Here is a 69696-nt window from a genome sequence, read left to right as displayed (position 1 = left end):
ACGGGTTCGGTATACTCGTGATTAAACAAAATTAAATGTTATATCGAAACTTTTAGTAATAAAATGATGCTATTACTTTTTTTTTACATGCTGCCGAATAGATTACGAAATTTTTTATGTAAATAAACGAATAGACCATAACATTCAATACGGTGATTGGGATAATAAATTGCCTTTTGAGAAACTGATTGAATATGCAGAACTACAAAGTTAAGCCCTATATTTGAAAGGTGAAACGTTTAATAACATATTGGATATTTGAGATAAATTGGTTATACCCAAAATTACATGGAGATGGAGTAGTAAATTTGATTGAATAAAAAGGTGCAGCAAATAAGTGCACTCAGGGACGAGACAGAAATTTTTAGTAAGAGGGGCAAAAATATACATGAAAATAAATTAAATATTCAAGAAGGGACAAATAATGAAAGATTAACACAAAAAATGTTATATCAAGTTATATTTATATATATAGTTAAATATGAGCAGGGACATTTGCCCCATCTAGCAATAAGCTAGATCCGCCCCTGAGTGCACTGATATCAATATGCCTAGAAAACAATAAAACAAATTGCCAAAAATAATCTGGCGAGAAAAATAAATTTTCACAAACTAGGGTTTTTCTCTTGCAAAAAAGGTTTAAACCTCAACCCCAATGGCCCCACATTCCAGCCCGATAGTATTGTGATGGGTTTTCAATTAGGGTACACAGGCCCGCTAAGGGGAAGGGCTGTTAACCCATTGTCCTGCCAGAAGCCCACCTTTCAAGGCCTCACATTTATACGTGAAAGATGTTGCAACTACACGACAATAGTGGGAATCGATTCTTGCCCATTCTTGCAACTCTGCCCTCCGGAACTAATTGCGCAGCCCCTACGACAAACTAAGGGTTTCCTATCATGAATGCATAGGGAGGAGTAGGACAATTTATCGTACATACCGTACAGTATATCAAAAATATGTGAGAAAAGATAACACATTTATCTTATCGAAAGTTTTGGTATACTGCATTTATGACCAACTTCAGTACAGTTGTCGTACCGCATTCTCTGCAAATCGTATCGAAATTTTACGGCGTATTGTATTTCGGTACAATATACCGCAATATTGTTATACAATTATAAAATAATTATAATATAATATTAAATATATATCATATAAATGTATTTAATATTCACGGTATATACCGTTTTTATGTTATATATTGATGTCATTGTATACACGGCAGTCGACATATCGTAAATTCCAATATAAACCTTAATTTATGGTATATATGAAAGTTTAGTATGTTGCAGTATATTGCGGTATTAATGATAACCAAGGTGGGGTCGGTCGGCCCCACCATCTTGAATTTCTTCAATTAATCGATTGTTTACTGTGTTTCTTAATCGCATTTTTTTTATTCATTCATCCATTACTTATTATGTTTGTGAATTGTGAACACACATCTTGATATACATCGAGAAAAAAATGATATTCTATTTTTAATGCTAGATTTTGGAATCGTTTTTAACATGTGAATACTCATAGTACTCCATGATAATGGGCGGTAGAAAACTATCTTACTTGAGGAGTATTTATTACTATTAATTTGTTTGACCGCACAGCAAATATTTTCTAGATTGTCATTGAGCAATATATGAAATTCATATCGTACCAAATCTTTTGGTAAGGTGTCATACTGTATCGAAAATTTGGTGTGTTCATATTGTACCGAAATCTTTAGTCTTTCTAAATTCACACGGGCTATTTTAAAGGTGTCAATTGGATGTATTATTTGGTTTTATTAGATTTTATTGTGATTTTAGTTTTATGTAGCTTACTAATTTCAGATTTTAGATCATATTTTTATGCAATCCAAAAATTCAAAATTTTATGAAAAATGAATCCGATTTGACCCGGGTTGTCCGAAAATCTGAATTCCAAACTATAAAATTAGATCCATTTTGAAAAATACTATAAAATTCTATAAAAATATAAAAATTCTGAAAATCCAATGGAAAAAATCTAAAAATCAAATACCAAAATCTGAAAACATAATATTGAATACCAAAAAATAATACTCCATATTTGTAAGTGTATAATAACAATAATATATTTTTATTATATAGCAAGTTTATAATAATATAGTGTATATAAATAATGTGAGTGTGTGGGTAGAAGGAAGAATGAAATGAGTTAGTTACAAAGTGTAGAAATCAGCGACGCCTCCTCTCCAAAAAGCACGGCCTTCCAAGCATTTGTATTACTCAGTCCTACGTTCACAACACAGCTATACACTATACATACGCTCCTCTCTATACCTTCACCTTTCTCTTCTCATTTTTATTCATCTCATTCCCAGTTATGTCTCCACTTCTAATTGTCTAGAGCCACACGAGATTCAATTGAATATACTACGCTGTTGTACGTCGTAAGATGGCTGACTCTAAATGGAAACACATCTTAGATGGGAGCGTTGATCTGGTATTCACTCTATTTTCTCTCTTTCTGATCTGCATTTTGAATTCATCAACTGCTATTTGTGTGTGCCACATGCAAAAGTGTGTACATATATACATATATATATATATATATAGAGTTTTGATCTATGCAAACTCATTCTTAATACAAAAATGCAGAACCAAGCATACCAAAGTAATTTTTAGGTCATTGTAAGCTTATTTTTACATCATTATAGTAAGGATGACATGAAATGATCTTATCATGACCTCAAACCAAAAGTTTATAATATGACCTAAAACTGCTTTACAATGACCCTCCGTGTTTTTGTTTAATTATTGACCATTGGATTGTTAAATCTCATGGTCAGGATTTGGTCTGGATTTTGTATTGAGATCAAGTTTTGTATTGATCATTTTCCTATATATATATATATATATATATATTTTCAAAACATTTCTGAAGATGTTTTTTTTTATCTTCTGCATATTCTATTCGCATTATGTTTCTACTTTCTGTAGTTTACAATTGTATGCTGAGAGTGTTTATGTGTTTGAAAGAAGTTGAATGCTAATCATAAATCGGCGATTTCTGTTGAAAATTGCATTTTTGAATGAAATTTAAACTAGTCTGTCAATCCATTGTGTGATTTAAGGAAAACCTGCCTTTGGAGGAAGTGTTTGATCATCTGAAATGTTCGAGGGAGGGACTGATAACAGAGGAGGCCGTAGACAGGCTCAAAGACATTGGGCCGAACAAGCTGGAAGAGAAGACAGAAAACAAACTGCTGATATTCTTGGGGTTTATGTGGAATCCCCTTTCATGGGTTATGGAGATTGCTGCTATCATGGCCATTGTTTTGGCCAATGGAGATGTAATTAATACCTTCTCTACAAACTACTACTATTCGATTGTGAATACTGTGATGTGATTTGTTGACTCGATCTTGTTTTGTTTTCAGGGCAAACCACCAGATTGGCAAGATTTTGTTGGAATTATGTCGTTGTTGATCATCAATTCCACCATTAGTTTCATCGAGGAGAACAATGCAGGCAATGCTGCAGCAGCTCTCATGGCTGGTCTTGCACTAAAGACAAAGGTAATCTGCATATTTCAGATTGGTTTGGTTCAGTTAAAAGGATGTATGTGTCATGTTAATTGTAAAACACCTTATTTTTATACTCAAATGAAGGTATTGAGAGATGGGAAATGGGGTGAGCAAGAAGCCGCCATCCTTGTCCCAGGAGACATAATAAGCATCAAGTTGGGAGACATTGTCCCAGCTGATGCACGTCTTCTAGAAGGCGATGCTTTAAAGATTGATCAATCCGCTCTCACTGGTGAATCACTGCCAGTGACTAAGAACCCCGGGAGTGGAGTGTATTCTGGTTCCACCTGCAAACAAGGTGAAATTGAGGCTGTTGTCATTGCCACAGGAATCTATTCTTTCTTTGGTAAAGCAGCACATCTTGTTGACAGCACCCAAAACGTCGGCCACTTCCAGAAGGTTGTGCATTTCCATATGTCTTCTCACTAGGCTTGGTTTGATGTGTCTAACTTTTGAATGCTTGGTTTAGGTGCTTACTGCCATCGGCAACTTCTGTATCTGCTCCATTGCCATTGGGATTGTCATTGAGCTTGTAGTTATGTACCCAATTCAGCACAGGAAGTACAGGAGTGGAATTGACAATCTCTTGGTCCTACTCATTGGAGGCATTCCGATTGCCATGCCAACAGTGTTGTCCGTAACCATGGCCATCGGATCCCACAGATTGTCGGAGCAAGGTGCTATCACTAAGAGAATGACAGCCATTGAGGAAATGGCTGGAATGGATGTTCTCTGCAGTGACAAAACCGGGACCCTCACTCTAAACAAGCTCACTGTCGACAAAAATCTAATCGAGGTTGATTAATATATAATTCAATTTAATGAATCTAATTGGCATACAACGCTCTAACCACGACAACTGTGGTGCAGGTATTCTCAAAAGATGCGGACAAGGACCATGTTATCCTACAAGGAGCTAGAGCATCAAGGGTGGAGAACCAGGATGCGATTGATGCCTGTATTGTTGGAATGTTGGCTGATCCCAAAGAGGTTTATTTATGGAGTAGTTCTATAGATTATATTTTTGGTTGAACTATTGCCTGAAAATTGTTTGATTTTTACCATATTGTTCTTGCAGGCAAGAGCAGGGATCACAGAGGTGCATTTTCTTCCATTCAATCCAGTGGAGAAGCGCACTGCTATTACTTATATTGATAGTAGTGGAAATTGGCACAGAGTGAGCAAGGGTGCTCCAGAGCAGGTAACTGGTCGTGTTATTTAGCAGGGCAGGGATTCCAAGTTTCCACTTTCTCTTTTCCTGATCGTTTGATCACTTAGCATAACCGTTAATGTATTTTCCTAGATCATAGAGCTCTGCAACCTCAGGGAAGATGTAAAGAACAAAGCTCTGTCCATCATCGACAAGTTTGCTGATCGTGGACTTCGTTCTTTGGCTGTTTGTGAGCAGGTAAAATCTTTGTGGTTTAAATGGAGATATATAGTTGATATGAAGTTTAAAACCTTAAAAGGATCTGACTGATGATTAATTTGTCAGACCGTACCAGAGAAGACAAAGGAGGGTGCTGGCACCCCATGGGTGTTTACAGGTCTCTTGCCACTCTTTGATCCTCCGAGGCATGACAGTGGCGAGACAATCAAGCGTGCTCTTCATCTTGGTGTCAATGTTAAGATGATTACTGGAGATCAACTAGCTATTGCCAAGGAGACTGGTCGAAGGCTTGGAATGGGAACGAACATGTATCCTTCGTCCTCACTTCTCGGGCAGAACAAAGATGAATCAATTGCCAGCTATTCTGTTGAAGAGTTGATTGAGAAGGCTGATGGCTTTGCAGGAGTCTTTCCTGGTTTGCCCAATAATTTGTTGATTTTTTTATGTGTGCTCGCTCTCTAAGCAAGCTATCATGTACTAACTCTTTAATTTAATTATGTCCACAGAGCATAAATACGAGATTGTGAAGAAGTTACAAGAGAGGAAGCATATTTGTGGAATGACAGGAGATGGAGTCAATGATGCCCCAGCTCTAAAGAAGGCAGACATCGGCATTGCAGTGGCTGATGCCACTGATGCTGCCAGAGGTGCATCAGATATAGTCTTGACTGAGCCGGGATTGAGTGTCATTGTGAGTGCTGTACTGACAAGCAGAGCCATCTTCCAGAGAATGAAGAACTACACAATCTATGCAGTTTCCATTACCATCCGTGTCGTGCTTGGTTTCATGCTCCTTGCACTCATCTGGAAATTCGATTTCTCACCCTTCATGGTTCTAATCATCGCAATCCTCAATGATGGAACTATCATGACCATTTCCAAGGATAAGGTGAAGCCATCGCCCATGCCCGACTCGTGGAAGTTGAGGGAGATTTTCACCACTGGAATTGTGTTTGGCACTTACCTTGCAGTGATGACTGTTGTTTTCTTCTGGGCTGTTCAAGAATCTACTTTTTTCACGGTGATGCACTATCATCGTCATTTTACTTCTTCTCTTTTGGAATCATATAAGCTCACAATATCTTAATAATAATTTTCATTTTCTTAGGATAAATTTGGTGTGAGGCCAATCAAAGACCACTACCATGAGCTCAACTCAGCTGTTTACCTTCAAGTGAGCATTGTGAGTCAAGCTCTCATCTTTGTGACCCGATCGAGAAGCTGGTCCTACATCGAACGCCCTGGTCTTCTTCTCGTGTTTGCTTTCCTAGTGGCCCAGTTGGTAAGTCACTCTCCAGTTATATCAATTCTTTGAGCAACTTTTATTACCATTCAACAACATAAACATTGATAGTTTTGTGTTATGATACACCAAACAGATTGCAACTGTAATCGCTGTTTATGCAAACTGGGAGTTTGCAAGCATCAAGGGCATCGGGTGGGGTTGGGCGGGTGTCATCTGGTTATACAGCCTCGTCTTCTACATCCCTCTCGACATATTCAAATTCATTATCAGATATGCTCTCAGCGGCAAGGCCTGGAAGAACATGATTGATAATAGGGTATTTTTATACTTGTTTCCTCTCGCATTCTTTAAACCAAACACACACATAACTAACTTGAATTGGTGTGCAGACGGCCTTCACGTCAAAGAAGAACTATGGCAGGTCTGAAAGGGAAGCACAGTGGGCCATGGCTCAACGCACACTCCATGGCCTACGAGTTCCAGAGAGCTCTGATGTCTTCAAGGACAGCACCGACTATAGAGAACTTTCCGAGATAGCTGAACAAGCCAAGAAACGCGCTGAAGTTGCAAGGTAATTAACACAAATCATTACCATACTTCACTTGTTGAGCAAAATTTTTGACAAGATATATTTGGTTGAACTGAATCAGACTCAGAGAGCTCCACACCCTCAAGGGGCATGTCGAGTCCGTGGTGAAGCTCAAAGGCCTCGACGTTGGAACGATACAACAGAACTACACAGTGTGAGTGCAGATGATGGAATAAAGGAAGAGGAAACTCAGAGAGGTGAAGAAACTAGAGTTGACTCATTAGTTTTGGTTTATTAGTGCTTAATTAGCGCACACTGCAATCATTTTTCCAGTTATGTTAGTTTTGCAAAGTAAAATAATAGTGCATGCTGTGCGATTAAATAGAGGCCAGCAGCGGTCTATATTCATTCTTCTTCATCATCCTGTGTTTTAATGCTGTTTAGGAGAAACATATCAATATTTCTGCAATCATAATCAGTTTTCTCATTCTACAATTCAATGTTATCTAATTGTACCAAGAAAATATAAAACTAAAGGCTAAGAAATGCAGAAATGTTTTTTGAGAGTGGTAGACCACGAAAAGTTTAAGTAGAAAATCTCATCTACAATTTTGTATACTAGTAGTATCTTTTTATTTAATTTTCATTTAAAAATGTAATGAGATAGGTGTTGAAAAAGTGAAAAGCAAAAAAGTTAAAAGAGGAATGTATCAGTGGATGGCATTGGTGCAGTGTGCTGATAAAAGTGAGTAGAAGACTTTAGAGAATGTTCCTTAATCAATCATCATCCATTATGAGCCCAATTCCCACAAATCTCATTCACATTCAGTTATCTAAACACCCTTTATTTTTGGAAAGTGTTGGATCTGATCAAGACTGATAGCATCATCTTTTCCAACTTAGTAGTAATGTATTAATGTGTGTGATATATATTTGTCTATTGAGTTGACGCTTATTTAGTTATAAAATGAGAAGTTATATGATTGGAAATATATACTATGTCTATTATATGTGATGTAAAATATGATTGAAGAATATGTGATTAGAGTTGTTAATAAGTAAAGTTGAACCAATTTATAAAATGTACACCAATTTTAGTGTGAATTGATATTGTGAAACGAGAAAAATAGTAGTATTTCATTATTGTTGAGAAATAGATGAATTTCCCAGAGTGGAACAAAGCTCAATTGAACCATGATCAAGCAACTCATTTATCATCTGCTCTATGCCATCATCATCAGCAGCAGCAGCAGCAGCTTTGAATTCCTGCACATTCTCTGATTTCCCCAGAAATTCATGATTTCCACTCATTTTATGTGCCTCCATTCGCTTATTATCTACAGCTAGTTTATTGCCCTTTGAGACAGAAGTCATGTGGCATTTCTGCAGCTTGGCCATTAGAGTAGGTGAAAGAAGGTGCGTAGATGGCCATGAAGACGACAACGGATCGTAGGAGAAGTTTGTCCGAGCTCGGGAGCCACACATGATCCTTGCAGCCTCATCATATGCCTTTGCTGCATCCTCTGCCGTCTCAAATGTCCCAAGCCATATTCTTGTCTTTCTGCAAAGGTAAAACAAGAATGTATCTGATCACTTCATCAATGCACTTTTTATTTATACACAATGAATGGCAAAAGTAGTGATGGATTACTTACAGCAATGGGTGGCGGATTTCGGAAACCCAAGAGCCCCAGTGGCGCTGGCGTACGCCTCGGTATCGCTGCTGTGGCCGGGCCATGCTGCAAAGGTGTTTGTGAAGAGAAGAAGATTGCAGTGTAACAGTGGATTGTGCAGCTTGAATTAGACCAAAAACTTGGTGTTCAACTCTATTTATTGACAGAATAATGTGTTAAAGTAATCAGTTTTTTTTTGTCTTATTATCGACTCTATGTATTTTTTTTAATTTGCAATCGATTGTATTCTCATTCTCATTTCGACAGGTTGAAATAAGTAGATTTCTATATCTATTTCCCATCCTTACTCACAAATCTGCACATACTATTGCTTTACAATTTTTGATATGTTTACTATATTCCACCTATGCATTTTATTTACGGATTTAATGTAATATACTATTGATGAGAAGACATATTAAAGTGAAAAGGGACTATTTTGTGTGGATAAATCAAAATACTAGAAAATATGGAGTAACTACTGGTTATGGAATGGAATGAGGGACATTCATGCTAAGTTCAAATCATAAAAATTATGTTTCATCCAACAGCCATTTACTTGCTGTACTTATTTCTTAATCAATCAAAAGTAATAATTACAGTACTAATGTACGACTCTTGAAATACCGACTACTTCAATCAAGTACTCCACATAAATGGGTGGTAGAATTTCTTTCCCATTCTCACAACAAATACCCTAGCCTAAATCCTAAAATCGGGTACATTAATGTTTTGTAGACTTGTAGTAATTGTAGTCAATAAGGCCAGCTGCAACGCGTTACGTGGGTGGCTCGAATCCCCTCCCTCCGTGACGAGACGGGTGCGGGACGCCCGTCTCGTCCCCAGCCCGCCGAGACAGCCCGCGAGCTGTCTCGCCACTCGCGTGAAGTGGCATTCTCCGGCGCGATGCGTGACGCCCACTCGCCGGCCCATGAGTGGGTTTCATCACGCTGACACAATAAATCATTTTTTTTTAAATGATTTATTTAATATAAAAAAATTAAAATTTGAAAACGGTAATATTACCGTCTTTCGACCGTTTTCTCAAATTTTTTTATTTTTTTTATTTTTTACTCTATAAATACTCATATTTCATCCTCATTTTACACACAAACACACATCTATTCTTCTCAAATCATCTCTCTTTCCACTCCAATTTTCATCTCAAATCAACTATTTTATTCTTCCCCCAAAGTTAATCGATCTAATGGATCCATATGAGCAAATGCGTCGAATAATGGAAGAATCACTTGAAGAAGATCGATGCCGGGAGGCGGAAGAAGCCGCACCGCCCCAAAGACGCTCCCGGACTTACATCCATCGTAACCGGGAGGAAGCTGCCGCAAGGTTAGTACGCGACTACTTCTGCGATAACCCGGTTTGGGGAGATACCTACTTCCGTCGCCGTTTCCGCATGCGGAAACTGCTATTTTTTTCCACATCAGAAATACATTGGCAGCCCGGGAAGAGTTCTTCCAAGAAAGGTTCGACGCCGTCGGCCGTTTCCAGCCACACGACGCTGCAGAAATGTACTGCAGCAATCCGTCAGCTTGCGACTGGAAGGCGGATGTGTTCGACGAATACCTCCACATTGGAGAAAGCACTGGGAGAATGTGCTTGATCCAATTCTGCAAAGGCGTCCGGGCAGCCTTCATCGACGAATTTCTCCGGAAGCCAAGCACGACAGATTGCCAGTTTCTGCTCCACCTTCACGAAGAAGTGCACGGATTCCCCGGGATGCTCGGCAGCGTCGATTGCATACACTGGCAATGGAAGAGTTGCCCTGTGGCGTGGAGGGGGTCGTACACGAGCGGCCACAAAGGCACCCACCCTACCGTTATACTCGAGGTTGTTGCCGACTACCGGCTATGGATCGGGCATGCGTACTTCGGGGTCCCCGGATCGAACAACGACGTAAACGTGCTCCACCAATCCAACCTCTTCGCCGAAGTTTTGGATGGTAAAGCGTCGGCCATCAACTTGATCGCTAACAACCAGCGGTATAAAATGGGGGTACTATCTTGCCGACGGCATCTACCCGAAGTGGCCAACCTTCGTGAAGACGTGCAGCAGGCCTGCGAACGCAAAGCAGACTCTTTTTGCGCAGAAGCAGGGAGCTGCTTGCAAGGATGTGGAGAGAGCGTTCGGGGTTCTACAAGCGCGCTTCAACATTATCAAAGCCCCGGCTCGTACGTGGTTTATGGACAGTATGGTCGACATCATGTATACGTGCATAACCTTGCACAACATGATTGTCCAAGACGAAAGACCTAAGGCAGGAAACTGGTTCGACCCTGAAGCCCCGGAAGCTCTACCGCAAGTAGTCCGCCTTGCAGTGGAGTTCATCCGTCTATACAATAACGGTTGTCTATTCGAGCAAGGACACGTGACTCTACCGCCCACGCTCAACTCCAAGATGATCTAATTGAGCGCATTTGGGCAAAATTTGGCAACCGGTAGACGCACAACATCGTCGTTCTTCTACTTCTTTGAGCTTTAAAGATTTTGAATTTAGTGAGAGTGAGCGGAAGAAATTAAATTATGTATTTTTCATTTTTTAGGATTTTTAATTATGTTTTTTTTATTTTTTTAAGATTTTTATGTTGTAAATTTATTTTATTAATGAAATGTGTTTTTATTAATTGAATTTGTTGGAAATAAAAATAAAAAATGAAAATGAATGAATAGTAATTTAAGAGATGGTTAAGAGACGAATAAGAGATGGATGGTTGCAGGTTTTGTCCCTTAGTTAAGAGATGAAGTAAAAAATACAGTGATGCCCAAGAATAGTAATTTAAAAGATGATTAAGGGACGTATAGGAGACAGCATTGCAGATGGCCTAACAGTTATCCAGCCACTAATTTTGACTTTTTTTTTGTAATACCTACACTAAAAATGAATAAAATTGAAAATGGTACACCATCTTTCGAAAAAAGATAGTTTGAGACATAGTAGTAAATTGAAAATGGTGGCATGCATTTGGTCGGGTGAAGGTGACATGTCGAATTATAGTACATTCATTGACTAATTATCGGGTCCCCATTAATTTTTGAAAATTTCCACATTTTTAGGATTGAACGTTTTCTTTTCTCTCTTTTAGTCCGAAACAGAAATTAAATTTTATTACTCGAATTCAATATTTCTAAATCGGACTGATAAATAAATATGTTAAGCTATTAATTTATGAAAATAGATCATGATATAACTTTTTAAAGTTTAGAATATATAACTATTTCAGTTCACAAATACATTAATGTCAATAGACATGTGAGTTTTTGACTCAATATCAGTTTGGTGATTTATGAAGTCTCTTCTACATTATTACTTTAACTATTTATAATCTTTTTTCCAAAACATGTGTGAAAATGAAATGCCTCGCTTAGGCTGGGATGGAGGGAGTACAAGAAATAACAGAGAGAAAAATAAAATTTGTTCACTTATGTATAAAAGATTAATTATAATTTCACAAATTAAAAACAATATCGGTTACCATCTTTCTTATTCATATATATAAACTTTTTTTGCATATCGGGGCACGAGTACAACCACAGTGTTTTCCTATATGCATCAAATTTGAAATATATACATATGTTCTATCATATCAAACGTAACTATTGGTGGTTGTAATCCTACAATAATAACTTTATGCTACACTACTTTTTTATTGAAAACAAAAGACAATGATTATTTATTTTATCTTCACTTTAATAATTGTGAAGCCAATTAAATTTAATTATCTCTTCTGCAGAAAGAGAATAAATGTAGTAGTATGATTAAAGATAAATTATCATGCATGTGTTAGAAAGAAGGTGTGCTGATAATGAAGGGTCACTCATGCACAAATACCATCTATATTATGATTTTCATGAAAATTTTCTTCTGGCAAAACCTCTTTTGTCTGTCTGCACTACACGAAGTGTGCCAATATTATGACAAAATGCATCATTGCTAATTAATACCCTACTATTTTGCATTTTCCCCATCGACGTTAGAAAATAATCAATTTAACATTAATATAATTACTTATATGTATGTGACATTGATCATTTTGGGGAAAGATAACTTTATAGTATATGGAATGTCAAGTTTGCTCCCATTTATTGACAAAATTGCATTATTGAGTTTGAACATTATATAGTAGTACTTTCTTAATTAGTTTATCATACACACATATATAGGAGTATATAACACATGCTATTTGAAAATAAAATATGACATAAAGCATTATGATATAGACATATAAGTAAAGAACAAAATAGAGAGTCCGACATGCATGCAAAACTTCTCCTATAGTGGGTTCAAAATGTTTTAATTATTCCTAATACATCCAAAACATGGTCCTAAAAGTTCAATAAATATATAAAAAATTAGCATAAATGTTCGAACAAGATTTAAAGTTTTCTTCTTCCACCAAAAAAGGTTATTTTCATGAGGAGGAGATGTAGGATAATTACTTGACTGTGATGTAAAAGGGAAAAAAAGGAAAGATTGCGCATGCTTTGAGGATCAGAAAGAGAGGATTGAGAAATTAGTGTTCCTTTCTTCACATTCACTCTACCCCTAAAGGGGGCCTCCTATGTTTTTTTTAAACATCATTTTACACTTAGTATATATCTTTTTGTATTATTTTTTTACCATCGTTATTATGATATACTATATGTCTATAGCCCTATTCTAGGATAAATAATGATTTAGGTCATCTATAAGATAGCGCATTTAGGGGGGAGCTGGATATATCTTACAAAATGGAAGAGGAAGTTGTATTATTTTGAGTGATGCTAGCCATAAAAATAAAATATAAATAAAAATTTGTACATTTAATGCTAATTTTACTTGAAACTTGTTCATCTAAAAAGTATCAATTTTTTAAGACTAATTTACCCTTGTGCATAAATAGGGAGTAGAGTAAAATTAAATAGGGAGTATTTATCTTACAAAATGGAAGAGGAAGTTGTATTATTTTCTTTGTTAGTCTCAACATCGATTAGTCACCAGAAAAAAAGATCGATGAAAAAAAAAACTTCACATTGATGATGGATAATGATACTATGGATTTGCATATAGTGATATAATTAATACATTTAATTTCCAGCTAGAATATTACTTATTAATATTTTATTTGAATTATTAGTGGGAGTCGGGTGACAATGTTATTGAGGAATACTTAACGGAATAAAAATGAGATAAGATAAAATACAAAAGTAGAAGGACTTATTAAAATGAAATATTATACAATGATTTTATATATTTATATACATATACCATAATAGTAGTACTTCTTTTATGTAAATGCTTCGTTACAAATGCAATAAAGCTTATTTATGGTTATGATTTTTACAAATTACATTATATTTATCTTTTGTATTATAAGTACTTTTTTATGAAAAATGGATTTAGTCCCTAAAATAAAAGTTTTTGCAAAATTTGCTATTTTCCATAAACTTATCATATCTCAAATTCTTGAACCAATTATAATAAGCTAAAACCAAATTAGGTTGTCACTTGGTCCAGATCTTGAACGCCCAATGACGACATACTCAGCCACGGTGGCATAGACCTACAAACCAGCCACGTGGACGATAGTTTTTTGACTGATTAATAATTCAATTAAATTCGAATAGAATACGACATCCATCTATTGTATAGTTCTTCTCTGTTCTTCAAAATCTCCCAACTTCTTTTATTGTGGTACCACCCCATTTTTTATAATTCAATAGATCCGACTGTCATAATTATACGTTTTCAATATATTATACTCTCTTCGTCCCAACTAAGTTGAGACATTTTCTTATTTGAAAAAAACATAACATACAATCACTATTAATTTATTTCATTACATACTGTACCCTCTTTATTTTTCCTATTTATTCTTCTTTCATACTTTTCAACATAATTTTTTGATCTACATGCCCTAAAGTTATGACTCAACTTAGTTATATATTTCGTACCAACATTCGCAATTCTTAACTTTGCATCTCAATCGTCATAGTACCAACCATTTGAAGCCCAAACTCGCCCCTCTCCAGCAACATAGCCGGACTGGACCACACTCCTATTCCACGCGTCTCAAAATTTAGATGGATATTTATGTTAGTTGACAATGACATGATTTTCCTTCTCTGCTTGTAGAGTCCATTAAGAGCACCCGCAATGGGTGCGGACGATGCGCGCCATCGGGCGTGCCATCGTCCGCCCATTGTGGATGCTCTAAGGTCCATTGAAAAATACTAGTAAAATACTTAATCCGTATTGATTAGTGTCATAGTCGTATTCAATATTGACTTACCTTCAAATCCATATTACTTAAATCAAAGCTCTATTCTATCATTTTCGTGTTAAAAATATTTTGTCTGTGTATTGTCCTAGTGGTAGAGTGGTTAATGCTCGGACCAAAGGACATGAATTCGAGTCCACGTGGTGCGATGCTTTTTGTGATTGTACAAAAAAATATTGTTCAGAATATCTTTTTGGAGACAAAGTTATCTTCAATCACACAAAACAAAATTCCATGAAGTAACGTTCTAAATTTCTAATACTATAATGGTTGCTTCTAAAAAACTATTATGGAACAATGGCCGAGTGATATATCCTAGTACTACTTTGTTTACAACACATGCCACTTTTGAAAGTAGTGAATTGGACACAAAAATTGCAACTATAATGAAAATGGAGGGATACAGTCATGCGTCAATATGAGATATACTAAAGTTTGATTATGACTGCATAATATAAATAATACTACTCCCTCCGTCCCTCAATAATTGTCACACTTTATTTTTACCATAAATGGTAAGTATGTCTCACATTCCACTAACTTACTTCACTCACATTTTATTATAAAATCAATATAAAAAACCGGGTCCCACATTTTACTAACTTTTTTAACCAACTTTTCTTTACCTTTCTTAAAATCCGTGTCCGGTCAAAAAGTGACAATTGATCGGGGAGTAGTATGCAATTTTTTAGTGTGTTTAGAATAAACTACTTTTACTATACCTCATCAGCATTGTCTTCATCATTTTAACTTCTTACACTTTAATAGTACTCCCTCCGTCTCATAATAGATGTCACACTTCCCTTTTTAGTTTGTCCTACAAAAGATGTCACATTTTCATTTTTGGAAAAAAGTTATTTCTCGCGTTAATATAAAAATTATATTCTCTCCCCATCTAACACGCAAAATAAACCCTCCTAAAATCTCGTGCGTCCTAAAACTTCGTGCCATCCCACGAGTCTGACATCTTTTGTGGACGGTGGGAGTATTTCTTATCAATCATCTTTATAGATACCTTATTAGATATGACTAGCTAGATATTTTATAGTCGCTAACATAATACACTCCTCAAACATCTTGTGTCAATTTTTGCACATGTCATCCATCTAGTAACATTCATGCAACAATATTGGTAAAGGTCTCTTACTAAAAATAATTTGATTTTCTGCTAAACTCTTAATAAAAATACTAACGTGAATAACTCAATAAATCAAATCTGTAATAGCATCTTGAAGGGGAGAGGTAAAGTCTTATAACTACTACTATATTTACCTTCTTATCATAAAAAATCATTCTATAAGGAAAATGTATTTGAGAAGATATTATATCTTTCCTCATTTAAAAGAGGTATATCTTTAGGTAAAATCTTATAGGGTAGTGATAAAATTCAAACTCTTAATATTATACAAACTCCAAACTGTTGTGTTGACATTTTCTGTTGCTATTATTTTGTCATCAGCTGACATTTTCTGACGGTCTAAATCATAGTTTATAGTTTGTACAATATTTATAGTTTATATTTGATTACTATCATATTTACCGTTTTTTCATTAAAAATCGGAAAATGTATTTAAGAAGATATTATACGGAGTACTTTTTTCTGTTTTGAAATGCATCTCATATTATTTTTTTTTTATTTTTGAAAATAAATTACTTTTCCATATATACTTTTTTCTTTTGAAATTTATACATGATGATGATATACATGAACATTTACGGAGTATATTTTTCTTTTTTGAAAATGCAAATACATGATATACATTTTACCGTATATACATGATATACATGAACATTTTACCGTATATACCTTCTGAGATACTCTAACTTAAAGTGTAATCGAAAATCTCATAATTTAATGGACTTTTTTTTTTGTAATTACCAAGGGTATCCACCTGCTGGCCCAATGACTATTATCCGCGTTGATTTGTAGGCACCTCAATATATCCACCGCGCTGATTTGTAGGCATCTCAATATACCCAAAGGCAGGGATCGATCCCCTGACCATTTAGTTAAGGATGGACGAGTCTCGTGCTTGAGTTAATCTAATGGACTTTTTAATAACACAATTACAATAAAAGTCAACGAAATAAATGATAGGAGTACTACAGTTTTGAAGTACATAATAAATAATCAATGCAGATGATATATTGAGTTGTATAATCCAGCGAAGCGCAATTAATAGAGGCAATTGAAATTATATTCCTTATTTACACCAATAATTCCCCCATCGAAAAATATTCAATTTTATTTATGGTTTAATATTAATTTCCTCGCTTTCTGAAGATTTCGTAGCAGTAGATTCCTCAGTTTGCTGACGCCCTCTTTTTCTCTCTTGTCGGAGATAAAGAAAAAGGGGTGTGAAATTATTGAATTTTTTTCTAGCTCAATTTCTCGAGATAGTTATTGGAAAATATGCCTCGCACTTCATCGAAAAAAGGCTCCGCAAATTCGACATCTTCCGGCGCTTCATCAACGGTGGATCTTTTTCGCGCAGGTTCTCTCTATTTTACTTGGATTTTGGGTGTGTTCGATGTTTATCAAGTTCAATTAATTGCTTTGGTGAGGAGATAAATATGATCTCGATACATAAATGTATGTGTTTGTAGAATTATTTTAGGCGATTTGATTTTACATCCTTGATCGTGTTAATTGTTAACTTTAATCGGGCACCTAATATATGGGAGCAAGTAGATTCTTACTAGCATGGTAGTGGAATTGGAATGCAATTCGTTGTGTGATTTGATTATTTGCAGTCTTAAATGCTTTCCGTGAGTGATTGTGTTTGAGATGCTTGAAAAAGTGACTGACGTTTGCGATGCAATGAACGTTGTCCATTGCTTGCTTTTACTTATTTCACATTCTGATTTTTTATCAAGAATTTATTGGAGTAAGTTGACTTAGTTATACATATGGTTGGTGGTAATGCTCTTTAGTTTCATTGGTAATGCGAATGATATAACTCAATCGTCTCAATTCTTAGACAGTAGACGGCCAGCATAATTAATTGTCACTTTGACATGTGGAAGTAAACATACTGATTAATGAGCTTCTGAGTTTTGTATCTTCAAGAGGTAGGAGTAATAGTTGGATACAATGTGTAATTTGTAATTGATAGAAACATGACGTGATAACTTTGGTACTGGACGACTGCAATCGAAGGTCGTAACTTTCATAGATTGTGTAATTTGTAATTGATAGAAACATGACGTGATAACTTTGGTACTGGACGACTGCAATCGAAGGTCGTAACTTTCATAGATTGTCATGAGATTTGGCTGTGGAAACAAGGCTGATCCCATCAATTGAATTAGCTACTACGATCTCTAAATTATTAGATCTGGCAAAGGAATATATAGCAGTGTTGTGTTGCGTGATGACAATGTGGGAATCAAATAATTGAAAGCTATAGACTGCTAGAAACCTGCCATCTTTGCAAAGTTCTAGTTGACAGTGCTTAATTTTCCTCAAAAGCAACGGAGTATCATTTTTACAATTAGTTTACCTGTAATGTGTTTTCTTGGATGTTTATGAAGAGATTATGCATAGTTATTTTCTGTACAGTGAGATCGCAATAGCTAAAGATAAGGACTTAATTTGAAACTTATATTTGTAAGTTTAGCATGACGAGGAGGGTTCTGGATTTTATCAATTTTGTTATGATTTTTACAAATTGTCTTGAGTAAATAAGTAACACACACTCCATGGATTTGATCAATTTTGTTATGTAGATTTTATTAATATCGTTATGTAAAGAAAATTGCAAGAACTGAAGAACATATGGCTATATGAGTAATATTTTCCATCTCGTGATGCTTCCATTTCTTTTCAAACTTTGTTCATTTGCTTACTGCGAGATATGTTTTTCTATGGTTCAGCTTCTGGTAAAGCAGCTTCTAAAGAGCTGGAGCGGATTGACCAGCTCTTCTATAATTATGCGAACAGTTCCTCTCGTATTATTGAGTAAGTACCCTCAATCTGCATTATAAATTATTATTGGTCTTATATGCTCTGCTATCTATGTACTTAACCTGAGTAAAGTTCATTGTTGCAACCCAATGGAGGTTTACACTACATTTTAATCATGGATCAGAATTAAGAAAATGTTTTATTTGTTTCGCATGGATATTTTCAAATTATGAATTCAGAGTCTTGCTTTGTATCATATATATCAGTAACTATTTTATTGCAAGAGAATGGCGGGAGATTGCTTTTCTTTCTTTCTTTCTTTCCACGATCCTTAGAAAAACTTAGGCTTAGATTTCCATCATGATTGTTCCAGAAATTTCTATACCCATGTCCTTTTTAGCTCCATCTATCCATTTAATTCTCTTATGCGTGTAGAAGTTGATAATTTTGCTTGTAAGTTCTATGTATTCTCTTAGCTCCTGGTTAGTACTCGTTGGTTTGGCTCCTTTTCTCAATCACAAGTTTTATTCTTTCCTATGTATTTGCTTGGACGTGCGTGATTTTTGATCTTTTGCGAACAGCCCAGAAGGAATTGAGTCACTGTGCTCGGATTTGGAACTTGACCACACAGATGTGAGGATATTAATGCTTGCTTGGTGAGTCATTCTTGTATTTGTTTTATGTAATCTACAGTTGAAACATTTTATATCAGATATTGAAATCTGTATACTTTGATTTTAGGAAAATGCAAGCAGAGAAACAAGGATACTTCACCCTGGTAGGAATGGTTCTATAGTAGTTTCATATTCTACCTAGATCCTGTTGAATGAATGTTTAAACATAGTCTATGATGCTATTCTCTACTTTAAGTTTTCTTTTCAATAATGGAGAGTTGAATATTGTGTTTCTCTATATAAGGAACTTAAATATAACTGCAATTACCTCAACTTGTAGAGTGTATTCTCCAGCCTCATATATCATTGAGATCTTGGGTCTAAGACAACTATAACATGTGTAAGAATGTGCCGTCGATATTGGCTTGATATTTGTATACTGTAGTTGGTTTTGTCTTGTTTGGGGTGAATTGAAGGATCTCACCTTCAACCGTAGCATCATAAACTTCAGTATTTCCTATCTATATAAACCAGCTGGTGCTTAGTAATTAGATGTGACGTGTATCTGAAAATTGTTGAACTCTTTGGCTTTATCGCTACCCAATGTTATCAATCTCGTATGGCGGCTTATGGCTGGTTCGCCTAAAAACCGCCACAGGGATATGGCGTATTATTATGGCGGATATGGCGGTCAATAATTAAATAAATAAAACTATACTTATATATTTATATATAATTCAGAAATTAGAAAATAATTAAAATATAACATTTAAAACACTTTAAACAATTAATTAAGTATAAAATACAACTCTAACATCCATGTTTCTTGCATAATGCCCCATTCCTAAATACAGTACACATGCAATGTTGTCAAATGTTGGATATGGCGGTGCTATGGCAGCGACATGGTACTATGGCGTTTCCACCACTGAACGCCATGCCATAGCGCCATGGCGCCTCCATATCCGCTATTTGATAACATTGTCGCTACCTGTAAGGTTGCTATGGTACTGTCAAGGGAAAATTTTCGGATCATATGCTTGGGAAAGGGAGTTGGAGAAGGAATATTTTTATCACTTGTTTCGATATATTTGTACATCTTTTATGTCTTGTTTTGATGAGGTATATAGAAGATTAAATAGCTGTAAGCCGGAGGACTTGTTGAAACATTCATCTTATTTATTTTCACTTAATTTGATCAACCTTCTCTCTTGAGTTCAATGGATTTCAGGATGAGTGGCGAACTGGCTTTAAAGCTCTAAGAGCTGACACCATGATTAAAGTGAAAAAGGCACTTCTGGATCTTGAGAAAGAGGTATGAATTATGGTCACATTCTGGTTTTTAAATGAAACTGAATTCTAGTGATTATGGCACTAACAATGATGGTACCAGAATAATTTTCTTCTAGTGCTTATTGTTGATCGAATTTGCTTTTTCTCTTAAAAGGTCAGAAGGTCGTCAAACTTCATTGACTTCTATTCATATGCCTTTAGATATTGCCTGACTGGTAAGTTACTCGGAATAAATGTTCAGAGCTTCGTTTTCGAGGCTTTAGCTCCTATTTCTGACCTTCATGTGCTGTATGTTCCCTACTTCTTCCAGAGGAGAAGCAAAAAAGCATAGACATTGAAAGCATTTGTCTCCTGCTGGATCTCGTTCTTGGGTCACAATTCCATCCTCAAGTGGATGCACTTAATCAGTATCTGAAGGTACTCCATTTTACCAATTGCTGTCGGTTTGCATGATTCATGTGTTCCAAACGATTGATCGTACATACAATCATGATAGAGATTTCTCCATGCCTGTTTTCTTCTACTTCATTTATGCACATAAGTTTTACGTTTCAGGCGCCCCGTTTACATCTATCACCGGATATATTAAAGTCCCTCAAAGCAATAGTCTGAAGTTATAAACACAATTGATGGAAATATAAATATGGAAGAATATTTGAATAAGCACACACTCATTTATGTCATTATTACAAAAGTATTCATTACATATGTGGCTGATTACAGATACAGATTGATTACAAGGTGATTAACATGGATCAGTGGATGGGTTTCTATCGGTTCTGCAACGAGGTATGTTGATGATCCAATTATTATCTCAAACAAATCCAGACATCTAGAACTGCTATGATGACTTTTCTTGTTGGCCGTCGTTCTAGGAATATATTTACTACGATTAATTTAACGATATTCGTTGATGATATTGTAACAGATCAGTTTTCCAGATTTTTGCAATTATGATCCAGATCACGCATGGCCTTTGATCCTGGACAATTTTGTTGATTGGATAAGATCCAAGTGAAGTTAAGTTCAAGCCGTGTTGGGTGACTCATGATCGTTACCTGCACGTGTGCCTCAAAGTAAAGCTTATACATAGGTACACCATGCACTTTGCGAATATCTCGATAGGGCCTACAAGCAGAATAACAGCTGCTATTGTTGTTCCTACTGCTCTCTAGATATTGATTGTGATTGTTTATCTTCTTCACTTGAAATTGGACATGAAATTGATGACGAACTGATAGCTTGCTATTAATTATATTTGCAGTTTTCTTGATTTAGGACCTTCTCATTTCTACCTGCACAAACAAAATTTCGTTGTTACGTATAATTTCTTTTGTCATATGATTTCTCCATGTCTAGCCTAAGGTAAGTACTGATGGTTGCTCCTGAATCAAATTTTGAAGAGATTTGATAGTGATGGTTGGCTTTGATCGGTTGGTGTAGAAGGTAGGCCCCAAGTGCAGTTATTCTTTGAAATTAAGTAAACTATAGATAGAAGACATTGAAGAAAAAATAAAGTTCGGTGCTAGATAAATCAAAAAAGGTGCCTTGATTGAGATGAAAGTAGTTACAAGTGAGAACACAGTGCAAATCCTTGAGAGCCATTGATCTAAGCCATAGCTCTTGTTATATATCATAGTACGAAAAGCGTCCATTAATGAAATTAAACACGAGAGCAGATCATCTAAACTCGCGTCGAAGAAGAAGGGCAAAAGCCCCTTTTTGTGTGTGGTGTGTAAATATACAGAGCTTTGTGGGGGAGATGAAAAGTTTACAAGGGCTGTCACATTCAGCATTATAATAAGATCACAAAGAATCGATATTGAACATACATTTCCCCTCTTTCAATATTTGCTATAGCTGTTGGAGACCTCTAGTTTGTATTCAACTCAAGAACCCCACTGGATGAGGCTACGATGCCAGCAATGAGCTTCTGCTGGCTGCAGCCACGGTAGGAGGAGGGGAGGATGAAGAAGATGATGAATTTGAGCTGCTTTTGAGTTTCTTCTTCACCCCTTCACCAACATTGTCCTGCACTTTGTTGTTGTGTCCTACTTTTGTGGAGTTTAGGTTCACTGGTATGATGCATTTGCAAAGAAAACCTAAAATAAAATCAAGAATCTTATTATAAGATAAAGTGTGTGTGTTCAAATTAGCCCTAATCTGATTCACATTTATATTAGTAATTTACTAAGTAAGTGCATTAATAATAACATCATCAATATAGACGTGACATGTACGAGAAGACCAGCCAAACAAGGTCAAAGATGGTAAAGAAAAGGAAATAGGACTGACCAATTCTGGCAAGGCGATTGATCCAATTTGGGATGGGATTGGAGGTGAGTTTGATGCAGGCATCATTGCAGAAATGGTTGCAGTTTTTGCTGATCAAATTGTATGCATTTCCTCTGTATTTCTCAGCAAGTTGCTCCATCAAAACTTTCACCTGCGTAGGGCTCATATCAGTCCATCCAATCAAGATAGACTTTCGAAATGTGAATCCCTCGCACTGCCTCGGCTCTCCTTCGAAAATTCCTGTGCTTGGATACTCGTGAGCTCCGAATGCATACTCCACTCCGTGAACTGCCAATTTTTTAAATCATGAAAAAAATCATTAATTCTGTTCACCATGTGCTGGTTGAGATTTAGATCTGGTTCTGCACGGATCATAACCTTCAACTATAGCTAATCATTTGAGATCGAAACCGAAAACGATGTTTCAATTTGCTATTTAAACTTATTCACGCCGATGAGATGAAACATAATTTTCAAATCCGATTGATTTAACCATTCTAAAACAACAGCTTCATTAATGCATTTACTGATTTTCAAATCAACGAATTCGAGAGAGAGAGAGAGAGCGGACCTTCAACACCGGAGTGATAAACGCCGAGGCCAAGCCAGTAGGCGTAGCCATTGATGGCGGTGAGATCATACACGTTGAGATACACAGCCGCCGTGGATCCACCGCCCCCTTTAACCGGACTTTTCCCGCATAACATTGCGAGAATTAATCGAAATTTTGAAATCCAAACCCGAAGAGGAAAAATCTACTGATAAATCCTCCTGTATTAATGTGATTCGGCGTTTTATCAAGGTGAGGTGGAAATGCGAGAATAAACCGGCGGCCGCGCAGTGGCAAACAATGGCGGAGGATTTAGAGGTTAAATACAGAAATCAAATATGGGATTTGCAGATTTTTGAAGAGATTTATTGGGGGGTTAAATCATGTCGAGAGAAATAGGGGGAAAAGAGAGATGATTGGTTGGAATGTGAGCTGGTGTGTGATCCAATTCTCTCTTTTTCAAATTTAAAAAATATTTCTTTAACACTCTGGCCCGACCTCATGTGAGGGGGTTCAATCAGGGTACGCAGTAACCCGTTAAGAGGGAGGTCTTAACCCACTGGCGGCCAGAAGCAATATGGCTGCCGCCTGAGAGATGGAAGCACTTGTGTCTGAGAGGCCTCACACTTGTGCCTGAGAGATGAACCGTTAAGGGGGAGGTCTTAACCCACTGGCTGCCGCCTGAGAGATGGAAGCACTTGTGTCTGAAAGGTCTCACACTTGTGCCTGAGAGATGGACCGTTAAGGGGAAGGTCTTAACCCACTGGCTACCAGAAACTGCCAGAGAGATGGAAGCACTTTTGCCTGAGAGGCCTCACACTTGTGCCTGAGAGATAGACCGTTAAGGGGGAGGCCTGAAGCTGCCAGAAGCAATATGGCTGCCGCCTGAGAGATGGAAGCACTTGTGCCTGAGAGATGGAAGCACTTGTGCCTGAGAGATGGAAGCAATATGGCTGCCGCCTGAGAGATGGAAGCCATATCACAATTCGTATGGCGGCCAGAAGCCCATCTCCCAAGGTGTGGGATTCGAACCAAGGCTCATTGCAGCAAGATCTGCCCTTCCGTTGCCAACTGCGCTACGCCCCTGCGAGCAAACGTACACTCATTATGATATGATATCATATGTAGTGGAACTGTAACTATTTTATTCTCTTTTAAAAATTTAATATTTTTATATTTTAGGAATAATGGACAAACGAGATTCGAAATTTAAAATTTCTTCCAGATTGAGATTTTTATTTTTCTGGATGGGAAATTATATTAAAATCAAGTAGTAACACAATCAAACAGAGTGTGAAGCCCCAGTAATATATAAATGCAAGTTTGAATATGTTTAATTAAATGATTAAAATTCAATAACCTATTATGATAAAATGAGTGATTTATTTCTATTGTAAATATATGTAGAAGTATTACATTATGTGACTAAGGACCTAGTACTTTGTAGGAGTATATTATAGAACTATAGACTGATTTATATTAACGATCATAAGTTTGAGCTAAATTTGGATCATACACCAATTTTAATAGCTCTAACATAACATGTTCTATACATATTACTTTCTATCACACAAACACTTTTCATATGAGAGTTGGTCATGTAAGTGGTATAGAGTAGTACTAGTACTTTTTAAAAATTTTGTAATCTCTTAATTTAAACTCATTTAATTTGAAGTACATTGAATTCTTAGTCTCATTCCAGTTCAAAAGGTCGTGGATATATGTTTCAAATATAATTACAAAATGGCAAAAACAAAATAGAAATTAATACATAATTGATTTAGTAATTAAGCAATAAGACTTGTTCGTTAAAATATTACTACTGCTATTACATAAGCTTTTATCATTATCCACTTTTTAAGAAACTGAAATAGTTATTCACGTGTGTATTTTAACAAAACAACTTTATGGAAACATAATTTGATTTTTCCGATAGATAATAAAAAAATAAATAAAAGTTCAATAAAAGAATCGGGCATTATCAGTCGAGACACAACATTCTTAAATCAATTTGCATTTGGCACCATCACTCACACATTATCATCTAGCTACAGTCAGAATTCAGCAAACTAATAATCACGGAATTTCCCACCCAAATCATCTATTTACTACTTCACCCTTTTCAAAATTTGTTTGAAAATTAATGATTACATATACTAATATTTTGAAATATTGTTAAATTGATAGAATCCATTTAGGGTAATGGGCTTCTTTCAAATGGAGAGATTGGGCCTAAATGAAATTCCTTAAGCCCATTAATCGAATTGAACTCAGCTCAACTTCACACTTCACACTCCGATCCTCGTTAATGGTAAATGGAATGTTGAGATCATGAGAAGAATTCTAGCGGGGAAGAAGATTTTGAATCGGATCCCATGTCCGAACCGGTCCTTTTGCTCCGCCCCCGGAAACAACAAACCCACCTCGACCGGCGGCGGCGCCACTCGCGATGGGTCTACTTCTTCCTCTTCTTCTCCATCGTTGAGTAAGTACGATGAACAATACAAAGCTCTTGAAGACCTCGATTTTGTGAAAGCCGCAAAAATCCTCTTCTCCGACCCTCCCAAGAAGAAGAAGTTTGGGTGAGCTCTCTTCTCTCTTTTTTCTGAAATTTCTCTACAGGCATTACGTCGATCAATTGGCGTGCAGTAGAACAACTAGTTTTATTTATTGATTGAGCTGATTTTGAGTTTGTTTAATGTTTTATAGGTTGGATTTCCATCTGGTGCAGCTATTTTTTGCTTGCTTGCCGTCGTTGGGTACCACGTTTTATTCATCGAATCTAAAGAACATTTTTTTCCTTTTATGTTGCGACGTTGAGCTGGATTTTGTTTTCGGTGGGATTAATGATGAATTCTGTGAATTTCTGTGTCAGCTGTGTATCTTGTTGCTCAGTATGCCCGCGGTGAAATGAAAATAATGGATGCGGTATGGTTTTACATATTATGTTGTTTTATTAATGTTTAAAGATTCTCCATAATGATCAATGTGGTCCTAGAAAATATGAGATTATGTATGATACTGAAGTACCTATGTGGTAGTAGTGGAGACTGGAGAATCCAGACTTCCTGTTGTTTCAAAGTCACAGCTACGTGTGAGTTCCTAAAAGAATGTCTAGTTATGCCTATTAAAGTAGTGTAGAAATAACAAATGTATGCTTTTTCATACTGATTTGCATTACTGCCGTTCTAATTGGGATTTTCAGATAGATTGGATAATGTTCTTGTTTCCGTTTATGGGATTAGGAAAGATAGTGAAACACACTTGAGTACTTGCCTAGTTTGCTGATGCCTCTTCTTTCTTTCTTAATGGAAAAATGCTCATGAACTACTTTCTTAGAAGCTAGCCATGACCTTATGACCGTTTTGAATAATTGAATTCCTTTATCACTTAAAGATGCATTCATTCATGCATTTGACCTCTCATTATCAACCTTACAGCAATCCTGAGTATTGGAGTTCATTGAATTTGATCCCTATAAGGATTTCACTCACATTTAACTTTGTTCGATTTAATTTGGAAAAAGACTGTTGCTTGTGATTTATAGTGCCTGAATTGTTGAGGCCATGAAAGGCTTAGATTGCAAGTGGAAGGAAGTTTTGTCCCCGTTCAAAAAAGATGTGTTTTGTAAAAAAGTTTTAACATCATGATTCATGAGCATTTGGACTTAAGCAGAAAAAATTGTTTTGTTGCTGTAACCTCCTATGGGGTTCCTCTTTTTAGGTAATAACACTTGATTGTAAAATAAAATAAGACTCGGTGACTTGTTTTTTCTTGAGTTAGTATCAGAGAAAAAGAGATTCTAAAAAGTTATTGACTTTCTGTTTATTTTTGTTCTATATCACAGCACATTCTTAACCTGATGATGCTGGATTTGTTAGATTAGATTGGTTCAAGTCTTGGTTTTATTGGTGCTGCTTGAATTGATAACTAGGTTTGTTGGTTGAGACTTCAAAGGGTTATTGCTTCGAATATCCTTTTGAAGTTGCACACCCACATATGTAAGTGCATGTCTGTGTGGGTATAGTTGTATATCTGTTTGGCAGGTCGTTCTTTCTTAAGAGTACCCAATCACACCTCTTTATGATATGTGGGTGGCTCCCGTCAAGATGTTATACTCTTCTGATATGTGATATCTTCTCGAGCAATAGCAAAATAATAACTGGCTCAGTATAAAAATGTTGAAAAATGAGCATGTAATTTATGTGAATTGTTAGGTGTAGAAAAACAACTTTGTGGATCATTTATGATATTGTATAATTGAGGTGAGGCAACATTTAATTGTTGCAGATTTTTCATAAATTGAGAAGGAAAGGCTATTCATGCTGGCCATGTGATATGTTTATGTGGTGTGATATTATGTTGTCAGGCTTTGGAAAAAAAGAAACAGGCTGAGTTTGAAGCTCAAGCAAAAGAGATGGAGCTCAAGGCTGCTGAACAAAAAGCATTAGTAGCATCTAATCCAGAGATTTTGGAGGTCAAAGAGAGACTAGATAAGCTCGAGGTGACATTGAAGGATTTAGTAACAAATTCTAAGAAGCCAGCAGACGATGCCACAAAAACAGGAGGAGAAGATCAAATTGAGCAAAAACAAGCTGCTCAGCCGAATGAGTCTGTAGGCAAGACTTCTAAAGAGAAAAGAACAGTTGTAAGTGAAGGAAATGCAAGTGGACTTGCACCAGATATTCGTCCCTTGCAGAGCAATCAAAACAGCATAAAAAAATGATGGACCCTTTAAGGGGTGAAGAAATGAGAATTACTTAGCAAAATTTTGTGTAGTGGAACTTGCCAAGAATTTGCACGTCAAGTGCCCAGGACGATGGTAACTGATGAAAACACTTCCAAAGCAGGCTCATATTTTTGTATGACCAAATTGGTGTCGTTGATTAATACCGGCGCTAGAAGCTGAAGTAGCTAGTTATGTTGACTGTTTTTACCAACTTGTTAATTTGATAGAGTTTGGGTTGTTAGGAGTGGCCAATTTTCTGATTGTATATAGCTTTTACGTTTTTTGGATAATCTTCTTGGCATGAAACATTCTCTTCAAGAAACTGGGATGCAACTTAATACCATTGTTGATTATATCCTCTTTCGCTTTTCATGCGTTGTGGTTGTTGTGACCTTGTCTTGCTACTAGTAATATGCTGGGTTGGTATTTTTATCTTCAAATTAAAATATTTTAATTTTGTGATGGATCCTCAATCGATTGCTGGTGTTTATTTGATCTCCATATTTGATAAGCTTTTACAGGTGGACATATCAGAAGTGGAATCAAGCCTCACACAGGCCTCCGGTTTATGGAATTGATTTCATACTATTTCATCGCTGCCTTGAATGTATATATTTTATGTCAAAAGTGTTAATGTCATTACTCAGATTTAGCGTATTATTACATCAACAAAAGCAAAGTTGGTATTCAACAATATAAACGTGCTCAACCACTTTAATGTCTTCAATGACATTTTAAACGGTAGAACTTCAACAATACATTTCACGGCCAACAATCGTTGCTACAACATGAGTTACTATCTCGCTAATGATATATATCTATTCGGGGTTCCCGAGCTTTATGAACTCATTTTATTGCCTACAAAGATACCCCCTACTAGTCAAGTGATACGAGCCTTCGTATAGTTTAGATTTATTAGGGATTTGAATATCTTTTCATATATTTGTTTATTGTTCATTAAGTAGATATTCTAGCATTATAAATATTGCCTACAAAGATACCCCCGACTAGTCAAGCTCTGCCACTGCAACCGAGCCCACACACCAAGGTCCGTCGCCTCCATTCCGTGAATACATGTGGGAAAACTCTAGCTACAACAACAAGTGATTAAAATTTAGATTTATGTATTTTATTGTTTTAAATAAAGTATAATTTTAGAATTTTAATTATGTATTTTTTGGCTTTTAGTTAAATAGCTAGTAGTAGTATAAATTTAGAATTTTAATGAATTTCATATTTTAAATAAATTAGGACAAAAAATATGATAAATAAATTATAATTTACAGGAAATTGAAAAAAAATTAAAATGATAAATCAATTACTACTATAATTAAGTGAAGAAATAAAAGGTTATAAAAGAATAATTTAAATTTTAAGGCATGTTGTGACCTAACTATAAATAAGAAAACTTTAAAGGGTCTTTTTATAATTACTACCACCGTAGGGGCGAATGTGTAATAACTTTAGCTTGTGAAATTGGTTTTATTAGGGTTTACATAGACGATTCACCTCTTAACTCTCATGCCGTCGGTGCTGGATTAGCGTCTGCCATAATTCCTTGAAATCGATTGTTTCTCTCCCAATTACTCCCTCTTCTATTTGCATTATCGCTAATTCGTCGAGTAAAATACAAGAATGGCGACGGAGGAGGCTGCCCCAGCGGCTCTAAATTACATACCGGAGGTCGTGCTGAAGAAGAGGAAGACTAATGAACAATGGGCAGTTAGAAGAAAACTCCAGCAGGAGGAGAGGGCTAAGCGTCAGAAAACCGGTAATTTTATCATCAAGAAGCCCGAGCAATTCATCCGAGAATATCGCGATAAGGTAATAATACTGCTTTTGCTATTTTTCGTTTTTCTACTACGTGTGTTGTATAATTGTATCTTCCAAGTCTCTGCTGTTTTCCGGATGTTCAAATGTGAAGGCTTATGCCTGTGTGTGTGTGTTTTCTTCTTTGGTCGATTGTTTAAAGTAGAAGGTATCGTAGATTATTATTTGTAAATGTTAGTATATCGTTCGTCTTTCTGTGTGAAACTTGGTTTTAATGTTGTTATGAGCTTGCTGCAAACAATTTTGTTGAAATATGCGAATTTGATTTTCCTGAAGAGCTTTATTGGTGATGTATAAGAGTTAGGGTTGTTCATATCTGCCGTTTTGCTTCCAGGAATTGGACCTAGTTCAAATGAAGAGTAGGGGGAAGCGAATCAGATCAGCATCAGTAACACCAGAATCCAATCTTCTGTTTGTCATTCGCATACGAGGGTCAGCTTAAATAACCATGCTCGTGTTGCTTGTTGTTTTTGGTTTACAAGTGTCTTGAGTGTGAATTTTTTTCCCAGAAAAAATGACATGCATCCAAAAACTCGGAAAATTCTGTATTCTTTGAAATTGAGGAAAATACGGACTGGAGTTTTTGTGAAGGCTAGTGCAGGAATGATGGAAATGTTACAAAAGGTGGAGCTGTATGTAACTTATGGGTATGTCATTCCCATTTTCTTCTGATACTTTGGTTTTTTGTTGCTTTAGAAGTACTTTAACTACCCTCTATAATTCATATTCATAAATTGGAATTATTGGTTACTTTTACAGAGCATGTCTATGGTTATGCTACAACGTATCCTTTTCATATGCATGTATGGATGAATGATGGAAATCTGTGATTGAAGTCGTAAAAGAATTTATGGTTTGTTTCCTAGAAAATGTGAAGTCAAGGCCTAGTCTTTTGCCAATCCTACTCCCATCACATGTGTTGCTTGTTCAAATAGAACACTTTTTGAATTTTATAGCAGTATGAAAATCATGCTTTGGTTATTGTATCAACGCCCATAACTTTTGCTCTCTGCAGGAAAATAATTGAATTTGTTTTTCTTGTAATCTATGTTCATGCTCGTACCTTTTGTTATGCATCAGGTTCTTTGAAATTTGCCTTGAAGCCTGCTGCTTTATCTGTTATAGAAATGTGTTAAGTCTTAAATATAATACCTTGCACAACGTAATGCTTAACATCCTAAGTCAGTTCCATGATGGCTGTTGCCGATGCATGTAGGTATCAAATATTCACCACTAGCATGAATGTCAAGGAACATCTAGAACAAATCATGCTCAGTCTTTAATAAAAAGGATGGAAAAAGTTATTTCTATTCTATTTCTTTTGTTGCATATATCTCTATCCCTCATGCTGCCATCTTTCTTTCAAAGTTTGCTTCTCTTTTGTCTAGCTGAACAGTGAGATTCTGGTGAAGAAAAAGCTCAACTAATTTCCCACAGCAACTTAATTCTCAATTCGTGAGTCTAAAAATATGTTGTTTCTGGTGTAGATATCCCAATTTGAAGAGTGTCAAGGACTTGATCTACAAGAAAGGTGTGGTAAGAGTTGGCAAGGAGAGGATTCCTTTAACCGATAACAACATTGTGGAACAGGTATGGCTAGTCTATTTGTCATTTTCTGAAGAATCGGTTGGTAAGTAGTGTTAACATGATAATACGCTCGTTGCAGGAATTGGGTAAGCATAGCATCATATGCATAGAAGACATTGTGAATGAGATTGTTGCTGTTGGTCCCTATTTCAAGTCAGTCACCAGTTTCCTCTGCCCCTTTGTGCTGAACAATCCGGAAAAGGTGCTGCAAGGAAAGAAGAAAAGGTTCGAAGACGGAGGAGATTCTGGAAATAGGAAGGATAAGATAAATGAGTTGATCAGCAAGATTAATTAGCGTTGTTGGTCTTGAACTTGGAAGCTATTTAATTTTAAAAAATTTGTTTTTGATCGGGATTAAATCTCATGATTTGCCTCTGTTTTGGCAGCTAATGTTTTTATGCAAGTGATATATTCGCGTTATGTTTAAATTGAGAATTATACCCATGGATTCGATGTATTATTTCTGGTATAGAATAAGCAAATTAATTAACGGAAAACATAAATGTTTTCTTCCACCAAACAACTAAGTGTGCAATTCAGTTTTTTGTACAAAAATAATCTTTTGGTGATTAAACCACTATAAAGATTAGCAGATTATCTCATTTGCTTCCAGGGAAAAATATAGTAACGCTAGTTTGCTAAATCTTCTGCACTAGTACAAGCAGCTCGATGGAAAACGGCGACGACTGGTTTGCCGCCGACAAACTGTATCACGTTCTTTTCTGCTTCTTCATTTCCGTCGTTTCCTCTCTACTCGCGGCGCGGACTCGCTACCCGTTCCTCCGCCGACGCAGCATTTGGATCGGATCACTCCTCTCCTTTGCGGCCGGCGCCGCTAAGGAGTTCGCCGACGAGTTCGGCTATTTCAAATCAGCTGGTGCATCTGCCAAGGACGCGGTTGCTGATTTGATCGGGATTCTACTCGCCGCAATGATTCTCTACCTGTTCAATTATAGGGCATCAGCCTCCCGGGCCGGGGCTAACTGGCCGGATCAGCACCGGGAGCTTGACATGGTTTGAATTGGTGATGACAGCGTCGTACGAGATATTGCTGCTCAAGGATTCAGGTGATTGTTGTTGTTCGTTGGCATATTTGGATTTTTACTAAAGCAGATTATTGATAAAAGATTGTGAATCCTGGATTACTTAGTTAATTTTTCACTGAGTGGAAAGTTTGATGTTTGTTGATAATATTAGCTCGCAATCATTTTTTTCTTAGGATTGATTATTTGCATATAATATCATGCCATTGAGATCGTTGCAGCAAGAACCCGCAATATGAACTTGGGCAAAAGTGTCACAATATGAATTTGGGCAAAAGTGTTTGTGGAATGGTCTAAGAGAGATGTCAGCAGATTAGGTATTGAAATTGAGCTTCAAATTTATTATTTTTTTGAAATGCATGGATGAAATTTTGGTTTGGAACTGAGATGCAAAGCCATGAACTTATACATTAAAATTTCAAAATTGATTCTGGGGTTAACAGCAGGTTAGTGTAAGTGTAAAAACCTGGAATTAGACATTCTTTGAAGCAGTTTTAGAAGAACTTCAGATTGCCACAGTAGTTAGTGTATTGTTTTATGTCGTGTTAGCTTCAATATTCTCCAAACTTGAATATGTGCAAAGCTCGTGCTATCATGACTCAATATGCAGTTATTCCTTTTTCCTAGTGAAGGTATGTTTTTCAGAGAATACTCAATTAGAAGAGCATGGTGAGTAATTGATGTGTGTTTTGAATATGGTGTAAGGTTTAGGAGAAAGCTTCAAGGTTCGTTTCTTAAGTCATGGAGATCCAAGGTTTTTGTTGGTACGATGACATTGATCATTCATGTTGCCTCTTGGCTTTCCATGGTTTTCAGCTTGCGCACACCTTAAAGGGTAGATTTATTGCTCGTATACTGGATATCAAGATTTGGGATTCTGGATTGCATTAATGTTGCATACATATGTTCATTAGCACATGATAGCTACAAGTACGTACCTCAGAATGACGAATTGAGCAAAACATGTGGCCACAGATATCTGGTAGTGCAAATGAGTGTGTTTTCGAATGACAGAAGAGGTGCATTCAGCATATGTAATACAAGTGAAATTCTTGCCTGCAATTGCATTCACTTCTGTGTAGTGGCTGTTTGAAATTCTTGTTATTGTATACAGTCATATCGTCTACAGACTATACTTGTTCATTAAATAGAATATCGATATGGCTTAACTATCACAAATCTGTGGGAAGCCCCTTCATATTATGTGTTGGCAATTCATATATTTGAAATTTAAAGCCAAGTTCAGTTCAAATTTGTTTGCTTGATTAGTGATCTTTTCCATAGGCAGTTTCCCTGAGCACACAAGTGGATCTATCAAGTCGAGCAGGGACTTAAATAGAAAGGGGGAAACCACTAGTATGGAAGAAGGGACTTAAATCGAAAATACTTGTGGTTACTATTGAGTGGCGGAGGGCTCCCTGAGCAGGAAGCAGATGCCAAGGCTAGATGCATTGTCATCACTCTCGTCAACAAATTCAAAGCAGAATCTGAAAAGTGGGAAGCTCCAACTCCTACCAAGATATCCAGATCACACACCAGAAAGGTTGTCCGTTTTCCACTACATTATTTCTGCTTTGATTTGTATGCATTATGCATTTCTAGAAACAAGTTAATTTTGAGATGCAATTCATTCAAGTGATGTTGGTATCCACATTGGGATAAAGAGTTGTCGAAACTAATTAGTACAAATGCCTGCAATTAGTATAATTTATTTACCAATCCACACACTGCGATCTTGCTAAAAATTTATTATTACTCTGTTTTACCATCCAGTTTTCATCGGACTGCCCTGGTGTTACTTTCAAATTCTAATAATAATAATAATAATAATAAATTTACAAGAACATAAATATAAAAGTAAAAAATAAATAAATCTATACAAATGGAGTAATTTGTTTCTAATATATAAAAATAAATAATCTAAATTAATGAATCTATAATATGCCCTGGGTGTCAATATCATCAAGTATTTTTCGGAATTTATAAACAAGAAAAAACTCATTTTGTGTTATATGTAGAGTAGATGCGTAGGCAGTCGCAACAAACCAGTATAGCCTGAATTCCCTCATTCAAAATCTTCGTTTTCTTCTCTAGGAAAAGATACAGCTACAGCCACTTCTCCGATTCACATTTCCTCTGCAGAGGTGAGCGAGCAAATACTTTTGTTTCTGTTTTCGTTTTCGTTTTTACAAGAGAATATTCATATTGTGTAGGTGTAACCGATGATTCATTGAATCATCACCTTCTGTTATTCATACTTCACTCCGGTGTGGTGTTCATGCCCAATTTTTACGCATTTTTGACCATGCTCTAACTGCGATCTACATCACTCTCTCCAAAATTTGTCCATTCATTTTGTGTTTTTCTGCCCTCACATTGAAAAACGAACAAAAATATTTCACGCATCAATCAAATATACCCTAGAATTCAAATCGACATTGTTATCAGATTAGCGATAGATATAACTAGTAGTAGTATTACATTCACTCATCTTCTCTCTGTTCAAAGCAGAGAGCAAACCGTATCGCCATGAAAGCAAAAGCTACTCGAGTTTCCATCAAGAGGCTCAACACCGCCAGACAAGATGAAGATACTGCTAAGGTTCCTCTTTAATCTCTTTGTCAGTCATACTGTGTGTTTGTGTAAGTTATTTTGTACTACTAATCCTGCTTCAATTGAGAATCATGAGATAGGAGTAAAAGAGCCCCAAAAATTGTTTTTAAATGGACTAGTATTATCTTATTTATACTACAATATCTGTAAAACTTTGTTGTTTTATGCTATGATTGAGAGAGTAATTGGTTATATATGAAGATGGAGAAGGAGCTTCTTAATAGGGTTACGCGCTTTGAAAGCCATATCCATACGTTGAAATCTGAATGTCAACGACTCTGCATTGATCTTGGTGATATTACTGAGCTTGATCAAACGAGTGCTGCATATATGAAGCGAAGCTTTAGCAAAGTTATGGTGAATCTGTCTGGCATAATCCGTGATTTTGAAGGATTGACGCAAGACTTCATCAATCTGAAGGAAGCCAACACTCGTTCAACTCATCTTGTTAATGCCTATGTCAAATTCGATATCAACCGATGTCAAAACTTTAAAGCTAAAGTGATCCAGAAATACCAAGATATGACACAGGAAGTAATCAACATCAAAGCCTCGTTGGAGATGAAGATTCCTGCAACAATTAAGAACAACTAGATATTTCATTTTGTGATGATTGATTATGATTCTATATAGCCAACAATTTCTCTCTTATGTATGCTTGAATGCAAATCATCTTGTTGTGGCTATACATTTCGTAGTTTTTGTACCTAAGAATTTGTAGATTTTGCTCTATTACTTCTATATTTTACTACTGTTTGATTTTGTTGTTTTTATGGGTTCCACAGCTTTAATTTGTGCAAGATGATATGTTTCAAATTTATGTGGAGATATTTGAAACAAGTAGTACAATAAGATGATACTGTGTAAAGAATTCTTATTCAATAATTGAGTGAATAAAAAGTAGAAAGAACATCCATCCAATTTATATTTTAGAGGGAATGAAGTAGTTGGATGGACCTACACTAATACATGTATCTATATTAAAGTAATACACATTATTAATAGTAGGAGTTGGACCATTGGTTCATGAATATGGGGGAAAATACGTTAAATCTAAAATATGTTTGGCAGATTGTTGTCACGGACACACAGGGTATCGAAATTTGCTTCTTCTCTCACATATCATTGAGAATTCTCTTCAGCCAAATTGCTTGATTTGCAGCAGCCACATACTCAGTTTCAGCGGTAGATTCTTTGACATCCACAAAGTTATACTTGATCCAAGGCCAAAACAATTGTCTAAGCATGTCTGCAACCAACCAACTTTGCATCGGATTAGCTTTGTACCAAGTGGCATAATAAATTGTGTTACTTAAAATTCATAGCTTCAATGGATTCAATATTTTAGTTGGTGACACAACACTGCAAGATCGTACTAAGAGCATTGTGTTATTGAACTCAACATGATAATTTGACGTTGTTTATCCCACAACGAAGAGTAAAGAATACGTAGCACAAAAATATGTTTTGAAGCCACCAAAAAAGGTTTTTTAGTATGTCTGTTTCGATTATTTTCAAGTTATGGATCCGCCACTAATATTCAAAACAACACCTTTCCCCCTATTTTTAAAATTCCACCAATTTCCTTATGACAACCCCCAAGCTTCTCCACTTCATCTGGAACATAGTTGCTTGATGTTTGTTGGTGCATAACCATACTTTAATCTCAAGCAAAGTAAGAATTTTTTTTTTCTTGATATAAGTAGTACTAGTACTACGTATATTACAATTATTTTTAGATGGTGTAACAATACAATGAATCTAAATGATTGCTAATACCAATCCCGATTATGATTGTTGAGTAATCAATCAATACTTTTTCTTATTAAAGACGAAAAGAAAAAGGGCAAAGTGATTTTTACCGGCTAAATTCATCAAGACGCCCGTGCTTATTAATTCAACTTATTAATTTTCAATATGCTTTTATAACTTGGATGTCTCCAAATCAATACAATTTCCTATACTTTGTAGTACACCCGTGAATAAAAATAATGCATCTCATTATATAACTTGGTTTATTTGGCTTTCAATGTAATTTCAGATCCCGAAACCATTCAAATCATGAATTTATTTTACATCCATTGAGATTTTACTATTTCCAAGTTTTTTTGGACGAAAATACCCTCAATACCTTAAAATATATATATTTTTAATAAATTTATCATATACTCATATTTTTTTATAAATATCTTTACAATATATTTTTATCAAATTTTCTAAATATAATTTGACCTTAAATATTATCACTTAATTTTGTGACATGCAAGTAAAATTGCTTCTTCAATTTTTTATATTAATTTTTTAAAAATTGAATAAAGTACTTTTCTTTAATAATAAAAAAATTGAATAAAGATCTTTTTATAAATATATTTACAATATATTTTTGACAAATTTTCTAAATATAATTTGACCTTCAATATTATAATTTAATTTGTGACATGCAAGAAAAGATCTTTATTCAATTTTTTATTATTAGAGAAAAGTTATTTATTCGATTTTAAAAAAATTAATATAAAAATTGAAGAAGCAATTTTACTTGCATGTCACAAAATTAAGTGATAATATTTAAGGTCAAATTATATTTAGAAAATTTGACAAAAATATATTGTAAAGATATTTATAAAAAAATATGAGTATATGATAAATTTATTAAAAATATATATATTTTAAGGTATTGAGGGTATTTTCGTCCAAAAAACTTGGAAATAGTAAAAAGGACCTAAAATGAAACTAACTCAAAGTTCACGGACCTAAAATAAGATTTTCAAAGTTCACGGACCTAAAATGATACTTTGGCAAAGTTCATAGACTTAAAATGATGTTCCCTCTAAAATTTATTGGTGAGTATTAATGCAAGGAGGGAACATCATTTTTGGTCCACGAACTTTGCCAAAGTATCATTTTAGGTCCGTAAACTTTGAAAATATCATTTTAGGTCCGTGAACTTTGAGTTAGTATCATTTGAGGTACTTTTTACTATTTCCAAGTTTTTTTGGACAAAAATACCCTCAATACCTTAAAGTATATATATTTTTAATAAATTTATCATATACTCATAATTTTTTATAAATATCTTTACAATATATTTTTGACAAATTTTCTAAATATAATTTGACCTTAAATATTATCACTTAAAATTGAATAAAGAACTTTTTTTTAATAATAAAAATTGAATAAAGATCTTTTCTTGCATGTCACAAAATTAAATGATAATATTGAAGGTCAAATTATATTTAGAAAAATTTGTCAAAAATATATTGTAAAGATATTTATAAAAAGATCTTTATTTAATTTTTTATTATTAAGGAAAGTTCTTTATTCAATTTTTAAAAAAAATAATATAAAAAATTGAATAAGCAATTTTACTTGCATGTCACAAAATTAAGTGATAATATTTAAGGTCAAATTATATTTAGAAAATTTGTCAAAAATATATTGTAAAGATATTTATAAAAAAATATGAGTATATGATAAATTTATTAAAAATATATATACTTTAAGGTATTGAGGGTATTTTCGTCCAAAAAAAGAGATCAGAAAATTTCTTGGTGAGTATAATGCAAGAACAACAACCGACATGACCAATAATACGGCCCAATAACATGTACCCACAAAGTATTAAAGGGGTCGAGTCTCTAATTATTGTGCAAATTCTCAATTAATATAAAAAATTAAAGGTCAATTTTGGTCCTAAACGTAAAGGATGTCAAACAAACCATTAAAAAATGGACCAGATCGACACAAATTTCATTTGTTATGGACCCGTTTTTCAAAAAGTTGATGCTTTGGATTAAATTCGTATATTAGTGATATGTTTAGGACTAAAATTGACCTTTACTCATATAAAAATATTGAAAGTTGTATATTCCATATCATTCATCAAATGTAATACTTCATTCGTTCCATAGTAATGGAGGCGTTTCTTTTCAACACGAAGATTAAGAAAAATTGTGTTAGGTGAGTTAAATAAAGGGAGAATAAAGTGAAAAATGAAAAAGGTAGAGAGATTAAGAGAGGGAAAAGTAAGAGAAAATAAAGTAGGTGTAGAAAAATGTGTTATTTTTTTTAAAAAAGTAAATGACTCTATTACTATGGAACGTACCAAAATGGCAAAATGACTTAATTACTATGGAACGGAGGGAGTACTATATTTTAGAGTCAAGGTCAATTTTAGTCCAAAACATATGGTCTATATACGAATTTGGTCTAAAACATTCATTTTTTGAAAAACGGGTCCATAACAAATGAAATTCATGTCAATCAGGTCCTTTTTTTTACGGTTCTGTCAATTTCCGACGGTCTACCGTTAATTAGTGTTTTGTTGACCGGATTAGCCATTTTTTATTAATGTAGCTAATTTTTTTTATTTTTTTTTAATTTATGAAATATTTGTATAATAAAAAACCCTTAAATAAAAACATGAATCAAAATCATTTTTTTATTCTCTCTCTTTCATTTCTTCTTCCCCACATCACCAAGAACCTAATTTTCTTTCTCTGCAACTTGCCCGTCGGACTTGTCGGATATGGAGAGGTAGCACTGTTGCAGGAGTTCAGGCGACAGCGGCGGCCCATAGACGAGACGAAGCTGTCACCGTCAACCTCAGTTTCCGTTTCCGACAAAGCAATTGAATTTCGATTTTGATTTGAATTTTGAATTAAGCCTCTGAATCTATGTTTCTGAATTACGATAATGTTGAAATGCATATTAAGGTTTTGAAACTGGATTTGAAACATCCACATAGCATTTTGGACTACAATGTCGTCGAAGATGAAGCAGAAAAATAGAACAAAATACCGTCAAACTAGTCCAACATATTCATTATCAATATCAAATATGTCCTGAACATTTACAATAATTAGATGACTAATAATTCAAGATTAAGTCTAATCGAATCAAAATTTTGCTAATCGACGGTTGACCGTAAAAAATTAACGGAACTATATGTATGCACGTACATGTCGATTATTTTTGTGGTGATGATTGCCAAACAATATGATTTGTAAATAATTATTACAAGTGTTGTATTTATAGACAAAATCATGAATATGGGAGTAACATGGCAGGCATGATGTATATATAATACTATTATTTCATCTAACCACTTATCATGCTATTCTTGACTTTATTCAATGGGTGTACATTTTAATGTAGGTTCTCTCCTCTGACTAAGCTGTAGATAAATATTAGAGTGCAATTATTTTTTGTAGTTATATTATGTAAACGACTTTTTTTCTTTGTTAATGTGATCCAATCGGACTTTTAAATAAGACATTTCAAATAAATAATATTCTGGTTTTTTCGAAATTACTATATAAAATATAATAATTAAATTATTTTAGCTGTAAAATTATAATCTGTTCATTTATCGCATCATATAATTGATAGCATCAAATTCAAGCCCTAAAAATTGTTCAAAAAACTTAAAAAATGGATATGGTTTACCTACACTACCAATGAAATCCCATTTCTTCCGGCAAAAATCATGGGTGAAAATATAGTGTTATAGTACTTACTAGATAAACCACACCCATCACTTCATTACAATTCTATGTTACCCAAATTCAATGTGATATTCTCTCTAAGCATAGGTCATAATGAATAATGAAACACAGTACTAAACCAAATATATAGAAATTAATTGCAGAAAACAGAATTTATAACTCAAATTCACAAAAACTAAAACTTGTATAGTGTACAAATGTGAGGCACCTCAAATCTTGGCAGTGCACAACACACCTAGTTTTTTAACCAACATCCTAGAAATCACATTCTCTTTATTTTTTTTCTTCTTCCAGTCCACCTTCTGCCTGTTCTATTACTCAACACCTAAACCATACAATACACCAGAATACTTCTCCACTGCTCCATTGAAGAACTTCTCCCTCATCTTCATGAACGCGGCCGAGGTCAGCAAGCTGTCTGAGCCCGCCTGGTGGGAGATCCCCACTCTCTCCACCTCCAGCAGCTCGGCCAGCTTGCTCAGCCCGCCATGGAGGCTGTTGGAGAACTTCATCAGATGCTTCACATCGTACAGCACCGGGAAATACACTTTGATCAAGGTGAAGAACCCTTCCTGCGACTCCGGCAGCTTCCTGCAAGTCAAGATCTTGAGCAAGTACCCGAAATCATAGCCACTGTGGAACGTGATCCAATGCATATCTCCGTTCAGAACAATCCCAGACGACATCAGGAGCTCCCCAAACCTCAATGCGTCAATGCCCTTGTCAGTGTTCTTATCAAAATCAATGCCGCTCTGGCACAGGAGCTCGATTGATTCCAGTGCTGCCACGTCCTCGTTGGGGTTGAACTCGCGGAAGTTGAACTGCCAGATGCAGTACTTATCAGTGCCGCAAGTTGGCAAGTTCCCCTTGTCGTCGGAGAACGTTAGCCCCAATTGAATCAGCTTCAGCAAATCCACATTGTCTCTCAATGTGTGGTAGTGGAGATCATTGGTGTTCTTGAAATTTCCAACTGGCCGGATCACGATACCGGGGAACTCAGTGTCCATGGCGATGAAGGGATAATCATCAACAATCTCACGGATCAGCGCGAATTCTGCATCCAGATTGTCGGCATAAACCTCACGGATTTGAATCGAATCGCTTTTATGCAACACAGACATTTCACAAACACAATCAGAGCAAGTTGACCACAATATTTTTAATCGAAAATCCCCAAATTTCTCTGTACCGACACGATTAGAATTAGATCTTGCGAAGAGCACTAGAAGCAGATATGTCAAAAAAAAGTCGTCGTTTCTTCACGAAATCAGCTGAAACACACCAGATCTACGCGATCCGCTGAAATAAGAGTAAACCCTAAATTAAAGAGCTGGATCGCGAGTTTCTAATGTCCCAAACGCTCAAGTTTTGAGCTTTAGGATAACCCCCGAAACAAAAGGGCTAAAGAATCATGATTTACAAACCAGATCTGCAAAAAACAAAAACCAAAACGCGAGATCAGCTCGAAATCAACAAATCCTCACAAATCAATTAAGAAAAAATCAGCATCCCAAGTCTCCAATTCAGATCCAGAAAAAAGGTACAAGCCCTAACCAAATACATACAGAAACAATCGATTCAGAAAGGATTAGCCTTTTATATGGAATAGAAATGAAATTACCTGAACAACTCTGAATTCAAATGCTGCGACACAGTCAAATGTAGGAAGGATACACACAACAAGTATAGTATACAGGAGGAGAGCGGGTTTCGGCCTCGAAATGAGAACTGCGAAGCGAATAAAAAACCGAAGAGAGAAGAGAGAGAGAGAGAGAAAGAGTTCTAGAAAGTGATGTGAACACAGATGCGACGCATTTTCCTGTATTGAGCATCAAAAGATAAAAAAAGTTAAATGGATTTCGATTCCAGCGCTTATTTAGAGCTGTATAAATGGACAACTATCCCTTAATTTTAAATTGCAATCTATTCCCAGTATTTCTTTAATCACTGCATATAGATTTTTTGCTATATTGCGTCATTTTCATGTTTTGATTTAATGCTCTCTCCTATTTGCCTTTTGATATGAAATTATAGCAAGCATTGATTACTACTCCTAATTGTGTTTTATTTACTACTCTCCATATTCAATCATGTTTCGCTTTTCTTTATCATTACGAATTTTAGGCGATGTGTTTTTTACCACTGAATTCTGGTTTCAATAGAAATTTCATTATTTTATCATTTATCACTATGACAAAATAGGCAAATCAATAAATATTTTTAATTCTACACATTAGCATCAAGAAACATCAATATTTATTGAGGCATATCTATTATTTTATTCCCTTATCCAACGTTTTTTATTTTTTCTCGTATTTTATTAATTATTAATAATAAATTCAACTCCAAAGCAAAAGCAACTCAAACAAGACCAAATAAAATAAGACATAGCAGAAAAATGATAGGTGATGCAATCATACTCCTTCCGTCTCATGTTATTTGCACTATTCCATTTCGGCTCGTCTCAAACTACTTACATTATTTCTAATTTAAGTTACAATTAATGTATTTAATTAATATGTTAAATTAAGTTAAGAGCATATTTATTAAGTTATGTCTTATTACACTTAAAATTCTAATTTAATTATACTAAAAAATTAATCTCAAATTTACGGCCTAAAATGAAAAGTGTGAGTAATATAGTAAGAATGGAGTACAATGCAAAGACAACAACATATATCAATAAACTAAAACTAGAACGAACTAATATAAGATGGAACGAGTCAAATCCACCATTAATAATATAGAATGCACCTCACCACACTTGACGTATGCTAACCTAGTGAAAATTAAGGTTTACCGACTGTCATTTGCACTAATACTAAATTTAAAAATATTTTATAACATTATTAAAATTTAATAAATTTTAACGTTAGATTAATATCATCATACATTTAATTTACTGGATTATGATGACCATAAACATAGATACTTACATATATTTTTTATGCAAATTTCTTCTAGCAAGCATATGCGATTAGGATTTTGTTAGAATGTAAAATTACTTTTAGGGTTATATAGCGTGGCAAAAAATTAATTCGAACGATAGATTTATATGAAATTTAAAGTGTTTGGAATTACTTTAGCAGTCCCAACTGTAATTGAAAATGACAAATGTATTTATATATTAAAAATGTACATCTTCGTATCACTGAATTATACATTATTAATATTGAATGTACATTATATGTAAATTATGTGATTTGATCAAATTTTGCAATAATTGATATATTATCTTAATCGATTGTGATATTAATTGGCATAATTACTCTTAATTGTTATAATAAACTAAATTTAGTTGTCAGATGTCATAATATCTTACTCATTTGATATTATAATCCTAATGTTGATATTTGATTTAATTGTATTATATGAGATTTGATTCAGTTTTAATCAGCCCTCAATAGAATAGCCTGCATTTGTAATTTCACATCCCATTTTTTTTATAAGAAATTAAGAACGGTAAGATAATTAGATTACTCCAAATTTTCAAATAAATCAGATGAAGCGTGAAAGTAAATATTATATTGAAAATTTTCAGACAAATTTTGCATAGTTTTGTTTTAATTGATATCGGATTTATAAGATATTGTAATTATAACTAATGATATTATTTGTACCGAACAAGTGATATCATTTTTTCAATAATACCATTTGGTTTATGAAATACTCACATTTATTTTCTTCATAAACTCAGACTTCTAAATATTAGACAAAACACATGACAACCACATATAAGGTTAAGGTCATCTATAAAAACATATTCAAGGGAGATGGTAAATGGAGAGGTAAAGAGAAATAACTATCATATTTACCTCTTCTTCATAAAATTTCATACTCCAATGGAAAGGGTATTTAAGGAGGTATTATACCTTCTTTCATTTTGAGAAGATATTTTTACTTCTTATAGGTAGAAAAGGTAAAAAGTTACTTATCTTGTTTGCCTTTTTAATTTACATTCTTTCTTTGAAACCCCTTTACTTTTTAAGAAGATATAACAACCTTTTTGAGAAGGTAAATGAAAAATATACCTTCTCTATATACTTTTCCCGCTTAGAAATGCTCTAATAGTCATCTCTGAACCTTCTCGATTCTTCCCTTCACTATATAAGGTCCTCACACTACCTTCACCATATCCCTTAGTCAAGAGATAGCACATACAATTATTCATCATTTAACCATCCTTTCTTTTCTCTATTCATAAGTCTCTTGTTTCTCCGGTTAAAAAATAATAATTATAAAGCAACATTTCGTTAATATACTTAATTACAAAATAGAAAAATCACATCACAAATTCACAAAATATAAAAATTAGTAGTACATAATTAGAACAGTACTAAAAAATTAAAATTAGATGAAAAATTACATAATTTATTTTTAGAATGAGAATGAAAATTTGTAGAGATTAAAATGAGTGAAAATAATTTTTTAATAATTATGTGACGAATGAAGCATTTATAGCCGATTTTGGGCTTGAATTGAAGGATAAAAAAATAATAAAAAATAGCTTAGGGATGGGACGAAACTGCCCTCCCACTAAAGGAAGCCCCATGGGACAGGACACCTGCAACGACATTATGGGTCCGAGCTGGAGCTGGCTAGGGATGTCGTTTCTCATGCTCCAAAAAACTTGCTTTTCATGCCTACATTCATTCCTCTATAAATTGTTCTAGTTAAAATGACATCATATGTAATTATAATAATAAAAAACTACAGTACTAATTAAATAGTATTTAATTATTTTTTAAAAATTTTATTGTAACCATAATTCTATCAAAAAGTTTGTGTCATTTAAAAAACGTGGTTTGCATGTTTTATTAATATGTTCTTTTTTACTTTATTTTATTGAGATTAGTTTTGTTCTTTCTTCGATTGGAGTAGCATTTTAGGCAGATATCTTCTCATTATCAATTTGAAAATGAACTCAACAAATGATGGCGTGCGAACTATAGCCAGCCCCACTAATAGTTTAAATTGCCAGATTAATTTGTGGATGTCTTATTTTTTCTTCGAATAATGGATTATTTTTTTAGGAAAGTGACGTGATCTCTCTATACATTAGGGCATCCACCTGCTCTAAAAAATAGCTCAACTCATTTTCTCCCTACAATGCCATTATTTTAAATTTCGGCCCCAGAATTTGTGATGGTATTAAGGGTGTCCACGAATAGCTCCGCCCCAGTTTTTGTCTATAGCCCCAGTTTTTTTGTACACAGCCTCAAATTTTTGTTTCCGTCACTATGGTGGACACTAATAGCCCCAAAATTTTTATTTTAGTGTTTCAAGCAATTATGAATAAATTTATCGGACTATACGTAATTAGAAGAAAATGACTATACGTGAAGAAATTAAAATTAAAGTACAAATTTTCGTCGTATTAAAGTACAAGAGAAAATTTGAGTGATGAAGAGTTGGAATGGTGTGAAAATAATGAATGGAATGTGGTGTATTTATCAGCAGCGTCCGCCCCGGAGTCGCCGCACTCCTCGTCCGCCCCGGGGGTGGACGTCACCTCCTCTATAACCGCCCAGAGATCGCCCCGGCGGGAGCTATAGCCGCGGCTATACCATAGTGGACACTCTACGCTTTGAAATCGGCCTCAACTTATTTCAACATTTTCCACCATTTTTTAAGTCAGTAAAAAAGTAAAATAAAATAACTATTTTTATGTGCACTTTTTACATGCAAAATGTTTTAAGTTAATATAAAAAGTTTTAATTTATCAAGAATCATATAAAAAGTTTCATTTAAGTTTTAACTTAATACATTTCTGTTAACTTCTCTAACGCCGTTTAACTTCAAAGCTCCATTAAGACATGCATCACCACACTCCATTATATTTTAATGTTCAAAGCTCCATTTAATAAATCTATGTATCACAATACATTGATTAATATGCAATATATATTAATGTTCACAGCTCCTTCACGAGAACTTTGAAACCCAATCTAAAAAACCAGCAATAAACAATCAAACTTAAAGTTATTTAAATATATTATGATGCAAAGATGAATAAGCATCAAGACATGTTCCTTACTAAACCAAGAAGCAAATATTTAACCAACTGTACTTGGATTTGAAGTCTACAAAATAAATAAAAAAACACAATTTTAAGTTGAAATATTCTTACACCAAAACTAAAAATTTTAGCTGGAATATTCTTGAATCAAAACTAAGAATCAAAATTCCATAATTAATAAACACTCAAGTGTATAACAGTTGAGCACTTGAGCTGCTAAACCACAAAATTAATCCCCATGCTAAGTTACCAATTACTGAAAGCGGAGGCAAAAATCACTGTAGCCATGTTCCAAAACATTAGTTTACCAGTTTTTTTAGAGAGAGAAGTTATCTAATTTTTTTTGAGCAATCAGGATAGCAAAGCTAAGTGACTGTTCATCTTCTTGAAGGTAAACTTTATTTCTTTTACTATTATTCTAATGATATGTTGGAAAATTTAGAGTTAATTAAATTGACGGTGTTAAAGAGTTTAAACAGAATAAACTAATTTAAAACTCTAATGAAACTTTTTGTATGATTTATGCTAATTAAATTTTTTATTTTATCAATTTAAAATATTGGTGAAACATTCTATATGTCCCAATTTATTCTGAATGCATAATTTAAAAACAAAACTATTAGTAAGTAGTAAAATTTAAAATAAAAATAAAATAAATTTCAATTGTATTCTAAAAACAAAAATAGCGGCCATGGGAGTGCGATCGTGCAGCTTGAAACTCACTCTCAATCTCCCAACCGCCTTAAACCATCTCTCCTAGTCCTACTGCCGCCGCAAGCCCAGATGACAGTGAAGCTATACATTTTACGAACTTCTTATTATGAACTTTCCCTTAACTCTTTCTGAAGTTTCGTTTGTTATCAATGCACGAATGAATGGCCTTCTCTCCTAAATTTATCTTGGTATTCTTGCTTTTGAGTTGTGGTCATTTTTAGCTGTGAAGCGGCGATAGATTTCAAGTGGATAAGGGATGATAAGGAGGCCGTTGCCGCTAACTTGTATATGATAAAAATGTTGAATCTACAGTTTCTGGAATATTTCAATTCGCATCTTTTCCCTCTCTCCATCAGTTGTTACATTATAATATGCATTGGGCTCTATTCTACTTTTTGTTCTTATAATCAATTGGTGCCTAAAATTCTATGGCAGTCAATTATATCCCCAATTAAAGTAGTTGTAGGCTAGTTCTGGTTGCTGATTATTTATCACAGAAAATGTAGTTGCAAACAAGATGAAGGTCAAGAAGGTGATATATGTATATATATTTATATATGTGCGCTTCCAACTTGAAAATATGTTACACAGTATGTATGTCTCATCATTCTAATTCGGATATTTCCAGGTAAGAATCTCAAAGATGTTATTGTTAGCTTGGAAGATGACCTGCTAAAACTTATCAATGAACTCCACCAGGAAGCACAATGTGTGTGTGCCCAATATGACACATCCGGATGTCTCTGTAGGTGGAGAGGATTGTTATACTCTGAGAAAAGTGGTAAAGCTTCCTTGCCTTGTCCTGAACCTTATCTGGTCTTTGGGATGTTTTTCTTTTTCCTTTTCTCACTACTTTACCCACTACTTATAGGTCGGTAAGCCTCGTGAGTTTGGATTTACTATAAAGGATCGTGTCCAGCTTGGAAATGATTTGGATATAATAGACTTTGATGCTTCTTCTTTGGTACTCTTTAAATCACATGTCTTAAGTTATTTAATTGTCTGGTTTGAGAGAAGGTCACTAAGGGAAGATTCTACATGTGGCCTCTTCACAATTCCTATGGTTCATTGTAGGAAAGAAAAGATTGGAAACTGGTGTTGATTGATATCAACTGTTTTCTTGAAATTGTTGACAGTCAAGGTTCGGTTACAGTCCCCAAGTTTGTTGTACTTCAACATGTATCAGGCCATGGATTAAGATAACAGTGACATTATCATATTTTTCCGTGCTTGTTACTTCTCTAAGGTCACTGATTGACATTTTATTTCATAGGTTGGTGGTTCAAAGTTCTATTACCTGAAGAATGATGAATGAAGCAGTTTTGTTGGAGACGGTCTTCGTAAATTGGGCTCTATCAGAAGTCATGAAAAGAGGCTTTACACCTCTTACAACCCCAGAAATTGTCCGATCTTCTATACTGGAGAAATCTGGTTTCCGACCCCATGGAACTAACACTCAGGTAATTTCTCAGTCACATGACAACTCACACTGAACATAATAATATTTGGTTTAACTAAGAAATTATAAATTTTACGATGGTGACTGACAAATAGTATTATTGCTAACATATGGGATTATAAGTGGTAGAATCTGCTTAACTATTTTAAGCCTTTGCTTGTGAAATCTGGATAAAACATGCTTCTTATCTGGTGCTAAAATTTGCTGCTTCTATCTTAATATTGGCTGTGTAATGATGCTTCATAGAAGATTTAAAGGTTTAGCACTGAAATCTCAGCTATGCATATGTAGGTTCTTCTTGTTTGAACTAGTGCACTCTCTCATCACTACTTCTCTGTGGCATGAAATTTCACAATCTTGGTAATCCTATTTACAAATACTAATCAAGCCTGTTGTTGATACAAAAGAACAAAGGTGTTTTAGGTTGGTTAATACAAGTGACAATCTTGGGCTGGTTTATTCTATTGAAAGTAGTGATCAATGCTTGATTGGGACAGCCGAGATTCCAGTGGGGGGAATCCATATGGATTCCATACTTGCCGAGGCATCCTCTACCTTTGAAATATGTGCTTTCTCCCATTGCTTCTGCACAGAAGCTGGTGCTGCTGGCACTGCGACTAGGTAAGAATCTTGATACGTAGTGGTAGAGGTCTAAAGCTCTTTTTGATGAAGTCGTAGAATTGATAATGATATTAATGTTTTGCTCTTCCCTATTTTCTTGCTGTTATTTTTTCTTTATCTTGAATTATGTATGTCGTCTCTGTGGTGTAGTATATTTATTCTCTCCCTAATGCTCCTATTCTCTTTAACCCTGATTCTTTATACTTGAAACTTTTCAATTTTGTGCTAATTGTTATCTGATAATGTGAACAGGGGCCTTTACCGAGTCTAGCAAGGTAGAGATGTTTGTCTTGTGCAGGCCAGAGGAAAGTGACTCCTTACATGAAGAACTTATTAGTATTGAGACCTCTTCTCATCGTTGGGACTTCACTTTTAAGTGCGTGCATATTATTCCTTTATCTTCATTTTCATGCCCCATATACAACATAAGGTGAATTTAGAAACCAATCCCACATGGTCCGTCTCATACATGGATGGGCGGAAAACTATGGCATGTCCAAAGGCAAAGACCCTATATTATTTTGAAATTACTCAAGTATTTGCTTAATTTTTGTATCTTTATTCTTGATGGCTTGATAAATGTATCAACTATCAAGCATAAAATACAAATCGACTATTTTGCCCTCAAAATTAGACACGGGAATTGTACCGAAAAGTTTATATAGTAATGAAACATTTTAATTGAGATAAAAGTTTACCTAAAAAACATCAAAACTGCCAATATCTATATCTAAACCACTTTATATTTATTGCAGAGCTATGGACATGGCAACTGGGGATTTGGGAGCACCTGTGAATCGGAAATTTGATGTGGAGGCGTGGATGCCTGGCTTAGGGCGTTATGGAGAGGTATGCTATTGGTTAATGGCTATTTTACATAGTTTGTTGTGTTTTTCATTCTCTAAAGGCTTTCCGTATCTTGTGGATTATATAGTTTGATGAATTGAACAAATATTCCAATCTATTTTATCACTAGAAGAAGTAAACTCTTGATAACATGACATTTCATTTGCTGGACAGATATCAAGCGCCTCTAACTGTACCGATTATCAAAGCAGGCGACTGGGCATTCGCTATCGTCCTGGACTCTCAACCCCTTCTAAGAAGGGAAAGGGCGGTTGGCACAAGGTCAATGCTACACATCGTGTGCTGTTCCGAATGCTCGTCTGCTTGCTCGAAAATTACCATCAAGAGGATGGCACCGTTGTCATTCCTGAGCCACTGCAGCCATTCGTTGGCGTTCTTCAAGTAATAGACTACAACTTCAGGTAGGCTTTAACTTTACACTAAAATTTACTCTAAACTTGATAAGTCTTTTATTGGCGACTATATACCTCAATATACCGTATCCACATTCATATTATAGCATAATATTTATGACTTTATGTAGTCATTTTTGTAATCCGATAAGAGTTGCATATGCGACCATAAATTTAACACCAATAGAAATGCGTGTAGTTCGAAAGGTTCTCCATGATTAATGAACCTAATTCCGATTTTTAATGGTTTGATTGAAATAAATTAAATGGTTGTTATGCAAATATCTGACATTATACAAAAATTATATACCTACATATAGTTGAATTTTTACTAACAACTTTTTAGTTAGAATATAAAGAATTTTGCGTACAAGATAATGAAGATTTCAGATTCTCATTTGCAGCATTATTAATTCGTAAATTGCCGTTGCATACTTATGCCAGTGGAATTAACCTATTATTAATCGATATTTTATCTCTGTCTATGTGTTTGAACAAAACAAAAGTTATTTTCAATTATTATTGTTATAATTATCATCTAACATCGTAGTACTAGTGAGTCTTCTTTATTCTCGGATGTTGGATGTGTGAGAGGACATTTCACAAACATATTCCTAAAAAAAGGAGAGGTTGACAAAGGTTCATGGTGATCATTTTTAATCATAGTTGTGTGCAGGAAAACAAAAAAATACTACTACTATACCAAAAATTTGTTACCTTATTGAAAATGTTTCATACCGAAACTTCTACTATATATTAAAATCAGTTGGGTAACAGCACATACCAATATTTTGATATGGTATGATGGCATGTGGTATTTACATTTTTGATATGATATACGGTATCTTTCCACTCCTTGCTATGCTCATAAATCTAACACTTTTTTTCTCGAAAATTCGTGTTTGCCAAACACTGAAAAAGTTGGGGTATGCTAAAGCCATCCAATCGAAAAAAAGCCCATTTTAATTTTATGTAGTACTTAAATTTTTAATTTGAGTATTTCTTTTCGGCATTGGTATTAAGAAATACTATAAGTGTTTAGAGGTTAAGAGTAGAGAGATTAAAGTAAGAATGTTAAAGAAAGTGTAAATAAGACTGTTAATATAATTTTTGAGATTCCAAAATAAAATGACTCAGTTATTTTGGGATGATTATGAGTAAGGAGTATTCTCTCTATCTCATTAAAAACAAAACGTTTTCTTTTTTAGGTTGTCCTATTAAAAATGAAATGTTTTTCAAAATGAAAACAACATCATTTTTACTATTTCTCATTTCCCTTACTTTATTCTCTCCTTATTAACTCATGAAACAATATGGTATTCTCTCATTTTACTATTCTTTGATGTGTTTTAGTAGAAAAGGGCAAACAAAAAAACAATAAGTCTACTCTGGGCTTACGAGTCGCCAAAGAAGGCCAAGACAAATTCAAACAACCATTGTCAAGATCTAACCAATTAAAAGCAATATGTAAATACAACCTTTTTTGTAAATCAACAAGAAATTTTTAAAGACCACATGCAAACACACATGTTTTATGTAGATACATGCATTTTTATTGATAAATATCAGAATTTTTAAAGGTCTTTTGTGGTGGACTTTGAATCTTTAACATTGAAGATTAATCATTCTACTAATATGCAAACACATACTCTTATTTTTTTTTTAAGTTGGTGGAAGCTAAATAAACCATGGTCTATTAACTTGTCCTTTATTTTTTCTTATTAAACTCAATTAGCTTAATAATCGCACACTAATTTACTATTCACCTCTACCTCCATTCTTCCAGCTAAGATGAATCAAGTTTCTTTTTAATTTGTTCCAAATAAGATGATTAGATAATACATTTCTATATTTGGAAACAATAAAATAACTAAGTAATTGCTTTATAATTTCTCGAGTTTCATCTATTACTATAAAAAATCATTTTTTGACAATTCAAAATATAGTGTAATACTTAAATATCTGTCACTCATTACTTATTGACAAAATTTTAAGGCTAAATTTTTAGTTTTACGGTGAATCGGAGATAACAAAAAATCAAGGAGGTAAAATGTGGTTAACAATTAAACAAAATATTATTGACAAAATATTAACGCTGCTTCATTTAATGTTTATAGAAGAAAATTCGCTTTTCGAGATAACTCATTTAATTTTGGACTTGCACAACGCGTTAAAACACAAGTTTTTTAACGTCGCAAATTGTGGGCAACAGAATTTCTGAATTTTTTGACTTCACCAACTTTCAAAGTTTTGTTCTAATAATATTATCCAGCAGAATGATTTCCGATTATTTTTTAAATGTTCCCACTTTTGAATTTGTTAAAATGTACTACTCCGTATCTATCTCACCATCTCCAAGTCTCCGATTTTGGTTGATTCTTTATTTAATTTAGCTTATAAATTTCGACATTTAGTTATGGATAGGGACAAGATCTTCACTTGCAAATATAATCAACATGTGCTCTCAATATGTATGTCTCTCTCATATATATGCAAAGTTTAAAATAAACCACGAGGAAAATAACCGCTCTACTATAATGACAGAACAAAATTTTGACGTCTAAATGGCAGAGATGCCCTCCACTATTGACTCCTCATCATATTCCAAATTGGTTGTTAACTATTCCACATCAAATATGGAGTATACCACATCAAGTGGTAATTGGGAAAATAAATAAGTTGCCCGCAGGGGGCGTAGCGCAGTTGGCAACGGAGGGGCAGATCTTGCTGCAATGAGCCTGAGTTCGAATCCCACTGCTGTCGTGTAGTTGCTTCCATCTCTCAGGCACAAGTGTGAGGCCTTGAGAGATGGGCTTCTGGCAGCCAGTGGGTTAGGGCCTCCCCCTTAACGGGCTACTGCGTACCCTGATTGAACCCCCTCACATAATATCGGGCCGGAGTGTGGGGGCCGCCAAGGCGACGGAATCGCCTTTTTTGCTGCAATGGGAAAATAAATAAGTTTCCCTAAATAATTATTCAAGGCCGGCGTGGTTCAAATTAAAGCATACAACTAGAACAACGGCGACATGAACCAACCCCATCAAAATTAATTATTTGTTTCTCATGTCATTAATGACATTATTTCGTTGGTAAATTAATCTCTTGGTTATTATTGAATCTATTGGTTATCGGTTGAGATATCAATATTTATGAGCTTGTTCTTATTCTTTAGAACTCTCTTTGAATGTAGTAATGGTGCTGGTCATTAGAGAAATGATATGCTACATACCGTACGTGAGCTCTTTATGTGAGCATCACTCTCGTTTCACGCACATTTAGCGTTGTTTGTTTCGATTTATATACTCCGTTTGATTCTACTAATACATAAAAAAATGTTATTACAATTTCTAATTTTAAAAAATTCATAAAAATCAAAGCTTGATTTGTTATTTTATTCATTTATTTGAAATTATTGAGAAAACGGGCAAATCGAGCTTTGATTTTTATGAATTTTTTGAAATTAGAAATTGCAATAACATTTTTTATGTATTGTGAATAATATTGCCAACTTGCATGCAGCAACAAGTATGTGTTGTGCTTTTTAATTAATATTAATATTAATATGGGAATTTAAATTGTGAAGAAATATATTATGCTTTTCTTGATGTACATAGTAATTACTCCATGAACTAAATACTACTAGTATTAAAGTTATTCCTTTCTTGATGTTTTGGTATCATACAATACTATTTTTTTATGCGTGTGAGTAAATTGTAAATCGTGAAAATTATAGTACTCCGTAGATAAGTTTCTTGTGAAAAGGCCTAGAATATTTATCTTATTAGTATCTCAATTCTCAGGTGTTAAATTCTTGACATTGAACGGCTTGTTTTTAAGGATTTAGTCGATGAGATCTTACTCTCTTTCTTAACCTTGCATATATTGGAACTGGAACTGGCTGCAGGTTGGATTGTGAAGTAAACTTTTTTCTAATTGACTATAGATTATTCATGAAGATTAACATTTAACTGCAAATTAATTCAAGAATAACATTTACGACTGTTAATTTTACTTGTTATGGTACTATTTATATAGAATGGATTAAAATCGTACTATACCACGAACATTCCAAAATAGTGAAAAGAGTTAGTGAGTTGAACGACAGAAACTTTTTACTTAAAATGAAAAAACGTAAATAAAATTTTAAGTAACGGAAATTTCAAAATGGCAAAACAAAATATTTTTTCACAGACAAAATGAGTATGACTTTAAAGGTCGTAATATAATTAATTCAAACCTAAGACATGTGACAACAAACAGTACTATAATTAATTCAAATCTAAGACATGTGAACTACAAACATAACCATTCTAACGTTAAACTAAATCACACGGACATTGTATATTAAATACAAATGTCTCTGGATTTTACTAGTTTTGGGATCCGCACTGACAGAAGCCGGACTGTTGGATATAAGAGCATCCACATCCGTGCTCTTGCCAGATATAGCCCGGTCCCACTTTTACTCCCAACTCATAGAGCATCCACAGTGGTAATAGGCCAGCTATAGGCTAGCCACAAACTCCTCTCACCACATCATCAGCATTAAAAACTCCTATTGCTACATCATCAGGACAAACAACTGGACAAGCAATAAGCTAGCCATAATAAACAAAATTATAAAAAATAAATAATTAACAATCACACAAAATATGGAATTAAATTTACGACACAGATACGAGAAAATTCAATAATAATAGTAAAACTAAAAAAGTACATTAATTAAAAAAAATTACATTAATTTTAAAAAAAAACCCCTCTTCCACACACTAGCCCCCGCCTCCGCCTCACTCCTCGTGGCCGTCGCCGTCGCCACCGCCGTTGTCGCCGCTATCCGGGACCCCCAAATCTGCGGCATCTGAGCCCGCGTTTGTTGACGCGCGAAGAAGGCGAGCTCGGTTGGCGACTTGCCAACTGGGGGGATGCCGACTGGACCTCCTGGGACCCCTGGGCGACCCCCATCGCTACCCGTTGCGCCCGCCTTTGACCATCCTGAACATCCTCGGGGAGGTCGTGGGAACCGCCGCTGTAATCACCGGCATAGTTCAGTCGCTGCTTCTTCGGCCAGCCAGCATCGACACCTGCCCGAAACTTATCGGAGTCCATCAGCACCTCATAGCAGTTCGGGTAGGTGAACTCCTTATAAAGCCCGGGCATGGGGAAGGCTTTCTCCGCTATCCTCCTGCAATCCTCGTCAGTTTGGCCACTGGTCTGCATGCGGAGGGCGTTGGTGTACAAGCCCGAAAATTGGGAGACCGCAGCCCTGATTCGGTCCCACCCCTTCCGGCACTCCTCCCCGTTGTGTGGCCTCCCCTCCGGGCAAAATGCCTTGTAGGCTGCTGATATTTTAGCCCACAAGTTGACGATCCTCTGATTGTTCGAATGGAGGGGATCATCGCAAACACTCACCCAAGCCTTGGACAGCGCGACGTTCTCCGCATCCATCCACTTCCTCCGTGCCGGGCTGTCGTCATCAGCCGGCTGCGACGACTCGCCGACCACCCTTTTGCCCTTCCCCTTGCCCTTCTTCTTCTTTGGTGCGCCCGACCCCGCCCTACTCTCTCCGTTTGAACGGGAGTGTCCGCATCCTCGAGATCTATCCACAACTTCTCTAAGGAGAAAGTCTCACACCCAGTGAACTGCGTCTCCGATGGGGTAGATGTGTGCGAAGAAGCAGTCAAAAAATCAAAACTGGGGCGATGGACATTGTCCCCCCGGCGTCCCCTGCATCCCGGGCTGCCACCCCGACATCATCTGCATCCCGGCTGCCCACCCCGGCATCATCTGCATCCAAGGGTACATGTTGTAATACCCGGCCATCGGACCCCATCCACCTCCCACGGGTACCGTGGGAGTTTGAGACCCGCTCGTCACTGGAGTAGACTCGTTGTTCTCCATTTTGTTTTATTGCTCTTGTACAAAAATTAAGTGAGAGAGAAAACTCGTTAAAACAAGCGGTGCGAATGAAAATGACGTGCAAATCACGTATATATGGTGTTTCGAAAAAAAAAGTGCTGGCCGATCGCCGCCTACAATGGCGGCCAGCCGATCGGTGAGCGCATCGGCGTGAGCTCGCTGAAATTCTCGTCGTTTTTCCGCTCGCCGCCCACAATGGTTCGGCTAGCAGACCGGCCTGCGCCGGGAATCGGGTAGCCGGTCCGCTAGCCTCCATTGGAGATGCTCTTAGGTAAGAGCATAACACCCACATCCGTGCTCTTCCGCAAGGACAAGCTCAAGGGTCCCACCATTATATTATTCAATTTAAATAAAAACATTTCCATAAAATTAAAATGCATTAAAATACCCGTAATAATATTACAAATTACAAAAAAATTAAAAATTACATAATTAAAATACTAAACATTAAAAATTACATAATTAAAATCCTAAAAATTAAAAATTACATAATTAATTAAAATATTTAAATTAATTAAAAATTACATTTTTTTATTTTTAATCTTATTTTTTAATAAAAATCCGATTTTTTTGTTAATTTTTTTTTTAAATTGCCAACGGCTATGCCGTTGGCCAATGGGAGGTTGCCACGTACTCTGCTCGCTGACACGGACGTGCTCAATGCATCAAGCAGCAAGAGCGTATCGGCGGACAGTGATGTCGTGCCGCTGGCACGGACGGACGCCGTCCTGCTTACGTCTACGGATGCTCTAATGGATATATAGTATAGTAACAATTTATTGCATTATATTGATAAAATAAATTACTTAATTGCAATTCCAATACTATATAGATGATGAATGTCTGAATATAGACTACTAATTTTATAGTAAATCAGTACGACAAATAAAAAATTACACATTAATACTTATTGTGCAAATAAAATTTTAAAAAAAATCAGATTTAGGCAAATAAAATAAAAAAGATTCTGTTTCCACAATTGCAATGGATTCTTTCACTCTAAAAAATTCGAAAATGTAACTTATACACTAATTTCCAATTTGTTTTAGCATCGTGGTAGGTAAAGTGACGAATTTTATTTTCCTTCTATAAATCATGGTCGCGCCTCTGTGTCCCTCACTCACACGCAAACAAAACATAAACACACACAGAATCACAATTCACAAGCGGTAACCACCATCGCCACTATGCCATCTGTCCCCGGGAAACTCGTCTGCGTTACCGGCGCCGGAGGCTTCATTGCTTCGTGGCTGGTTAAGCTCCTCCTAGAGAAAGGCTATACTGTCAGAGGAACTGTCAGAAATCCAGGTTAAATTGCTGAATTTTATGGAAATCGATTTCAATTTTTTTGCATCCGACTTTGTTTGTTAATGTCTTCGATTTAATTTTTTCTCCAGATGATCCGAAGAATTCGCATTTGAGAGAGCTTGAAGGGGCGGATGAGAGGCTGATTTTGTGCAGAGCGGATCTCAACGTCTATGAGAGCTTGCGCGAAGCTATTAATGGCTGCGACGGCGTCTTCCACACTGCGTCGCCTGTCACCGATGATCCAGTAAGTTTTTCCAATCGATTCTGTTGCTCTCTCTTAAGCTCGTAATCTGCAATTGCGTGTGTGTGAGTGAGAGGGGAGAGAGAGAGAGAGAGGCTGAATGTTTACGTCACAGCGGTTCTCAGGTGGGTGGCGGTGGGTTGTTGGTAGTGTGCATATTCAATTTGACGTGTGGAGAAGAGTCACGGTGAAGCGAATTGGAAATTGACATCACTGTTGCTGGTTCTGTTTTTGAGCATTGATTTTTCTCGGATTTCACGATTTCCAATTGATAATTAATTTTCTACTCACCAAGGAAATGTATACTAATATTCCTACTACTGTTTTACTTATTTTAGACAATCCAATTTAAACTAGAAAAATCACTTTATGTGTACCCAAAACGATACATATGTGATAGATATGGCAACCTATGCTTTGATATGACAAAAATATAGAGTAATTCACCTAACTTATGAACAAGATTATTACTTCCTCTCACGCTACTTCTTGACACATTTTTTCGCAGTTATTTTGAAAAAAATGATAGTAATAAATAGTTAATGTGTAGAAAATTAAAATAAGAGAGAATAATATAAACAAGTGTGCCATGTAGAGGGAGTACTTAATAAAGTGGTGCGTAATATCCCAAAGGTTTCGGGTTCAAGTAACCGTGACACAGTTTTTAAATTTGAATTCATTTGTCTATTAAAAAAGTATGTCTCGGGTTCAAGTCCATTGTGAAGTGTCTATAAAAAAAAAGTACTAATGTGTGTTTTGGGTTCAAGTCCGCCGTGAAGTGCATATGAGTTGACCTAGTGGTAATGTATGAATCCAAGGTGTTGGGTTTGAATTCACCTTAATAATATGGCTTTTAAATTTAGTGTATACATTTACCTATAGATATGATTACCCAATTCACGAGGTATACTTGGTTTGCAAAATTTTTGATGAATTTCTATGTGCTAATAATAAAGGAACAAATGGTGGAACCGGCTGTTAACGGCGCCAAGAATGTGATACGCGCAGCGGCGGAAGCGAAGGTCCGCCGCGTCGTGATAACCTCCTCAATTGGTGCAATTTACATGGATCCCAACAGAGACCCTGAAAAAGTCGTCGACGAAACTTGCTGGAGCGACCTTGAGTTTTGCAAAAATACCAAGGTTTGTATTTATCTAACTTTTAAATAATCAAAATCTTATCAACTTACTTTATTTCTAAAGAGGCAACTTGATTGACAAAATAAAAGTTGGTCATGTTATGATTTCCCTACGCGTGTAAATATATTTATCTAACTTTTATCGATTGTCGATATGTGACCATGATGATTGTCTCCTTGGTGCCCTCTGAAAGTCTCTATCATGTTAGGCACGAGGGATATTAGCATACAATAATAAGATAGGAATAAAATATTTATAGTAATTAGTGAAGATGACACCACTAATTCCGGGCATGTTGTGTACAGAACTGGTACTGCTATGGGAAGGCTGTGGCAGAGCAAGCTGCATGGGATGAAGCTAAGGAATTAGGGGTGGATTTGGTGGTGATCAACCCTGTTTTGGTGCTTGGCCCACTTCTCCAACCAACTGTGAATGCTAGTGTCCTTCACATACTCAAATATTTGACTGGCTCAGCCAAGACTTACGCCAACTCCATTCAAGCCTACGTCGATGTCAAGGACGTGGCGCTGGCCCACATCCTCTTGTACGAGACTCCCGCGGCCTCCGGCCGCTACCTCTGCGCGGAGAGCGTCCTCCACCGAGGCGAAGTGGTGGAGATTCTTGCCAAATTCTTCCCGGAGTATCCCATACCTACCAAGTGAGTTTCGTTGTCTTTGTTTGACTGTCTCTTTTTCGTGGAGTAGGTAAGCATGAAATGAATACTAACCACATATGCTTCTTGGTAATACGTTTATAGTTGCCTTGGGTATTTTGATTTGACCCACTAAGATAGTATTAGTAAACCAATAGAAGTTTCTTGTGGGCATCAATCATCATGGACAAAAGTATACTCCACTTCAAGAAATCCACCATTTTTTGTGCTGTTCCAAGAGTTTTCACCAACTCTTAGGTCACTATCAAAAATGGACCCAAACCGACCCCAATCCACCAAATATTAATCCATCATGGTTGCATACTTTTTTTTTTTTGATCATAGTGGGGTAGCCCTTTTTGCCATTGAATAAAACATATTTTTCCCACTAATAATTGCTCCCCTGTTTGGGTGGGATAAAGGTTGCACAACTTTCTACTATACTTTTTTCCGCTATGAACGTATATAATTTGAATGATGCAGGTGCTCTGATGAAAAAAACCCAAGGAAAAAACCATACAAGTTCTCAAACCAAAAGCTGAAGGATTTGGGGCTTGAATTTACACCAGTGAAGCAAACTTTATACGACACAGTTAAGAGTCTTCAAGAAAAAGGCCATATTCCAATCCCAATTCAGAATGAGGAGCCCATTCGTATTCAGTCTTGACCCATTTGGAGACTTGAATAAAGTCCAAATCATATTATAATTTGGCCTAATTCTTGAATATGTGTAGTACTATCAATTATATTATGGCATTATTTGTTGTTCCTTTTTTTTCCCAAAAGTTTATGTGAAGAAAAAAAGTTGATGATCAAAATGACATGTAATTTCATCGACGAAAGGGATTCTCTTGTGAAGGTGAGCCAATGAGAAATTTATAAGTGTTAACCATGTCATGTAAAACTCACTATAATAAAACTATACCATTTTATATGGTTATACTACTCATTAACAGCGTTTTGGATTGGTTAGCTATGCGAATATTATTAAATAATATGGTCACACTCACATATTTCTTTAAATTTTATTTTATTCTATTCCACTTTATGTGGCCGTGAATATGATGTACTCCATATCCTGAGTGCCTTTTCTTTCTATCACTATCGAGTTAGGTGAAATTAACACGCAAGAAATGCATAAAAGAAATGTTGAATTGCTACTTTCGCATTTATTGGAATATGTTTAACTATATTTTCAACTTGTTAACTTGCAGTGATTTAAAAACCGTTTAAACCGGCCGGTTCGACCGGTCCGACCGCGAACCGGTAGGTAGTCCGGTCCGATTTACCTATTTAGACCAGTGTGAGTTTGAGCCACCGAGATCCGTTTGAACCGGCCGATTGGACCGATCTGGCCGGAAACCGGTTTCTGCCTTTTGTGTTTAAAATTTTAAAAACTTGTTGTTGGAAGGGCGAAACCGGAAACCGGTTTTTGCTTTTTGTGTTTAAAATTTTAAAAACTTGTTGTTGGAAGGGCTTGAACTCATGAGCTGCACTCCAATTAAGAAGAGTTTAATCACTCCACCACAAGCCCCACATGGAAAAATAAGAACATTAAACAATGTTATACATAGAATATTAATATTTTTATTTAAACCAACTAATAATTCATTTATTTTATATTTATTATGTAATTATTTATTATGATATATATAATTATCATCCTCTAAATTTTATCTATACTTTCCTAGTTTCTATATTATTACTATAACGCTTATTACTATCGTTATATTATAGTAAGATTCGATTTTTTCAATATATTTATTTATTATAGTTTATTATTTATTAAATATATATTTTTATAACATATATTTAATTTATGTAGCCTAACTATTGATAATAAAGTATTCTTTTGTTCACACTAACTAACAATTTGTATATTTTATTATATTCACTAAATTTTAATGTTTTATATTTGTATATATACTACTCCCTCCATCCCACATAATTTGACCCAGTTTTTCATTTTGGGTCGTCCCACATAATTTGACTCATTTCACCATTTTTGGTAGTGGACCACACATTCCACTAATTCATTCCTACTCACATTTAATTATAAAACTAATATATAAAAGTAGGACCCACATTCCACTAACTTTTTCAACTCATTTTTCCGTTACATTTCTTAAAACCCGTGCCCGGTCAAAGTGTCCCAAATTATGTGGGACGGAGGGAGTAATTATTTGTAAGATTGAAAGTCTTTGTGATACATTATTGATCATATTTTATTATTTATTATATTGGACACTATATTTTACATTATAAATTGAATTATACATATTTGTAATAGTAAAACGGTTCGACCAGTGATTAAACCGGTCCGACCGGTTGAATCATGAACCAGTAGCTTCACCGGTTCACTTACCGGTCCGGTTTTTAAAACATTGCGTAACTTGTTTTTAACCGAGAACAAAATTAAATCCCTTAAGATTAAATTTTGCTTGATTGTATGTTGTGCGATCATACCAGGAATGACAATCAAATAGTATTACTATGATTGAACCACTTGTTATGCTACATATGAAGCAATTGATTTACTGAGAAACAGAGAGTTATTGGTGTGTCACTTTCACTAGTTTTATTGCAATGACTAATTAGATTATTACAGTATGCAGACTAAGGATATGATCAAAATCAACATCAACGCCATTCTTTCTATATCCAGTTATCCACCACCTATTTCTGGTCATTAGTGAGAGATGTGATTGCCTTGGGCATAAAGATAAATGGATGCCAACAACCATCTCCTACTATAATACTGAAAAAATTTTGTAGTATCTCATTTATGTATATTACTCCTTGTTAAGGCTCAATTGGAAGGGGCCACATATATTTGAACTGATTTACTTTTGAACAATTTTCATCAGCTCCAGATCTCTTGGTTCCGTCACCAGTTACCGAGCATCTTACGCTTTGAAGTTTGAAATAATAAAATGGTACTTTGAAGTTTGAATTTTTTATTTTTGCATTTTAATTTAAAGAAATAAAAAATGAGATCAATAAATATTTACGCGTTTTCGTTTGTGGAATAAATAGTTAAGTGAGAGAATGGTGGATTGTGAGAGTATTGTTTGTTGAGTAAAAGATTAAATAAAAAGTGTTGTCAGTGTATGAATAGTGTAGTGAATGAATGGATTATGAATGATCTAAACTGATTTAATCCGGGGATTTTTTTTTTGTATTCATCATTGTCTTCAGTTTTTCTATTACGCTAATTTTATGGCTGTGAAGTTGTGATGATTATTTGAAGTTCAAATTTCGATATTTTTCAAATAGTCATAGGTACTAACTAAGTACGTTGTACCTGGGCTTTCCTTCAAAGATCTCCCACTTGAATAAGTGTAATGTTTTCACGATGAGTCATTCCAACAATCGTGGAAATTGACGTGACACATTTAATCTTGTGTGGCGTGATTAATTATCTCTGATATATTATATGTTCAAAACAATAGTATCTTTGTTGCCAAGAGTAAGGGCACCCGCAACGCTGTGCCGTTGCGGTTTCTATGCCGTTCCGGCGGAACGGTTCCGCGGCGGCACGCGTTGCAGGCCTCGTTCCGTCGCCATTCCGTTCCCATACCGTGCCGCGTTCCGTTCCGGAGGAACACGGAACGAAACGTTCCGCCACGCGCCGAGACGATGTGGCGGCCTCCCATTCGACGCGTGAAGCCCACTCGCTGCCCCGCGAGTGGACTTCGTCCCGGTGACGCAATAATTCAAATTTTTTTAAAAAAAATTCGAATTTAATAATTTTTTTTTACAACGGTAATGTGACCGTTTTTTTATATCCGTTTTGTATTTTTATTTATTTTTTATTTATTTATTTACTCTATAAATACTCCTATTTCATACTCATTTCAATCACAAACACACATCTATTCCTCTCTACTTATTAAAATTGTGTACTTTTATTTTTTTAGGATTTTAATTGTGTGCTTTTTATTTTTTTAGGATTTTAATTGTGTGCTTTTTATTTTTCTAAAAGTTTAAATTTTTGTTAATGTTGTGTGTTTTTAATAAAGTGTGTTTGTTTTTTAATAAAGTGTGTTTACTTAAATTGAATTGGGTTGGAAATAAAAAAAAATGAAATTGAATGAATAGTAATTTAAGGAACGGTTAAGGAACGGAGGGTTGCAGGTTCCGTTCCTTAGTTAAGGAATGGAGTAAAAAAGTACAGTGGGGCCCTCAAATAATGGTTTAAGGAACGGTATAGGAACGGTATAGGAACAACGTTGTGGATGGCCTAAGGTTGCTCTTGTTATTGCCAACTTTGTAATGTTGTCGAAATGAGATACAAGTCTTGCCGGGCGAAAATTACAATGAAAATAAACAAAGGAAAATTACACGGAAAAACTAAAACAATTACACAGGAAAATATCTGTGGAAAGCGGTAAGCCGAGTCGAGGAGTCCTCTTTCCGTAAGACGAGATACGCCCCGGTAGTGCTCTCGGTTTGGCGTGTCGTCCCCAAAGATAAAACGGCTTCGTCTCTGAAGTAGCAGCACCGCTAGCAACAGAGCTCCGGCGAACGGGAGTAAGGCGGGGGCAGAGCTTCGACGGGAAGATATGCAGAGAGAGAGAGAGCGTGTATGCAGAAATGCTTGTGTATTCTATTTCTAGAATGCAATGGATGCATGCCTATTTATAGGCCAAGTCTACCTGCAGGGCATTGAGCCATTATGTGTGCCATGATGGCTTGACCGTAATCGCCGGGGGTTATTGACTGGTGTACTAGCCAGTGGGAGCTGAAGAGACACGACGGGATACACCATGGACCGTCGGGGTCTATCGGGGACCTTTTGTCTCCCGTTATGCGTCGGGATCCAGCGGGAACCTTTTGTCTCCCGTCATGCGTCGGGGTCCAGCGGGACCAGACCCGTCGAGGATAGCGTGGAGTTTGGGGTTGTCTAAAAAGAATAAGCGGGGCTCGAACCAGCTCCAACGACCAGCTCCAAAGAACAGCCCAAAGACCACCCAAAGACCAATTGCCAAGATCCAAGGCACAAGGCACCCGGTGCACGGGGCACGGTGCGCGGCTCACGGGCGGGCGGCGGCGGCGCGCGCGTGTGCACGCGTGTGGGCTCTGCCACCCGTCTTATTCCACGATAATTATTACACATAATAATTCATCTGATTAAATACTTCATCAAAGAAGTCTATCATCCCCGATGTGGGATAATTAACACTTAGTTAATTAATCACTTAGTCTTTTCACATAGCTCATTTCTAGCTTTATTGTGACCAACTTTAATATATTATTTCTCACTCACCGGGAATCGGATTTGAGAAAATGAATATACTATGGTCATCTACTCGGAACGTAGATCGACGTTATTGCATTTAATTTTACAAAATTAAATGTCTTGTAATATTTATTATTAGTCAAAAATCATTTGACCAAGCACGATTCCAACAATCCCCCACATGAGTGGAAATTGCCAAATGCATATGTATGCAGACACAAGCTCAACCCTCAAGAGGTATGTAAGCATAAGGATAGGTAGTTTTTTGCTTTGAACCATCCATAGTCAACACCATCGGATACACAGGCGGACTAGTAGCGCGATGCTTTGAACTATTCCTCCACGGCGTGCACCGAGACAATGATGTTAACACTTAAACACATCAACCTCATCCGTTCTCACGTTTTGTGTTCATTTCAGGCCTTGGACACCACTTTGAATTCATAAGTGTATAGTTTGAAGCGGCCCCACTTCACACTTACATAGGTGATTCCTCGTTAAGTATCTTGTCATACTTAGTCTCCTTGAGAACTTCATCTCAACGAGATCCTTTAGGAATCATTAAAAGTCATAGACTTAACCTCACCACTAGGCAAGTTTTTCAAACACTCTATTGCTCTCTAGGGAATAGATATAGATGAGTGTTTCACACGAACTCTCATAGCTTAGTTTTCCCATTGAACCAAGTTCTTGGGATCTCCAGTCATCATGGTTGGGTTACCACTATGACAATTCTTTAGTTTGTGGATTTCAAACCCATTCCCTCTAGCAATTTATTCATTTGATCACGATTTAACCCTTTGGTTAGCGGATCCGCTAGAATATCCAATGACTTCACGTAGTCAATTGTAATCACCCCTGTTGTGATCAAATGTCTCACGGTATTGTGTCATCGACGAATGTGTCGAGACTTACCATTGTACAAGCCAATGTTTGCCCTCCCAATAGCGGCTTGGCTATCACAGTGAATTAACACTGGAGGCACGGGCTTTGACCAACATGGAATATCTTCAAGGAAGTTTTTAAGCCATTCGGCTTCTTCCACGGCTTTATCTAAAGCTATGAATTCAGATTTCATGGTGGATCGAGCTATACATGTCTGTTTCGTGGATTTCCACGAGACAGCACCACCCCCAATAGTAAAGACATATCCACTTGTTGAAAGTGAGTCTTTGTTATCGGATATCCAATTTGCATCGCAGTACCCTTCAAGTACCGGGGGTATCTCGAAAAGTGTAGCCCATGATTTTGAGTATACTTGAGATATCTCAAAACTCTTACAAGAGCTTTCCAATGCTCTTTACTTGGATTGTTCGTATAACGGCTCAACTTGTTCACGGCGCAAGCAATATCAGGTCGAGTGTAATTAGTAAGATACATAATGCATCCAATGACCCGTGCATAATCTTCTTGTGCAACGGGCTCACCCCTGTTCTTGCTCAAGTGAACATTGAGCTCTATAGGCGTCTTAGCCGGGATGCCATCATAGGCATTGAATCTCTTTAATACTTTCTCAGCATAATGAGATTGTGTTAAGGTGATTCCTTCGGATGTTCTTAGAATTTTCATTCCAAGCATTACATCGGCTAGACCCATATCCTTCATGTCGAAGTTTTTCTTCAACATGGCTTTCGTGTCGTTAATCACTTGGGTGTTACTACCCATGATTAACATATCATCAACGTAGAGACACACTATAACGTATCCATTATCAATGTTCTTAATGTAGACACATTTGTCACATTCGTTGATTTTAAATCCATTTGATAACATCACGTTATCAAATTTCAAGTGCCACAACAATGGCGCTTGTTTCGATCCATAGAGGGATTTAACCAGCTTGCATACCTTTTTCTCTTGTCCAGGTACTACAAAACCTTCAGGTTGTTCCATATAGATTTCATCTTCAAGGTCACCATTTAGAAACGCAGTCTTAACATCCATTTGATGAATCTCAAGATTGTGCACAACAGCAATCGCGAGAAGCACTCGAATTGATGTATTCCTCGTTACAGGTGAGTATGCATCGAAGAAATCGTACCCTTCTTTTGTTTAAAGCCTTTGACTACCAGTCGAGCTTTATACTTGTCCACTGTTCCATCGGCCTTAAACTTTCTTTTAAGGACCAATTTGCATCCTAAAGGTTTAGCACCTTCAGGTAGATCAACCAACACCCACGTGTGGTTTAGCAAAATTGACTCAATTTCGCTTTGAACAGCTTCTTTCCAATGCAACCCGTCTAAGCCAGCAAAGGCTACTTTTATCGATGTTGGTTCTTCATCCAACATGAATGCAATGTAGTCAGGACCAAATGTCTTTGGTGTTCTGACCGTGCTACCACGTCTTGGTACCGCATCGTTTGGATCAGGCCTTGTTCGCTTGCGCGATTCTGGCTCTTCATCTGCTGATTTAGAACTAGTGGCTTCATCCTCAATTCTCGTCTCAGAATTGGGTACAATATTTTCCTTGTCTTTGCGAGGAAATATGTTTTCAAGAAATACAACATTTCTTGACTCGATTGTTGTTCCCACGGTCACAGTCGGAATTTCAGACTTGTGGACAACAAATCGATATGCACTACTATTAAGTGCATACCCAATGAAGATGCAGTCAACCGTTTTAGGACCGATTGTAACTTCTTTGGGCGGAGGAACCATCACCTTAGCCAAACACCCTCACACTTTAAGGTATTTGTAGGATGGCTTCCTTCCCTTCCACAACTCATAAGGAGTAACGTCCTTACCTTTGAGTGAGATTTTGTTTAGGATGTAGTTGGCTGTCAAAACAGCTTCCCCCCACATGTTCTGGGGCATCCCCGAACTGATCAGTAACGCATTCATCATCTCTTTGAGAGTTCGATTCTTGCGTTCTGCAACACCATTAGATTGTGGTGAATATGGTGCAGTCGTTTGGTGAATTATACCACTTGCGTTGCATAATTCCTCAAACGGGGCTACGTATTCACCTCCTCTATCTCTTCGAATCATTTTGATTTTACATCCAAGTTGATTCTCGACTTCGTTCTTATAATTTTTGAACGCTTCTATTACTTCATCTTTACTTGTTAAAAGATAGACATAACAATATCTTGTGCAATCATCTATGAATGTGATAAAGTATTTTTTACCACCTCTCGTGTGCACCAATTTTAAGTCACATACGTCCGTGTGAATTAATTCAAGGGGTTTAGTGTTCCTTTCAACCGAATGAAACAGTAACTTAGTCATTTTTGCCTCAAGACAAGTTTCACATTTGTTTTGAGTTTCTATTTCATTTGTCTTTAATAAATCTAAACTTACTAATCTTTTAATGACATTTTGATTTACATGTTCCAATCTATTGTGCCACAAGTTAGAACACTCAGCCAAGTAAAAAGAAGTATATGCATCCTTATTATTAGCCAACGGCTTAGGGACATGGCGTACAGCTACACTAAGCTTGAAAAGTCCGTCGGTTACAAAGCCTTTTCCGAGTGACTTCCCAAACTTGTACAAAGAAAACCTATCAGATTCAAATACAAGTTTAAACCCCTTATTCCCTAGTATTGATCCTGACACTAGGTTCTTCCGGATGTCCGGGACGTGCAGCACATCCTTCAAAGTGATGGTGACGCCGGACGTCATCAAGAGAATCCGTCTCCAATGCCGAGGACTTGAGACGAGGCTTGATTCCCCATATTGATCTTCCTCCCTCCAACAGCGGTGTAGGAGGCAAACTTGCTCTTATCGGCACGAACGTGGGCAGTAGCTCCAATGTCGATATACCAGCCACCTTTGTTATCAACAATGTTGACTCTTTCCGTGACCACAACAACAAGGTCACTTTCATCCCAGTCCTTGAATTCTTTTTCAACAACGTGGGCAGCCGGCTTCTTCTTCGGCTTGCGGCAGTCCTTGGAAAAGTGGCCAGGTTTGCCACAGTTGTAGCAGTTGCCTTCAACCTTCCTCGCAGGCTGCTTCTTCTTGCCCTTGTCCTTTGCAATTGGACGAGAGCGTTTGTTGGAGGGACCGCCCCGCTCCAACAGATTGGCCTTTGCAACAGGTGGGCCATGGCCCTTAGCCAAACCATCGCGTTTGCGCACGTCTGACTCGATGCGCAACTTCACGATCAAGTCTTCAAGATTCATCTCCTTTCGCTTGTGCTTAAGGTAGCTCTTGAAGTCCTTTCAGCCGGGTGGAAGTTTTTCAATGACCGTGCCCGCCGTGAAAGCTTCAGGCAGTGCCATTCCCTCGGTGGCGAGGTCGTGGATGATGAGCTGGAACTCTTGCACTTGGTCCATGATTGGTCGGGAGTCAACCATTTTATAGTCCAAGTACTTAGCTATTACAAATTTCTTAGTACCCGCATCATCACTACGGTACTTCTTATCTAGCATATCCCACACTTGTTTTGATGTGGGTAGTGTTGCCCACGGTTCCAAAACCGGCGGTTCCGGTTCGGAACCGTCGGTTCCGATTCGGTCGAAGTCGGAACCGGAACCGGACCATGAGGCTATTTC

The 69696-nt window shown here is 35.9% G+C and overlaps 8 protein-coding genes and 1 pseudogene across 9 annotated transcripts; 6 read left to right on the top strand and 3 right to left on the bottom strand.

Moving 5' to 3' along the window:
• The first annotated feature begins 2402 nt into the window (after nucleotides 1-2402).
• Nucleotides 2403-7210, top strand: LOC121753158 (plasma membrane ATPase-like). The gene is made up of 14 exons (XM_042148356.1): nucleotides 2403-2466; nucleotides 3098-3316; nucleotides 3404-3541; nucleotides 3635-3949; nucleotides 4020-4346; nucleotides 4421-4540; nucleotides 4629-4751; nucleotides 4854-4958; nucleotides 5046-5355; nucleotides 5447-5961; nucleotides 6049-6222; nucleotides 6320-6502; nucleotides 6576-6757; nucleotides 6837-7210. Exons 1-14 carry the CDS (start codon nucleotides 2419-2421, stop codon nucleotides 6931-6933), a joined length of 2856 nt encoding a protein of 951 aa, XP_042004290.1. The 5' UTR covers nucleotides 2403-2418; the 3' UTR covers nucleotides 6934-7210.
• A 610-nt stretch (nucleotides 7211-7820) lies between these two features.
• LOC121753163 (ethylene-responsive transcription factor ERF003-like) lies at nucleotides 7821-8501 on the bottom strand. The gene is made up of 2 exons (XM_042148360.1): nucleotides 8371-8501; nucleotides 7821-8276 (listed from the first exon to the last, which is right to left on the bottom strand). Exons 1-2 carry the CDS (start codon nucleotides 8451-8453, stop codon nucleotides 7856-7858), a joined length of 504 nt encoding a protein of 167 aa, XP_042004294.1. The 5' UTR covers nucleotides 8454-8501; the 3' UTR covers nucleotides 7821-7855.
• Nucleotides 8502-16893: 8392 nt separating this feature from the next.
• On the top strand, nucleotides 16894-21754 carry LOC121753161 (DCN1-like protein 4). The gene is made up of 9 exons (XM_042148358.1): nucleotides 16894-17158; nucleotides 18540-18624; nucleotides 19152-19226; nucleotides 19312-19348; nucleotides 20416-20499; nucleotides 20632-20692; nucleotides 20788-20894; nucleotides 21201-21266; nucleotides 21406-21754. Exons 1-9 carry the CDS (start codon nucleotides 17077-17079, stop codon nucleotides 21493-21495), a joined length of 687 nt encoding a protein of 228 aa, XP_042004292.1. The 5' UTR covers nucleotides 16894-17076; the 3' UTR covers nucleotides 21496-21754.
• Nucleotides 21755-22007: 253 nt separating this feature from the next.
• On the bottom strand, nucleotides 22008-23743 carry LOC121753162 (deSI-like protein At4g17486). Its single transcript, XM_042148359.1, has 3 exons — nucleotides 23344-23743; nucleotides 22773-23060; nucleotides 22008-22579 (listed from the first exon to the last, which is right to left on the bottom strand). The coding sequence occupies exons 1-3, from the start codon at nucleotides 23477-23479 to the stop codon at nucleotides 22389-22391; spliced, it is 615 nt and encodes a 204-aa protein (XP_042004293.1). The 5' UTR covers nucleotides 23480-23743; the 3' UTR covers nucleotides 22008-22388.
• A 1871-nt stretch (nucleotides 23744-25614) lies between these two features.
• LOC121753327 lies at nucleotides 25615-28406 on the top strand. Its single transcript, XM_042148586.1, has 4 exons — nucleotides 25615-25904; nucleotides 26032-26081; nucleotides 26198-26250; nucleotides 27692-28406. The coding sequence occupies exons 1-4, from the start codon at nucleotides 25654-25656 to the stop codon at nucleotides 28046-28048; spliced, it is 711 nt and encodes a 236-aa protein (XP_042004520.1). The 5' UTR covers nucleotides 25615-25653; the 3' UTR covers nucleotides 28049-28406.
• Nucleotides 28407-29558: 1152 nt separating this feature from the next.
• LOC121752982 (60S ribosomal protein L7-1-like) lies at nucleotides 29559-31896 on the top strand. Its single transcript, XM_042148103.1, has 5 exons — nucleotides 29559-29875; nucleotides 30216-30313; nucleotides 30391-30528; nucleotides 31369-31471; nucleotides 31548-31896. Exons 1-5 carry the CDS (start codon nucleotides 29687-29689, stop codon nucleotides 31761-31763), a joined length of 744 nt encoding a protein of 247 aa, XP_042004037.1. The 5' UTR covers nucleotides 29559-29686; the 3' UTR covers nucleotides 31764-31896.
• Nucleotides 31897-40742: 8846 nt separating this feature from the next.
• On the bottom strand, nucleotides 40743-42492 carry LOC121752327 (probable CCR4-associated factor 1 homolog 7). Its single transcript, XM_042147331.1, has 2 exons — nucleotides 42250-42492; nucleotides 40743-42057 (listed from the first exon to the last, which is right to left on the bottom strand). Exon 2 carries the CDS (start codon nucleotides 41747-41749, stop codon nucleotides 40943-40945), a length of 807 nt encoding a protein of 268 aa, XP_042003265.1. The 5' UTR covers nucleotides 41750-42057; nucleotides 42250-42492; the 3' UTR covers nucleotides 40743-40942.
• A 1857-nt stretch (nucleotides 42493-44349) lies between these two features.
• On the top strand, nucleotides 44350-50880 carry LOC121752616 (annotated as a pseudogene).
• Nucleotides 50881-57722: 6842 nt separating this feature from the next.
• On the top strand, nucleotides 57723-61148 carry LOC121750226 (cinnamoyl-CoA reductase 1). Of its 2 annotated transcripts, XR_006039835.1 has the most exons (6): nucleotides 57723-57924; nucleotides 58014-58168; nucleotides 59122-59307; nucleotides 59610-59962; nucleotides 60440-60719; nucleotides 61070-61148. XR_006039835.1 is itself a non-coding variant. In XM_042144718.1 (5 exons), the coding sequence occupies exons 1-5, from the start codon at nucleotides 57804-57806 to the stop codon at nucleotides 60621-60623; spliced, it is 999 nt and encodes a 332-aa protein (XP_042000652.1). In that variant the 5' UTR covers nucleotides 57723-57803; the 3' UTR covers nucleotides 60624-60901. The 2 variants fall into 2 exon arrangements, 1 of the variants encoding a protein (XP_042000652.1); XM_042144718.1 differs by lacking the exon at nucleotides 61070-61148 and having other exon boundaries at nucleotides 60440-60901.
• The last annotated feature ends 8548 nt before the right edge of the window (nucleotides 61149-69696 follow it).

This window comes from Salvia splendens, chromosome 10 (assembly GCF_004379255.2).
Source record: "Salvia splendens isolate huo1 chromosome 10, SspV2, whole genome shotgun sequence".
NCBI classification, from domain to species: Eukaryota; Viridiplantae; Streptophyta; class Magnoliopsida; order Lamiales; family Lamiaceae; genus Salvia; species Salvia splendens.
Note: the sequence above shows the minus strand (reverse complement) of the source record. Positions and strands in the feature narration are given on the sequence as shown.

What these genes read in the sequence shown, in the direction of transcription:
- LOC121753158 (XM_042148356.1), top strand. Translation starts at nt 2,419, where the DNA reads ATGGCTGACTCTAAATGGAAACACATCTTAGATGGGAGCGTTGATCTG. An exon ending in TTGTTTTGGCCAATGGAGAT is followed by an intron (nt 3,317 to 3,403) that starts GTAATTAATACC and finishes TTTTGTTTTCAG; the next exon opens with GGCAAACCACCAGATTGGCA. An exon ending in CTTTGCAGGAGTCTTTCCTG is followed by an intron (nt 5,356 to 5,446) that starts GTTTGCCCAATA and finishes TTATGTCCACAG; the next exon opens with AGCATAAATACGAGATTGTG.
- LOC121753163 (XM_042148360.1), bottom strand. Translation starts at nt 8,453, where the DNA reads ATGGCCCGGCCACAGCAGCGATACCGAGGCGTACGCCAGCGCCACTGG. An exon ending in GAAATCCGCCACCCATTGCT is followed by an intron (nt 8,277 to 8,370) that starts GTAAGTAATCCA and finishes TTACCTTTGCAG; the next exon opens with AAAGACAAGAATATGGCTTG.
- LOC121753161 (XM_042148358.1), top strand. Translation starts at nt 17,077, where the DNA reads ATGCCTCGCACTTCATCGAAAAAAGGCTCCGCAAATTCGACATCTTCC. An exon ending in AGGATATTAATGCTTGCTTG is followed by an intron (nt 19,227 to 19,311) that starts GTGAGTCATTCT and finishes CTTTGATTTTAG; the next exon opens with GAAAATGCAAGCAGAGAAAC. An exon ending in TTCTGGATCTTGAGAAAGAG is followed by an intron (nt 20,500 to 20,631) that starts GTATGAATTATG and finishes TTCTCTTAAAAG; the next exon opens with GTCAGAAGGTCGTCAAACTT.
- LOC121753162 (XM_042148359.1), bottom strand. Translation starts at nt 23,479, where the DNA reads ATGTTATGCGGGAAAAGTCCGGTTAAAGGGGGCGGTGGATCCACGGCG. An exon ending in TTATCACTCCGGTGTTGAAG is followed by an intron (nt 23,061 to 23,343) that starts GTCCGCTCTCTC and finishes AAAAATTGGCAG; the next exon opens with TTCACGGAGTGGAGTATGCA. An exon ending in CAATCGCCTTGCCAGAATTG is followed by an intron (nt 22,580 to 22,772) that starts GTCAGTCCTATT and finishes ATTTTATTTTAG; the next exon opens with GTTTTCTTTGCAAATGCATC.
- LOC121753327 (XM_042148586.1), top strand. Translation starts at nt 25,654, where the DNA reads ATGAGAAGAATTCTAGCGGGGAAGAAGATTTTGAATCGGATCCCATGT. An exon ending in CCCAAGAAGAAGAAGTTTGG is followed by an intron (nt 25,905 to 26,031) that starts GTGAGCTCTCTT and finishes AATGTTTTATAG; the next exon opens with GTTGGATTTCCATCTGGTGC. An exon ending in AAATGAAAATAATGGATGCG is followed by an intron (nt 26,251 to 27,691) that starts GTATGGTTTTAC and finishes TTATGTTGTCAG; the next exon opens with GCTTTGGAAAAAAAGAAACA.
- LOC121752982 (XM_042148103.1), top strand. Translation starts at nt 29,687, where the DNA reads ATGGCGACGGAGGAGGCTGCCCCAGCGGCTCTAAATTACATACCGGAG. An exon ending in TCCGAGAATATCGCGATAAG is followed by an intron (nt 29,876 to 30,215) that starts GTAATAATACTG and finishes TTTTGCTTCCAG; the next exon opens with GAATTGGACCTAGTTCAAAT. An exon ending in GAGCTGTATGTAACTTATGG is followed by an intron (nt 30,529 to 31,368) that starts GTATGTCATTCC and finishes TTTCTGGTGTAG; the next exon opens with ATATCCCAATTTGAAGAGTG.
- LOC121752327 (XM_042147331.1), bottom strand. Translation starts at nt 41,749, where the DNA reads ATGTCTGTGTTGCATAAAAGCGATTCGATTCAAATCCGTGAGGTTTAT.
- LOC121750226 (XM_042144718.1), top strand. Translation starts at nt 57,804, where the DNA reads ATGCCATCTGTCCCCGGGAAACTCGTCTGCGTTACCGGCGCCGGAGGC. An exon ending in AGGAACTGTCAGAAATCCAG is followed by an intron (nt 57,925 to 58,013) that starts GTTAAATTGCTG and finishes TTTTTTCTCCAG; the next exon opens with ATGATCCGAAGAATTCGCAT. An exon ending in CGCCTGTCACCGATGATCCA is followed by an intron (nt 58,169 to 59,121) that starts GTAAGTTTTTCC and finishes CTAATAATAAAG; the next exon opens with GAACAAATGGTGGAACCGGC.